Source organism: Spinacia oleracea, chromosome 6 (assembly GCF_020520425.1).
Source record: "Spinacia oleracea cultivar Varoflay chromosome 6, BTI_SOV_V1, whole genome shotgun sequence".
In the NCBI taxonomy this organism is placed as follows: Eukaryota; Viridiplantae; Streptophyta; class Magnoliopsida; order Caryophyllales; family Amaranthaceae; genus Spinacia; species Spinacia oleracea.
Window position 1 is genome coordinate 41,362,712 of NC_079492.1, and position 72,089 is coordinate 41,434,800.

Consider the following 72,089-nt stretch of genomic DNA (forward strand, 5'->3'; position numbering starts at 1 on the left):
AATCGGAAATATTATCGGAATTGGAAAATAATTCCGGAAACGGAAATATTAAATATTTGTTCGAAACGGAAATTAATTCCGGAATCGGAAATATTAAATATTGTTCGTATCGGAAATGAATTCCGGAATCGGGAATTTAATCGGAAGCGTATCGTACGAATTAGCATCGGACGAGACCCGCTAGACGAAGGCCCAGCACGAAGCCAGGCCATCGCCCAGCGAGCCGCACGCACCAACGCACGCCTCGACCAGGCCCAGCCAAGGGCGCGCGCGCGCGAGAGCACAGCACCGTGGGCTGTGCGCCTGTCGTGGGCCGCAAGGCTTGCGCGGGTGCACGGCTTGTGCAATGCTTGTGCGGGAAATCCTAATCCTATTAGGATTTGTGCAAAGATTAAAATCCTAATCCTATTAGATTTGTTTTGTTATTTAGAGTCCTAATAAAGTTCTAACTAGCAAATCCCCATCCTAGTAGGGTTACAATTCCTTTTCCATACTCCTATAAATAGGTGCCTAGGGTCACAATTTATGGGCACGATTGAAGTATTCAAAGGGTAAGTTTTTGAAATAAAAATCAGCCATACACTTGCAAACACTAGCCGAAATTCCTAAGCACCTTAAGGGCGATTCTAGTTGGTCTAACTTGAGGCAGATACGGACGTACTGTGGACTATCTACGGAGGGACGACATTTGGAGTCCTAAAGACTTGTTCTTGTTCGGTTCGGGCGCAGCTAGGGAAGGCACGCTACAACATGTATGCATCCATTCTATGCTAAATAATTATGTGTAAATAATATGCTTTCGTGGCTTTATGGTTTTTCCGCATGATTTATGAATTGTCATATGTATCATAGCCTAACAGTGGTATCAGAGCCTCTTATTATTTTCATAATCTAAATTGCATAAACATGGTTAAATATTACAAATTTGCAAAATTAAAAGGGGTGATTAATTTTCGTAATTGTTAATTAATTGCAAATTGCGTTTATTTAATTATACGTACGCAGTTTTTCGGCAGTTTCTTCGTTACTCATCCAAATCGAGTGATTTTTGTGTCAATTCCGCATGTAAAAGCCTAACCCAGAATTCTCAAATTCGAAGCCTAACTATGACTTTTTGGAGGTTTTAGTTTTTCGAACGCAAAATTTCGTAAATTTAAGATGTCAAATTAAATATTTGCGATTCTTGTTGTTAAATTTTGAATTTTTTATTGACCTACTGTATATGTTTAACAAGTTTGAATGCCTATCCTTGTTAATTATGCAATCTAATTTGTAATTATGATTAATTTGTTGAAAATTGGAATAATTTAGAATTAATTTGATTTTCATAATTAGTTATAATTTAATTAGATACCTATGATTAAAAACCACCATAAAAATTGTAAATTTATGTTAAATTTTAAATTTTTATGACCTAGACTTGAATCCATGTTAATCGGAAATCAATAAATTAATAAATTTTCGATTTTTCGCCCTAAAATTATGAAATTAATATAATTATTAATTTGTCATTAATTTTGAAAATAAATTTTTTATTTTTATGCGATTCGCTCATATAACTTGCACGCACAAAGCAATGGACGCTACGTGTTACCCTTAAGGGGTGTTGTATAGTGAGGGCATGCGACGACGAGCAAGGGAGCTCGTCGCCCATGCGGTACGAGTGCAGCGAGCAAGGGCATGGTGCACGAGCATAAGGCAGCAGCCCTGCCTTGTGTCGTGGGCTGTGTGCGATGGGCGCATGGGCAAGGGCGAGAGCAAGGCACGAGCAGTCGCGTGTGGGCAGCAAGCGAGCTGCACCACAGCGCGCACTGCCTCGCGAACGCGTGCGACGAGCGCTGCGCCCAGCGATGGTGAGCAGCATGCGCGTGCGACGAGCGCTGCGCCCAGCGATGGTGAGCAGCGATGTTGCGCACATGGCCAGCGATGGCTGTGTGCGTGTGGCCTATGGCTGTGCGTTGCGTGGTGATGTTGCGTCACGATTAGATCGTTTTAAAATTTTAATTTGAAATTTTCAGTTTTCGTAATTTTAATTAATTTTAAAAATAATGATTTAAATTGTTTTCTTGGATTTTAATTTTGAATATTGTAATTATAATAAATTTTATTTATTCTAATTATTTTACTAAAATTAAAATCATGAATTAATTTAAATACGACTGAAAAATAAATTATATAAGCGGATTCAATTATAAATTTATATGAGCTTTAAATTTTAATTAAATTTGTATGTTTCCGGTTAGACTAGAAATACATTTTTATGTTCAAAATTAGTAAAGCATATGAATTTATTGGTTTAAGTGGGAGCCCTTTTAGTCATAAACTCTTGATTAGGTCTACAAATCCTTAAGGTTAAGACAACTTGATTAGAATTAATAAGGACTGAATAATTTGTAGATTATTGGTGCCCTTGATTAATTGCTGCAAATGTTTATGTGATGCATAATGTGTTTTACTAACCAGCTATGTGGGTCATTCATGATAATGAATGGGTGAATGGTATATATTGTATATGTACTGTTTTGCAGGTTATGAAGTGACTAGTATGGCCCAAATAGGATAGAAAATATGGTCTGCGTACCATTAATTTGAATGTAATTGGTCTAAAGTACCAAAATTGTTTTTCAATTCAAATATGGTCTGCGTACCATCAAATAGTTGTAATTAGTTTTAATTATAGCTTATCCTATTTGAAGAAAATGGTGCCTCCCACAGAGATTTTCAAGACGGACTTTGAAGTTGAAGCTTCAAGATGAAGTCGGGCCATACTAGATCACATTTATCTTATGCATGTTTTAAGTTATTTATTGCTTTTAAATATGTCTTAAATATGCATGAGATCAAAGCTTGATTATGTTGCATGATTAAGGATTTTAGTTCACTTAAAATCTAACCAACATAGTAAGAGCCTTAAGTTCCAAACTTAAAAATTGAGTTAAAAGGTGCCATGCCAAAATATACACTTGCTTGGATATCCTTTACATCAATCTAGTAATAGTTTTCGCTCAGGGAGGTGTTACTTATTGGTCCTAAAGGGGCAAGGTACACAAATAATTGTGAGTACATGTTAGTTTTGGTGAAACTCAACGATATAAGTAAGGAGTCCTTTTATGTCGTGGCAAAATCGATAGGTTTACCTAATAAGTTCTTAGACGTACCTATCAACCAAGAATAGTTTCTAGACTGTTAGCAAAAGGCTTTTTGCTTACCTAAAATGTTTTAGAATTAAGTCGACAAACTGTGCTTAATTCTTCAATGATTTTAGGATCTTGGAATCATTTTATTCACACCTGCCGGAACACATAACCTGAATAAAATGCTTAATGAACATTGAATTATGCATGTATGCTAGAATTTAAGTTTATTAAGAGAAATTGTGAATGGTTATTTATTTGTTTATTCTTTTCAATTGTAGTTTTAACTATGGCAAACAACAATCAAAACATCATCATGGGTTCTGAGCTTATGGTCAAGCTGAACCTAGCAAATTTTCTTGAATGGGAAGCTAAGCTAGTTGAAATAGTCAGACTCAATGGACTTGAGTATGTACTATTACATCCAATGCCAAGCTACTATGCCAGAGACATGACCCCTGAAAGATTTTTCGCCTGGGATGCGGATCTCAAAAAGGTTATGAGTCTCATGCTGAACAATATCCCTGATGATTGGGCTAGAAGGTTTGTAGCCTATGAACCTTTTACGCTCATCAAGAATCTGAGGGATATCTGTCGTGGAAGCACGGAGGACAGGGACCTGAACGTCCATGAGTTGATTGAATCAATGTCTGGTCTAAAGGTTAGTTCTCCCAACAGGTGTTATAGGATGGAAGTCCAAGAAACACATGTTCAGCTCCTTCGCACTAAACAGAGGGTAGGCGTCCCACTGAGGTTCCATGTGGATCTTATGCGTTCATACTTTGATCGCCTAAGTCTACTAGGAACACCAATAAGCGAAAGGATGGCAGTCTCTATCTTGCTCAATTCACTACACAGTGGGTTTGGTCGCTTCAAGCAACTATACCTAAGTGAACCAAGAGAAGAAACAGTTGCAGAATTTGTTCACCTTGTCAGAAAGGCTGAGATAATACTGGACTGTGAAGCCAAAGATTTACTCAAGGCTAGAGGGAGACCGTTCAAGAAAAGTGGAAAGTCCAAGGGAAATGCTAAATCAAAGCAGGACAAGTCCACATCAAGCTGTCTTTATTGTGATGGAATAGGCCATTACAAAAGAGAATGTCCAAAGCTAAAGGAAGATCAGAAGAACGGAACAGTCGTTCCATCTTCAGGTATTTTCGTTATAGACTGTATACTTGCTAATTCAACTTCTTGGGTATTAGATACAGGTTGTGGCTCACACTTATGTTCCAATCCACAGGGACTAAGAAGAAGTAGAAAGTTAAGCAAGGGTGAAGTCGACCTACGAGTGGGAAATGGAGCACGGATTGCTGCATTAGCTGTAGGAACTTATTATTTGTCGTTGCCCTCCGGGCTAGTTTTGGAACTGGAAGAATGTTTCCATGTTCCAAGTCTTACTAAAAACATCATTCCAGTTTCTTGCTTAGATGCTAAGGGATTTTCCTTTTTAATAAAAGACAATAGTTGTTCGTTTTATTTTAAAGAGATGTTTTATGGATCTGCTAGATTAGTCAATGGACTTTATTTATTAGATCACGACAAACAAGTTTATAACATAAATACCAAAAAGGCCAAAAAGGATGATTCGGATCTCACCTATCTGTGGCATTGTCGATTAGGCCATACAAACTTGAAACGCTTAGAAAGACTTCAAAAGGAAGGAATTCTAGAACCATTTGACTTAGAGGATTATGGTAAATGCGAATCATGTTTACTTGGCAAAATGACAAAGCAACCTTTCTCTAAAGTTGGAGAAAGAGCAACTGAACTATTGGGTTTAATCCATACAGATGTATGTGGACCAATGAGTACAAATGCTAGGGGTGGTTTCAGCTACTTTATCACTTTCACTGATGACTTCAGTAGATATGGTTATGTCTACCTAATGAAGCATAAGTCTGAATCCTTTGACAAATTCAAGGAACTTCAGAGTGAAGTAGAGAATCAATTAGGCAAGAAGATTAAGGCAGTGCAGTCTGATAGAGGCGGTGAATATCTAAGCGATGAATTTGATGACCATCTGAAAAAATGTGGAATTCTATTAGAATTGACTCCTCCTGGAACACCACAATGGAACGGTGTGTCGGAACGGAGGAACAGAACCTTGCTAGACATGGTCAGGTCAATGATGGGTCAGGCCGAACTTCCAATAGAATTTTGGGGACATGCACTAAATACAGTTGCACTCACTATAAATAGAGCTCCGTCTAAAGCTGTCGAAAAGACTCCATATGAGTTATGGTTTGGAAAGCCTCCAAATGTGTCTTTTCTTAAGATTTGGGGATGTGAAGTATACGTCAAACGATTAATTTCAGACAAACTTCATCCGAAATCTGACAAATGTATCCTTGTGGGCTATCCAAAGGAAATAAAGGGGTATTACTTCTACAATACATCTGAGAACAAGGTGTTTGTTGCTCGAGATGGTGTCTTTTTGGAGAAAGATCACATTTCCAAAATGACAAGTGGGAGAAAAGTAGACCTCGAAGAAATTCGAGTCGAACAACAAACTCTAGAGAATGCTCAAGATGACATTCAGGATGAAACTCGGAGATCTTTAGAAGAATCTGGTGAGAATCATGGTCAATCTAGAAATGTTACCCCGCGTAGATCGCAAAGATATAGATCTCAACCGGAAAGGTACTTAGGTATTTTGACGAACGAGAGCTATGACGTTCTATTACTTGAAAGTGATGAACCTGCGACTTACAAACAAGCTATGACGAGCCCTAGCTCCAAGCAATGGCAAGAAGCCATGCAATCTGAATTAGACTCCATGTCTGAAAACCAAGTATGGGATTTGGTCGATTTGCCAGATGGCTACCAAGCCATTGGAAGCAAATGGGTTTTCAAACTGAAAAAGGACAAGGATGGGAAACTTGAAGTTTTCAAAGCTAGATTGGTTGCAAAAGGTTACAGGCAAGTCCATGGTGTGGATTACGATGAAACCTTTTCACCAGTTGCAATGCTAAAGTCTATTCGGATAATGTTAGCAATCGCTGCATATTACGATTACGAAATATGGCAGATGGATGTCAAAACTGCTTTCTTAAACGGCGTTTTAACAGAAACTGTGTTTATGACACAGCCTGAAGGTTTTGAGGATCCAAAGAATGCTAAAAAGGTATGCAAGCTAAAGAAATCAATCTATGGATTGAAGCAGGCATCAAGGAGCTGGAATATACGTTTTGATGAAGCAGTCAGTGACTTTGGTTTCATCAAAAACGCAGACGACATATATATTGACGACATATTACTTATCGGAAATAACATTCCTATGTTGAACTCTGTCAAGATTTGGCTTGGGAAATGTTTTTCGATGAAGGATCTAGGAGAAGCACAGTACATATTGGGCATCAAGATTTACAGAGATAGATCTAAAAAGATGATTGGACTTAGTCAAAGCACTTATATCAATAAGGTGCTTGATAGGTTCAAGATGGAAGACTCCAAGCGAGGCTACCTACCCATGTCTCATGGAATAACTCTAAGCAAGACTCAGTGCCCAAAAACACTTGATGAGCGTAGACGAATGAATGGGATTCCATATGCATCATTGATTGGTTCAATAATGTATGATATGATATGTACATGCCCGGATGTTGCGTACGCACTCAGTGCTACGAGCAGATACCAGTCAGACCCAGGAGAGGCGCATTAATTGTTAATGGTGGAGATGCAGTAAGCTGGTCTATGGTGGAGATGATGAATTAATTGTTAAAGGCTATACGGACGCAAGTTTCCAAACCGACAAAGATGATTTCAAATCACAGTCTGGGTTTGTCTTCTGCCTCAACGGAGGTGCAGTAAGCTGGAAAAGTGCTAAGCAAAGCACCATTGCGGATTCTACAACTGAAGCGGAGTACATTGTTGCACATGAAGCAGCAAAGGAAGCTATATGGCTAAGGAAGTTCATAGGCGAACTTGGTGTAGTCCCCTCCATTAAAGGACCAATAGCCATGTATTGTGATAATAACGGAGCTATTGCACAGGCAAAGGAGCCTAGACACCACCAGAGAGTCAAGCATGTACTTCGTAGATTTCACCTTCTACGAGAGTTCGTTGAAAGAAAAGAAGTCGAGATAAGCAAGATTGGAACTGATGACAACATATCAGATCCATTGACTAAACCTCTGCCGCAGGCGAAGCACAACTCGCACACTGCAGCTATGGGAATCAAACATATTGATGAATGGCTTTGATATCCTTGTTTAATGTTTTAAAGTTTTAGAGTTTAAATCTTTGTAAAACATTATTGGTTAATCATTCACAATAAATGAATAGAATTCATTTTTACATTTAATTTGTGGTTTATTAAATGATGAGTCCCTTCAAATTGACGATATATTCAAGGTAGACTGTCAGGACCAGTCCTGTGACTAAGAAATGTCTATCAAGTGAACTTGAATGTCAAAAGTTGAAAATGGTCCCTGGTCGGAGTTTTCTATAAAATTGGACGCATAGAAAACGTTAGACAACTAGAATGCAAGATGACTAGTAGTTTTGTTTCTTGAACTATGTGGACATGGCAATGTCATAATCATTTTCATAGATACTTACTTTGGGAAGACTAGTATCGGACAGACCTATGAAACTTTACTGTAAGAGATGAAAATCTGTCATAAGTAAATTTCATTAAAATTATTAGACACTAAATCCTCAATACCTGAGTGATTTGAGATTACTTGTTTGAGAACTGGTTGCTTTGACGTTGACCAACCGTCGCACCGTAAAAGGAGGCTATAAAGGCAACGCTCGGGTAATCACCTATCAAACGAAGTCTAATCTCAAGATCGCAAGATTGGGATTGTCCTCCCATAAATCGGGATGAGATGCTTAAAAGTTGTACAAGGCCACTCGGAGAGCTAGAAACTGTGAAATGCATGGCCGTGCTTGGATGAATCATAGGCTATGATTATCTGTATATTTGATCAGTTAAACTCTAAAACCGAGAAACACCTCTGGACATAATAAGGATGACAACTCTTACCTTATGTTCAAGAGCAAGCATCGAGCGACAAAGGAATTAGGAAATGCACACTTGTCCCTAAGGACAAGTGGGAGACTGAAGGAAATAATGCCCTTGGTCCAAGTATGCATTCTATGTTAAGTCTAATAAATGCGGTTCAGTATTAATTAACAAGTTAATAATTCAGTGAGATCAAGTGAGCTGAATGCCTAGCTAGAGGTCGCTTCAGTTCAAGTGGAATTAATGATATTAATCCACAGCTTACTCTTGACTGAACCCGTAGGGTCACACAAATAGTACGTAAACGGATCAAGTATTTAATGGCATTAAATACTCTATCTATGGATATTCGGAATCGACGGATCTTGGTTTCAGTGGGAGCTGAGATCGTCACAAGCAAGAAATGAATACTCCGGAAACGATGATATTGCCGGAAACGGAAATATGGATCGTATCGGAAATATAAATATTATCCAAGTCGTAGATGTTGCCGGAAACGGAAACATGGTACATATCGGAAAATATTATCGGAAATGGAAATATTGCCGAAATCGGAAATATTGCCGGAAACGGAAATATTGTCAGAATCGGAAATATTATCGGAATCGGAAAATAATTCCGGAAACGGAAATATTAAATATTTGTTCGAAACGGAAATTAATTCCGGAATCGGAAATATTAAATATTGTTCGTATCGGAAATGAATTCCGGAATCGGGAATTTAATCGGAAGCGTATCGTACGAATTAGCATCGGACGAGGCCCGCTAGACGAAGGCCCAGCACGAAGCCAGGCCATCGCCCAGCGAGCCGCACGCACCAACGCACGCCTCGACCAGGCCCAGCGCAAGGCCAGGCCCAGCCAAGGGCGCGCGCGCGCAAGAGCACAGCAGCGTGGGCTGTGCGCCTGTCGTGGGCCGCAAGGCTTGCGCGGGTGCACGGCTTGTGCAATGCTTGTGCTGGAAATCCTAATCCTATTAGGATTTGTACAAAGATTAAAATCCTAATCCTATTAGATTTGTTTTCTTATTTAGAGTCCTAATAAAGTTCTAACTAGAAAATCCACATCCTAGTAGGATTACAATTCCTTTTCCATACTCCTATAAATAGGTGCCTAGGGTCACAATTTATGGGCACGATTGAAGTATTCAAAGGGTAAGTTTTTGAAATAAAAATCAGCCATACACTTGCAAACACTAGCCGAAATTCCTAAGCACCTTAAGGGCGATTCTAATTGGTCTAACTTGAGGCGGATCTGAACGTACTGTGGACTATCTACGGAGGGACGACATTTGGAGCCCTAAAGACTTGTTCTTGTTCGGTTCGGGCGCAGCTAGGGAAGGCACGCTACAACATGTATGCATCCATTCTATGCTAAATGATTATGTGTAAATAATATGCTTTCCTGGCTTTATGGTTTTTCCGCATGATTTATGAATTGTCATATGTATCATAGCCTAATAATACTAACACAACCTCTATCATTGATCATGACTCTCTCAAAACTAGGTTTATCAATGCTTCTACAATTTACCATCATTCGACTGCATTCAGGACTTAGAGGATGATTATGTTCCAAATTGCAACTTACTATCGTAAATTGACCCTTTTTCAATGACCCATACACAAACATTTTACAACCCGTGACATTAGAGCGAGCACTAGCTTTCGCACCACCCTTCTTACACTTTAATCTTATGCATTCCATCATATGGGGCTTTGGCTCTAGTTCACCAATACCTTTACGGTTAACACCAATATCCTTATAATCCTTCTTTAGAGTATCACTCTTAAGTCTTAACAAATAACTCAAACCCTTCCTTAAATGCGTAATGATGACAAAATTCAAAAAACTCTAGTCCCGAATCAAAGATCATGCCTTCAGCAGGGGTGATCAATTGTGACTGATTCCCTTCCAATATTTCGGAAGCACTAACATTCAAGTCTATTGACACCATTATCCTGCGACAGACATGATTACTTGGACTATTACACAATGTAAAAATTAATTTCCATATAGAATAATATCTAAAGTATTCATGCACATACATTTTTTATTGGTTTAAATAAACAAGTCATTAATAAATATTTAAAACATTCGATCAAATAATAAACATATTAATAGCATAACATAAACGGATATTTGACCTATTATTCAGAAGCATACATAATATTAATTCATAATTAAACACATTATTAATTAATCAAGAACAACCACAAAACATAGTTAACTCCGTCATAAATATGTGGGTCAAAAGATCGATTAATCTAAACAATAACTACATCTAATCAGACATAAGATACACCAAAACAAATAACTTCTTATAAAATATCTAAATCTAAATAGACAACACTATGAAGATTATAGGACAAAAACATTTAGAAGATGAAGAACAATATACACTTTGAATTCAATAAACACAAATAGTTTCAACGATTAACTAGCAAATAGATTTAAGAAATGTTGATAAGTTTACCTTGTAAAGCTTACGATTGTAACGATAATGGAGGATAAGAAGAAAAAAATAATAAAGTTTTTTTTTTTTTAAGGATTGAAATGTTGGGCGGGAGAGTTTTGGGAGGAATTATTGTGAAAAAAAATCCCGCTCAAACAGGTGCTAATGGCGGCTTGCACCAAATTGTTTCCCTCCTATACTTAAGGGTTCCCCCCCCCCCCCCCCCACCACCAAACTGAAAATTCATTTGCTGACATGTCAATTGCCCATTGCAGGGTATGTCGACTGTATCTACCCCAAGGGTATGTGTATGAGCTCCCTTCACTGAATAACGACATTGTATAATTTTTGTATAATTTACACTACACTTCATGCTAAATGTTGGCACTGCCTACATGATTATTAGAGTCAAGTTATTATGCCTCCTAAATTCTGCGCCCACGAGAACACCAATTTTTTTAGCCTCATATAATATTTTTTTCCAAATATTATATTAATATAAATTTAAAATTAAAATATCAGGTTTTTTTTTTCAAATCTGAATTTTATTAACCATATATATAATATTTAACTACAACTATACTTAATTTTATTTACAAGGTAATTACAAAGTGTGAATTATATATTCAAACTAATTTAAAATAATGATTGACATGTGGGACCTACAAAAACTACAAGTAGTTATAGTTTTCCATTTGAGAGGTTGTAGTTTGAAAATGAGTTGTAGTTTGAAAATGATGTGGCAAAGTGAAACTACAAGGTTTGTAGTTTGCTATTGTGGATGTTTTTAGCGATTACATACTTATATGAGTAAGCAAGTCAGAGAGGAGGAGAATATTTTTTCTATATATTTTTACTTTCAGTTGTTAAATCCTATATTTTTCTTTCGCCAGCCTTCAAAATCATGTAAGAGTAGCCAGATGTAGAAAAAAGAAAGAACACAGTACAAAAAGAAAGAAGGTTGGTTATTGCAGTTCAATTTTGTACAATATCCCAATTGTGCAACCAAAACTTTTGGAAACACTTTCAATCCAAGAGAACTACATCAAATCTCCAAGAATAGATTTCCCCGGCGAAGATGTTGTACACATAAATACTATGTACATTTTGGCTTGCTGATTTCCAGTCATCTTCAACTGTACTATAAGCAATCATCTACATTACGTGAGCCCGGCCAACCTAATAAAAAGACGAGAACAAGAATGTAAGATTAACTGGAAGCATTCAGATTTCTGAGAGAAAACTGAAAATAAGTGCATTTACCAATAATCAATCCAGCTGCGGCTATTGTGCTAACAGACGGCTTCCACAGGCTGCAGGAGCGTGTTCTCCTTCCTTGTACACTAGATTTCCTCTCACAAATGTTGCCAGAACTTTACCAGAAAGTTTTCTTCCCATGTAAGCCGAAATGCTCTATATGTACATGAAATTAGTGATAAGGTTAAAAATGAAAGCACAAGTTGATGAAAAAAAGCATAACTGAGCTTTGAGTGTTTCTCTCTATAGGAATGTAAAATGTTGCAATAACTTACAGGATGTTTGATGTATGAAGAATGATTTTCGTCGAGATCAAACTCTGATTCCGGATCCCATGCAACTATATCAGCATAATTTCCCACTGCAATAGACCCCTGTACATATTCATAAGCTCAGGTTAGATAAAGGTTTGAGTTTGTGTCTGATTTAATGCAGAAGTCCAAGGTTTTGTTCATTTTGACCTGCAGAACGCGTATCATAACTTATCTGAACTTTGGAACTTGTTGAAAGTTGAAGTGAAAAACTTCAAAAAAGTTGAAGTGAAAAACTTGAGGATTACCTTACTTTGTTCATAAATTTCTAAACCTGAGAAAAAAAAAGAACATCTAATATTTGTGAGGTAATCTACCGCACCTTGAGATGTTGGCCTGCAAGTTTGGCTGGTTTCTCGCTCCACCATGAAGCGATTTGTTCTAAAGTAACTCCATATTTACGGCCAGAAGTCCATGTTGCGGGAAGTACATACTGCACATAATGAAAGGAGATTGTTTTAGCTGAATTAATGAATCCAGAAACTGAGATACAAAGTATAATTTTTATAGTGGACCGACCTGCAAAGATGATATTCCACCCCACGCCTTCAAGAAATCACCCTCCTGTAGAAGTTTAAGGTCTGGGAGTGATGGTGAATGGTCAGAACTCAGCATATCAATATCTCCACCCTAAAAAAGCAGAAAAAATCAAGAAAATCCAGTTCATTAATTGAAATTTGAAAGAAGCCATCATAAAATTTAGTTCATATATGTGTTGGTAAAGAAAAATACCGTCAAAGCTTCCCACAATTTTTCTTTGTTATCAGCATCTCGGATAGGAGGAGCACACTTGAACCGTGTATCTCCATCAGGAATCTCATCTGCAGAAAATGACAAGTAATGTGGGCATGTTTCTATGCTTATACTGTCACCTCTTCCCTTTGCTTTCTGCGAAAAAGGACATACAAACAGAAAAAAAAATTACTAAACAGAAATTATTAAGCATATCCACATCTTCACTTAAGGCTCCGATTGGTAGGGTGTAAAACGTTTTCATGGAAAATGATTTTCCCCTTATCATTTTACGTGGTTTAGTTTGGCAAGGGATGGAAAATAATTTTCCATAACTCCCACAAAGGTGGAAAAACCTTTTCCATTTGAAAAGAAGATAAACCACTTCCACCTTTCCTCCCTACCTCCCTGGCCCTTCTTCCCTTCAATCTTCATCATCTCCTCCCATTTTCTTTTGAGGAACCAAACAAAGGAAAACTAGTTTGTAATTGTGTTTTTCCTTGGAAAATGTTTTCAATGGAAAATCATTTTGCACTGAAAACATTTTACAAAAAACCAAACGGAGCCTAAGATTGTGAAAAATGGTAAGAAACTAATAATATACCTTAAGAAGGTCTAAAGAAGACTGAGCATCAGAAAGATGGACAATATGAAGATGAGCTCCTTCTGAAGGACCGCCAGCTCTTGTGTTTTCGCTGACTGTCAACAGATTTCTAATAGCCGTCTCTTCCCTGGGATAGAAAGAGCGATGACAGTTCAATAAGAGCACAGGCAACAATGAGCATTTTAAGCTCAATAATCTGCGTTCTAGCAGAACAAGCAAGGATATAACTCACATTGACGGGGGTCTTGTCTTAAGGTAAGTTGAATATAATCGAGCATCATTCTTATCATCCTCTACTGACTCGCCTACAACATCTTCTTGAACTTCTGCATGTACAAGCAATGGTCTTTTGAATTTAGCCAATACAGACAGTCCTTCCTACAGAACCAGCATATAGACTCAAGAGTTATTCCCGAAAAGCAGACGAAGCATAATGTATCACAATAGAACAGAGAAGACTATGAAGGCAGATAATGATCACCTTGATATGAGTAATGTTTGTCATGGGAAAGTCATTGATTCCTGATGGACACATGAAAGACTGTAGCAGAGAGCGTCAGCAAATTAACCATGGCACTTTTGTTTGAGATCCAAAATCTAATGCATATGCAACAGATTAGCAATCATGTATTATTACCTTCAAACCAAGGACACCAGCTCTAAGGAAACCTTCTAGAGCAGTTGCATTGAGGGCATTGTCAGGCACTAGACCACCCCAGAAACCTATACCAATAATAAAAAATTAATTAATTATAAGTTTTTATTTTACAGTAAAAGGAACTGTAAAATATATTGTTTCAGGAACTTACCAACATCAACAAATATTCTGTTCTTAGCGGCGTTCATCTGTTCAACATAAAGAAAGAAAATTATAATACGATTTTGACAAATGGTTGGTTTCTGTAACGGATTTGCAAAGAAAGTTTTACCAGAATATTGAATAATAAAACCTTAGGTTAAATAAAGTTTTACTTGTACTAGATAAATGTTTATGACAGGTTTTGTAAAACTCATCCTTACCTTGAGCTTAAGAGTTTCCACAGAAACTGTTGAAGGTTCGCTATTCAAAGGCATGTCTATCAGGGTAGTTATTCCACCTGTCAGATCATCATTTAGTTAAGTAGAACCAACATTAGTGTAATATGCAAAGGAAAAGGGGCATCAAAATCACTACTTATCTTCAGTTCTTTCTCAATCTAAATCGAAATGAACATTAAAAAAAATACTATAAAGGATGAAAAACACAAGGAGAAAATGGAAGTACCAGCAGCCGCAGCTCTAGTACCAGAAGGGAATCCTTCCCAGTCATCTCTTCCAGGGTCATCCAAATGCGCGTGGCTGCACTCAGAAGAACAATAAAAAAAAATGTTGAAATTAAAGGATAAAAACATTTCCTCATGATCGATTGATCAAGAGAGTCAAGCATTGATTCCACCTGCTCCTTGAAGGAAATAACAAGAAAGAACTTTTAATTTATCTATGAAGCACAACATAGCAAAAGATTGAGGTTACGTTAGTTCGTTATTATAATTTATTAAGGAAGTAAAAAAGAGATGCAATGCAGGTCTCTCGGTTGTAGATAATCTTACACATCAATTAGGCCTGGCATGACAACGGCCTCCCCAAAATCAACTATGTGACCGTTCCTGATATATCCATGCCAATCTTCTTCTTTAACAAGGCTAAAGACTTTGCCATCTTTTATCTCAACTGTTTATATTGTTCACATTGAAGAAATTTGATTAATTTGGGGTAGGTACGGAAATATGTTTAATTTTTGACGAGGTTTCTTTTCTTCTTTCTTTTATGCTCGAGGGAAGAAGTATGATTGATGGTGTCCAAATACTTTCAATGAAACTTAAAAACTGTATTACAATCAAAACTGTGAAAAGAACAATGTAATGAACCAACCTGCACCAGAAATGACACCGTCCTGCGTTACAATCCGCTTGCTAGATATCCAATAATGGTTGTGTGGTAGAAGGCTGCACCCACTTGGAGCAGTCTGCAACATCATGATTTTTTTTTTTGTTAAGTTAAAAGTTCATATATATGACTTAAACATAATTATAGTAATTGAGTAATGCAATTGTATACTTGCCCTTGCTTCAAGAGGGTAAATGAGATGATTAAGTTCAAGTCCTGCCATTAGACCAAGACATGCTTGGTATATGGTCACAAACATAAACACGAGGGTATACATAATCCAATACGTGATAGTACAATTACAACAAAGACCCAACGCGAGGGGAAAAATCATCCGAAAGGAGCTTGCTGAGGTTCGACCACTAACGTACCCCTACCTTGAAGTTTGAGGACTAGTTAAGTGCTTTGTAGCACCTTACTCTTATTTTAGTCAAGTTCATGGTTTATTTCTCTAGCATAACAAAATAAAAAGGAGGACCAATTAGGAGCAAACGTACAGCTAAAAAACATTGTACCAAGTTTGGTGGATCCATTTACCTAACATGACAATCCATCATAATCCATACAAATTATGCTGACACAACCCTACTTTAGGTTACACAAAAACGGGTACGGAAATTAAATGAGTACTTGTACGCAAAGTAAACTAAGGTTGTGTTCTCTTCACCCTTAGTTTAAACAGACCTACGGAACTGATAGGATCTTATTGATTCTTATTAAGGCTTTCTTATCTTCTGTTTTGATTTTTCTAGTTTCTGATCTGGTATTATTTTTCGGTCAAGTCTGAATTTGTATTTTTAATAGTCTAAACATGATTGACCTTATTGGACCGGATTGATTGCTGAGAGAATAAACTTATTAGACCATTGATTACAAAAAATTAAACATGATTAAAACTTATTGACATAAATTATTGAACCTAACCCCTTAAATACTAAATTTACTAGTTGGTTTATGATTTTTTTTATTTTTGGTGTTACCACTCGATTCACCTTTAGGGCTGATACGCATTCGGAGCGAGTTTCGGATGAATAGGTTTTAGTCCCCTCCCAATTGTTAGTTTATGATGATGCTTTTACTCACATGTAAATTTGCTGCAAGTTCATTTAAAAAAAAGTGACACATGGAATCAAGAAAGATATTAGATTATTAACCTAACTCGGTAAAATATGCGGAGTAATCAGCTACTGAAAGATCATGTGCATGACTTTGTTTGTTTGCGTTTTATAAGTTAGATCTTTATTTATTATGCGGCTAACATGAAATCGGACTTCTCAAAGAACCTTTGCTAGTTGCAAGTGTTGCAACTAGCAACATGCACTACGTATGCTGTCAGAAAAACAAAACATGCACTATGCATTTTATAACAGACTTAAGTAGACAGGCACATTGTAAGAACTAAGGACTTTATTGGCTAAAACAGATCTATAGAATTCCTTATGAAAAAGGCGGTAAAACACAGCCATATAAAAGAGGGTACACCGTACACAGAAGGTTTTGATATACTGTGATCGTAGCTATGGTTAAAGGAAGTTTTTGTTTTGATTAGTTTGTTATGTAAAACGTATTTGTGTTTCCATCCTTGCCAATTTATTGACCCGCTCGTTATTTGTTGATCCTTGACCCATATCAATCCAACCCTAACCCAACCGATAACCACGTCTGGCCGTAACTAACACTATTTTTTCAACTATAGATTATTATTATTGTTTTTGCAAATATAAGAATTACAAAAACAGAGGGGGAACAACTTGTAACCCGTCGTACACATAACTTGGATATTAATCGCCCAAAACCCGTTTCCACTAACGGTAACTTTTGTGTAAGACCGCCTTACCGGAAAAACGACTTTAACTGTTTAACTAATTGGTTCTATTGGTTAACTAATTAGTTCTAGTGCTTAACTAATTGGTTTCAGTCCTTAACTAATTGGTTTCAGTCCTTAACTAATTAGTTCAAGTGTTTAACTAATTGATTTTATTGCTTAACTTATACTCCGTATGACATCAATGTGGTCTTTTGTGTAAGACCGCCAAATTTGTATTCCACTAAAATAACAATAGATTTATTTTTAGTATGACATTTGCATTTGCCACGGAGTCCAATTAATATCTACCCACCGTGTTAGATCTGTCACTCCGATAATTTCGAATCACATTTCTTTCAAATGTGTTTATGGTTATGAATATTTTTCGAAATTATCTTTAACAACAACATATACCTATTATGCATAGTATACTTCCTTCATCCCTAAATATTACTCCAAACCACGACAATGTTTTAGTAACGGAGGGAGTATCAAGTAACGGGAGAGAATCATCGATCTTGTAACGCCGAAATATCAAAATTAATAATGCAACATTAAATTAAAAGTGAATAAAAAGAAAAACAGGGGAGGGGAAGAGGAAAAAGAACGGACCTTGAGAGAGAACTTGAGAAAGAAAAGGAGAATGGAAGCAATTACGGGAAGTAAAGAGAAGAAGAAGCTTCGTTTCTGAAACTCCATTGTTTTCTCTTTCACTTTCACACACTCTCTCTCTCTAGATCTCTCAATTAATCAAATTTATGAGTATAAAGAATCAACCGTTAAATAATTGGAATCTCTATTTATAAACCAAAATAGGCAACATTACAGATTCCTACGCACTAGAAACTAGGAAGGGACAACCCACTTGACTAAACATTAGGTAATTTTCATACCTTTTTATTATTTACTTTAATAATTCGTATGCGGAGTAGTATATTGTTGTGGTTTCCGGGGGAATTGTTTGTAAAGATAGTTGTGGGTCGGATCGTATTTATGACTTATTTTATGGGCCTTGGTTCTGTTGACGTGTCCTCGTGTTGGACTGAATCATCGTACATAAGTTTAATTTTATTCAATTTTACGTGCTTTGTCATTCGGTTATGTTGTGCCATGTACTTTGACCTAACCCACGACTTCGTGTTTGTATTGGGTTGTGCATTTCATGTTGGATCGTGTTGTGTCTTGAGATCGGGTTGGCCCAGTGCCATCTTTAGGTCTTCGGGAGAATATTATCTGCAAATGTTGTATAATCCATTACTCGTATATCTTGTGTACGTGAAGGAGTCCTTATTTTATTCGGCTACTGTTTCTGCACGTGCTATGTGCATGACATTTCTTAGTTCTGTACAAAACTTTTATATGAGTCGGTCTTACACAAAAGACCGTCTTGGTGTCATATAAGTTAAGCAATGGAACCAATTAGTTAGGCAATGAAACTAATTAGTTAAGCAATGGAATCAATTAGTTAAGCACTTTAACAATTAGTTAAGCAATACAACCAATTAGTTAAGCAATGAAACCAATTAATAAAGCAATCAAAGAGGTATTTTCGGTAAGGCGGTCTTTGTATGTTATACTTAGGCCGTGTTCACCAACTATCAGCTGTTTGTATTAGATGGTTTGACTAGCTGGTTGAATTAGTTGTTTGTGTAAAAATGTTTGATAAATTAGTTGTTAGCGGTTAGCTATTTAACATGTGAAAAGACCATTAAGCATATTTTGTTGTTGGATACTTTGCTTCTTATTAGTATTAGACAATTAGTTCATTATGTTAATTATCTTCTCCTTATTTTTTAAATAAGCATAGAATAAAAAAAATAAAACAATTTTTTTAAAAAAATATTTTTAGTTTAAAATTTTAAATACATGAATTGTTGACATGCAAATAGAGAAATGTTAGTAATTACATTACAAGTATGATTGCAATAGTTTTAATTAAGTACTTCAACGTACTAATATGAATTTTATTACAACAAATAACGAGTAGTAAATAGGGTAAATGAAATAATGTAGAATGCTAAGGTTGTTAAGTGTTGTAATTTTAGGCAATATTAGGACAAAATAGTAATTTTACATTCACTTTCTCAAACCTCTAATTGCAAAAAGCTCTTAGATTGAGCTTTCTGAGAGTTTGCATTTTCACCCCAAAACTCACTTTCAAACCTCTCATAACCAAACACTCTCAGTTAGCTTGTTGAAAAAGTTAAATAGACCTCTAATTCACCTCAAACAGCTCTTTTTACCTCAAACCTCTCCTAACCAAACATCCCCTTAGTTATTTTATATGAAAAAATTAGAAATATTGAGGGGTAAATTTAAGTATTTTACATATTTTTTGATTCCAAATAACCTTTTAACTTAAGTGAATTTCTTTTTTATTTTAACACAAACAAAGTTGACCATTAGTAGTGCAGACTAAGTTTAGTGTAAAATCGTTTTATACTCCTAAGATCGTCAACGTTAGCATGACACCAATTAACTATTAACAAGGAAATCTAATATACATATATAAAGGAGGCATATTTGCTGAAAGATTAGAGCGCCACCTAGGATTACTAATGGTTTCGACCAATGAAAAATAAGATTTCTAATTTCTTTTTAAATTAAAAAAATCAAGTGCCACGTAGATAATTAATTAGGTGTCATGTAGATATTTTAATTAATTAATTATTAATATATACAACTCCATCGAAAATCAAACACTATATTAAAAAATAATCGATTTCCACGTGGATAATTAATTAGATGCCACCTAGATATTTTAATTAATTAATTAATTAATTAATTACTAATATATACAACTCCATCTAAAATCAAACACTCTAATAATTAAAAAATAAATCTAAAATAAAATTTATCCAAAATCAAACAATAATCTAAAATAAAATAAATAAAATCCAATTTAAAATCAAACATTAATCCAATATTAGAGCGCCACGTAGAAAAATATAATGGTTTCGGTCAATGAAAAATAAGATTTCAAAATTAATTTTGAATTAAAAAAGTCGAGTGCCACGTAAAGAAATGATTAAGTGTCACGTAGATATTTTTTTTATTAATTAATTATTAATATTACGCATATACAATTTCATCCAAAAACAAACACTCTCATGATAAAATAAAAATCTAAAATAAAATTCAATGCAAAATCAAAAACTAATATAATCTAATATATAAAAGTGGTATATAGATAGGATTTTTATTTAAACACAATTTAATAGAATCCGTGCATCGCACGGGCTAAAATCTAGTCATAACTATTAACGGAAAATTTATAATTGTTAACCTGTAATCATTAACAAAACATCATAATTAGGAAAAATTGATAAAGGCAGTCTCAACTATGGACGTTCATCTTTAAAAGGTTCCAACTACGGATTATTACTGACTGGTCCCAACTAAGGGGGGTGTTGACTTTGCGTGGGCCTTTTTACTGGTGACCGGTTGTGTAAGTCGTGGCTTTTCCATATTTTTTAATTTTTTTTACGCAAAATGTTTTATTTTTGGGTAAAAATAAATAAATATTCACTTAACTTTTTTCTCTCTCCACCAAACCCATCCCCAGCCTCCACCGCCGGCCACCACTTTCCTCTCCTCCCTCCTCGTCTCTCACCTTCATGCTTCACCGCAAACCCACCGGTCACCACTATCCTCTCCTCCCTCATCGTCTCTCGTCTTCACTCTTCGCCGTAAACCCGGCCACCACTTTCCTCTTCTCCCTTCCCGCCTCTCACCTTCACGCTTCTCCGCCGCCGCTAGTTTAGTGGGCTTATTTGGTCGTCGTTGCGGGGCTTGCTAAGGGTGGGGTTTGCTTGCGGGAGGGGGTTAAGTTTTTGGGTTGTTATGGTGGGGCAAGGGGAGGGCTGCGAATAGCTGGGGTTGGGGTCAGTGGTGAGGCGGCTCAGGTTGAGGTTGAAGGAGGAGCGACTGGGGTCATGGTTGGCGGCTAGGTTGGGGTCTACGAGTGGGGTTAGGGTTGGGGTCGACGGTTGGGGTTGGTAGGGTGGTGGAAGGTTGTTGCAGTTGGTGTTGCTGAGGGAGGAAGGAGGTCAAAAAAAAATAATTATTATTTATTTTTAAATCAAACACCCAAATAATTGAGTGGGTATTAGGTGGTTGGGTTTTTATTTAATGGGTGGGCTTTTAGTTAAATGGGTGAGCTTTTTATTAAATGGGTGGATTTTTTTTAAAGTGGCACGTGATTTTTGTAAGTTACCTAACACGTCATCGTCTTCGACTTAGTAAACCGGTCATTTTGAAAAAAGCCCACGCAAAGTCAACACCCCCTTAGTTGGGACCAGCCAGTAATAATCCGTACTTGGGACCTTTTAAAGATGAACGTCCATAGTTGGGACTGCTTTTATCAATTTTTCCTCATAATTATTAACCCAACTATAACTTTTAAAACGATTATCTTATATTAACATATTTTTTTTATTATAAAAGATAATTAATTATTAATATAAAAAAATAACAATTTTTTCATAAAATGTCCTCTATTTTTCAAAAAGAAATTTCCCCTTTAAATTTTCAAAATTTATCAAATACCCTATCGACTAATCCTCGTTAATCTATACCTAGTATTTAAAAAAAAACCATAGATGATTAGATGACACATGTCACATTCATCTTTCATCCATAAATTTTTTTTCTTTTTCAATTTTTTCCTTTTGTTAGGGTGACTTTATCCTCAGACTCACCTTCAATTTTCAGACTCTTCCACATCAGCTTTTCACTAACTTTTTTATTAGGGTGAGTTTATCCCCAGACTCATCTCCAATCTTCAGACTCTGCCACATCAGCTTTACACTAACTTTTTCATTATCCAGACTCACACAAAACTCACCCTATTTTTACACATTATCCACAGACTCACCTAACTCTTAAAATAATATTTTATGTATATATTTTTTTTTTTGCTACATTTTCTAAACAATATTGAAACTATGTTTTCTCATATACAAACAAAGTAGACCTGATCAAAAGGCGGGCTGAGCCGAGTTTGGGTCGGTCCGAGGACATAAAAAATTGTCCATTATGTCGGGGCGGGCCTGGCCAATTTTGTATGCCCAAAACCCGCTATTTCGAGCTAAAAATAACGGGCTTTTCGGGCCAATTTCGGGCCAGATCAAATTTATAACTAAAATTGTTGTTTTGCGTTGTCCAAAGCCTGTAATTTTTTTAAAAAAAACGGGCCGGGCCTTCTACCCAAAACCCGATAATTTTCGGACTAGGTCAGGTCGGGCCAGTGGGCCTGGCCCATGTTGATTAGCGCTAAAACAAAGTAGTTTATAATTCGAGGAAAAAAAACAGAAAATGTTAATTTCGAAATTGACATATATTCCGTACAAATTAGAAACAATAATACAACATATTAAATTCAAAGATCTAGAACATAAATTTAAAGGCAATTGAAACAAAATGATACATAAACCATCAATAATTTAGTTGGGTGACATAAGATAAATTAAGTTTGATGATGTGGCATGATTTGATTGGTGGGAGAAAAAAGTAAAGTCTTAAGTGAGTCTTGGATTTTCAAACTCACTTCAACACTAAGTCTTGAAGTGAGTTTGAAAATCTAAGACTCACTCAAGACTCACTTAAGACTCCACTTTTTTATTCCTCCAATCAAATCATGCCACATCATCAAACTTAATTTATCTTATTTCACTCAACTAAATTATTGATGGTTTATGTATTATTTTGTTTCATTTGCCCTTAAATTTATGTTCTAGATCTTTTAAATTTAATATGTTGTATCATTGTTTCTAATTTGTACGGAATATATGTCAATTTCGAACTTAACATTTTCTGTTTTTTTTTTTCATTTTTTTCTCGAATTATAAATTACTTTATTTGAGAGCTGATCAACATGGGTTTGGCCCGATAGCCCGGCCTGACCCGGTCCAAAAATTGCCGGGTGTTGGCATAAGGCCCGGCCCTACCCGATTTTTTTAAAAAATTTACGGATTTTGGACAAAGCAAAACAACAATTTTAGTTATAAATATGGCTCGGCCCAAAATTGGCCCAAAAAGCCCACTATTTTTAGCCGAAATAGCGGGTTTTGGGCATACAAAATTAGCCCGAAGCTTGGCCTGCCCCGCCCCGACATAATGGACAAATTTTTTTGTCCTCGACCCGGCCCGCCTTTTGATCGGGTCTACTTTGTTTATATATAAGAAAACATAGTTTCAATATTATTTAGAAAATGTACCAAAAAATGATATACTTCCTCCGTATTTATTTAAGAGATACACTTGGTTGGGCACGGGTATTAAGAAAAAGAATTGAATGAAATAAAGTAGTAAAACAAGTGGGGTTGGGTGAATATTTTAATAAGTAAAATAAGTGGGGACCATGTCATTTTAGGGAATGGAGGGTGGGGGAGGGGGTGTAAATAGATTATTTAATTAGATGGTGGGGTTGATAAGTTACTAAAAATGGCAAGTGTATCTCTTAAATAAATACGGCCGGAAAAGGCAAGTGTATCACTTAAATAAATACAGAGGGAGTATACATAAAATATTATTTTAAGAGTTAGGTGAGTATGAGGTGAGTCTGGGAATAATGTGTAAAAATAGGGTGAGTTTTGTGTGAGTCTGGATAATGAAAAAGTTAGTGGAAAGCTGATGTGACAGAGTCTGAAGATTGAAGGTGAGTATGGGGGATAAACTCACCCTTATCCCAAGATATATGCTTGAGACTCTGGGGATATACGAATTATTTAACAGCTTCAACATCTCTTTCACTTCGTATTCCTTATTCAACATTAATTTCCGTCAAAAAAAAACAACAACATCAATTTACCATTTAATTCATATATTCATTCAATCTCTTACACTCCATCTCCCTCTTTAACACTCAATATTATTTAACCATCTAAGTTATATTTCCTCTGTTCTTTTTTAAATGACACAATTATTTAGGTACGTTTTCCAATGCATGATTTCAAACGTTAATATCTTCCATTATGGATAAGAAAAAATTATAAAAAGTTGAAATTTGAAAAATATTTATTGAGACGAATCTAATAAGATCCCACACGACTATGTTTTTTCTCAAGTATAAATCACAAAAGGAAGTTAAATGAGCTTGTGTGAATAATGTCAAAAACTCAATTGTGTCATGTAAATAAGAACGGAAGAAGTATATTTTAATTTTTAACTTTCAAATTTCACATATATAATTGCTTGTTTGTTGAACGGGTTCAAAAGCTAGTTTCATTAATAGTGATGCAACTCTTGTTCTCTCTCCATCCCTAAAAGATTGTCGCATATACTATAAATGAATGTCCCGTAATTATTTGGTTAATGGTGATCTCCACGTATCTCTACCCACAAACAATTATTTAATATAAATAAAATAAAAATCTATCCATCAGATTTACTTTTTAGTATAGTCAATTCCTAATCCAATCTTTTAAGAGGAGAGTGAGGATATAAAATCCGTTGAGATAGGGCGGAGGCCGGAGGGGGATCTACAATAATCCTTTAGAATATAAAAGTGGAAAAGAGGAAAGGTCAAAAATCTCCTTGATGCAAGGGGCCAATAAGAGAAATTTGCGAGTTGGATCACTCTTTTCTATTTTTGTAGTTTACTTTTTGTTTTACCAAACTTTTTTTTAATGAAGGGGATACGGCAAAGATTCTTTGTTGTTTGGAATATGTTAATCTTTTTTAATGACGTTTGCAAGTGGATTCTTGACAACATGATCGTGTTATCAATCACATTCACACTTGATAACATAGTTGCATGCACCTTTGGTTTCATTTATTATTACTTTATTATAAAATAGAATATTTTCCGAAATTGATACTTCCTCCGTCTTTTAATACTCGCAACGTTTGTTAGTTTCACGCATGTCGATGCATAACTTTGATTATTTATATCTTAAATTCTCTTTATGCAAAAATTATAAAAAGTTGATATTTTGAAAATACACATTGAGACGAATCTAACAAGATCACACATGACTATGTTTTATCTTATATAAAAAACACTATGAATAGTCAAAGTAGATTATATGAATAGTGGCAAAAGTCCAAACGTTGCGAGTATTAAAAGACGGAGGAAGTATAACTTATGTAAAGATACCCACCACATTCACCGGCCATACCAACCCACCAAATAACGTAGAGGCGGAATCAGAAACCTTATCTTTGATTTTTAACTTTTTTTTTTTAGTGAACCCACCTTGCATTAAGATGTTCAGGTTAATTGTTAAAAAAAAAAAAAAAAGGTTCGGGTTAACATGATACACTCTTTAGGAATAGAGAAAAGAGTAAGACGGTCAACACCCCCAACGGACTCACCGCTAGTGGTTCAAAACCACTAACCTTTAGAATGAAAGGTTTTCTCATTATAGACCAAGCATAGCTAAACTTATATTTAACGCTATCAGAATTATTGTTTTAGTAGGGGTAGGGAATCATTTAATGTGAAGTACGGAGGACTAATTATAAAGTTACAAAAATCAAACTATATAATTAACCATGAGAAATTTTCTTGAAAATTCTCATTGGAAGTTAATTAAATTTACCAACCATGTTTTTTAGCTGAACTCGATTTATATACACGTAATTCGTGTGATGCATACGTACAATTTTAAAAGTACTACGTATGAGTGACAACTTATATGTAATCACGTCAATTATTTCTTAATGATGAACTAAGTATTTTTGTCTTGTATTTAACGAAATTCCACCTGAAAAAATGTCAACAACATTATTGAACTCCCTATATTTATACGTACACAAGGTGCAGCCCACTAATATATACTCAGCCTCAAAAGAATTAATAAAAGTGTGTTAAACAAATACAACGGGATCCTCTTTAATAACTGAACGGTCTACAAGTCTATGAGAATCGAGGGGAGTTCTAAAGATAATATCTATAGATCATACTACAAATATAAAGAAAATATAAAGAATCTTAAAATATATACGATGTAGAAAACAAATCAAAAGAGGTGAAAAGAACAAACCTTGAGAGTGAACTTGAGAAAGAAGAAGAGAATTGAAACAATAACAGGAAGCAAAGAGAATAAGCTCCGTTTATGAAACTCCATTGGCTATCCCTCTTTCACTTTCACTCTAGATCTCTCTAAATGAACAAATTAAATGGATGAATGGGAATCAATCAATAATATACAATGGTGTCCTACACTAGACAACCACTTATATTATTCTTATTTATTTTTTATTATAAATAAAGTCCACTTGACTAATAATTAGATTGTTTTTGGAATAGGTTTTTTTTATAACGTAATATAATATAAAGAGATTTTAATTTTATGTGAGAGGGTGCATCGTGCACCTGGGTGTACCTAATCTAATCTATTGTATATATATAAAGGAGGCATATTTGCTGAAATATTAGAGTGCCACCTAGGATTACTATTGGTTTCGGCCAATGAAAAATAAGATTTCTAATTTATTTTTGAATTAAAAAAAATAAAGTGCACGTAGATAATTAATTAGGTGCCACGTGGATATTATGTGCCAAATAGATATTTCAATTATGTAATCCCACTTTTCATCAGTGTTGTAATTCTATAAGGAGGCCACTCTTTAAACACGATGAAGTTTATGCCGTATGCCCGTATGGTTATCAAATAGGTGCAGTAGTAGTACTATTAAATATCTAATGTAAAGTAGAGATGAAATATACAATTCAAAGTTTAGAAAATATACAATTACATGGATTGAAATATCAAAAAAATTAAACAATCCATATACAAAAATGCATGTATGCTTACTCCTTATTTAGTACTCTCTAATTACTTAACTATACTAACACAAATATTTAAAACAAACATATATACGAATGTAGTAAACAATACGTGGACCAGAATTTTTTGAGGAAATATGTATCTTTTGACTAAAATTTCAATAACCCTGGTTTGCATCACGCCACCACACCCACATACACATAAATATATTATATGTAGTATGTATTACGTATATGAACGCCTAATTTAACTAAAAGTTTTGATCAACGCAATGTACTTACTAATGCACTATAACTCTTCAAGATAGGATTCTAATCAAATCATGATTCCAAGTTACGTACTAATACAAATGCACTATAACTCTTTAAGATAGATATTGAAAGTTCTAATCATATTCAAACTTATAATTGATTAGGTCCTATAAATTGATCGTATAGTTCAATTCATAACCCACACACAATCACATCTTTGACTTTTAATTTGGTTATCAATGGCTATTTCTTTGATCCATGATTTAAATTCCACTAGGAACGATTGGAAAATAAAAGTTCGTGTTTCGCGCTTGATTGTTGTGGTGAACTTCCGCAAACAAAATAGTTTAATTAGTTTGGACATGGTCCTCATCGACGAAGAGAGATATAATTCTTCTAATATTTACTTTATGAGTGCCACGTAGGAAATTAGAAACATTCTAAATAAGATTTCTAATTTATTTTTGAATTAAAAAAATTGAGTGCCGCGTAGATAATTAATTAGGTGCCACATAGATATTTTAATTAATTAGTTACTAATATATACAACTCCATCCAAAATCAAACACTCTAGTAATTAAAAAATAAATCTAAAATCAAACACTAATCTAAAATAAAATTCAATCCAAAGTCAAACACTAATCTAACATTAGAGCGCCACGTAAGAAATCTAATGGTTTCGGCCAATAGAAATTGAAAATTTTGTAATTATTAATCCAACCCTTGTCCGATTTTCTTTAATTAAGCCTACCTATGCGATATTTCTAAATAATCCAACCTTTATGACCCAACTTACTATTATTAAGCCTAACAAGTTACTAACCTGCTATAGGCGGTATTCATCCTTACGTGGCATATAACAATTATAATTTTTTTCCCCTTATTTTCTTTAATTGCTATTTTAATTTTCGTCCCTCTCTCCTCTGCGATTTTCTGCTTCATCTCTGCACTCCTCTCCATTATTTCTCTTCTACCTCTTCTCCACCATTGTCGATCCCTCATACGATCATACCTCTCCATTCGAAGTTCATAAAAAATAGTCAGCAATTGCTATGGCTGGGGTAAAGCAATTGCCTGTTGGATCTGGATCTTCTTCAAATTCAAGGTTTTTTTTTTTCTTTCTAAATTTTAAACAAGACCACAATAACCAACATCCCACAACATAAAAAAACTATATTATTGCAACAGCTCGGGTTTTTACGAACTGACCATCAAGGAAGCCCAAAATTCAAAATTTACCAAAAAAGGAACAAAAACGCTAAGGTTCGTAAGTTCACCTTCAATTGTACGATTTTGGAGACGAAATTTGAATGCGCGTGGATGAAGTAACCTATTTCCACAAGAAAATCGCTGATGATGTCATGAACCAGTACAATTGTGGTTGAAGCAGCAGTAATGGAGGAGAGAGGAATTGAAACACGGTACAGAGAAGAGAAGGGTTAAGGATTTTTTGAAAAAAAAATGAAATCCTTGTTTAGGTGGCAAGTGATGATGACGTGTCCAATATTTTAGGAGGGAAACCAACTTTAGGTTGTCAACGTTTTTAACGTTGACTTTGTAGCAAGTAACCGGTCATCTAGGCTTAATAATAATAGTTGGGTCATAAAGGTTGGATTATTTAGAAATATCGCATAGGTAGGCTTAATTAAAGAAAATCGGGCAAAGGTTGGATTAATAATTACAAATTTTCCTTGACTTTGTAGCAGGTAACCGGTCATCCAGGCTTAATAATAGTAGTTGGGTCATAAAGGTTGTATTATTTAGAAATATCGCATAGGTAGGCTTAATTAAAGAAAACCGGGCAAATGTTGGATTAATAATTACAAATTTTCCATAGAAATTAAGATTTTGAAATTATTTTTGAATTTTAGGCGTCGTGTTATGCATATACAACTTCATCCAAAATCAAACACTTGATCAAGGGGAAAACTAGGTCGTTACTAGTCTCTCCTAATCAAACAAATTACCTAAACTAATCACTAAACACAAGTAAAGCGATAAGCAAGGGTCGGAATCCACAAGGACTAAGGTGCGCTAATTTATGTTAATCAATTAATAAACTAGGTCGAAACGAGTTGGAAAGTCAACTAACCAACTAAAACCAAGTCCACTAAACTAAGAAATCAAAAGTAAACGAGATTAGGGAATGGGTCAAACAACAACAAATCATGGAATAGACATAAAGGAATTGAAAACGGGGAAGATTCACAAGCACTACATGAATAGGCGTTGAATTCACAAATAGCTCCAACTATCTCCCGACGTGCGAGCAATTTCCCTAAGAATCAAACATGAATTCCTGTTCTATACTATCATCCCGGGGTAAGTTAAATTTCAATTCAACCAAATAGTCAAGTTTAGGTCTTTAATCCCTGTCCAACCCAACTAAACTACTCCAATCAATCATGGAACACTTAATTGATCAAGTTAAATGCAACATGTATCGGAAAGGCTTAAACATTTAATCATGAAAATCCCTAATTTCTAATCACAAACACCCAAACCAATCAATGTTGAGTGTCACCAAACCCCAATCAATAAACTACTCCATAATCATAAAAACATGAAATTTATAGAAACTAACAACTAAAAACATGGTTCTAAACATTAACAACAACCAATCTAAACATGAATCATTAAAATAAACAAAAACAATGAAACTAATTAAAACGATAAATAAAGCAATAAATAAGGAGAGAGTGTAGAAAATTCTCATTGATTGATGAATGAATGCTTCAAATCTTCTTGTATTATCCATAATCCTCCATTTTCAATGAATTTTCATCACTTTCTCACTCTTAGAAAATAGAAACTAAACTCAAGAAAAACCCTGAACCCTAAAAACCTAGAGAGAAAAATAGACTAATTATGTACATTGTAAGTTTTTTTTTCAATAAAACCTCAACAAATGGTATTTGTACCCCTTACTAACTAGAGAGAAATAAAAAAAAGGGAAAAGAAAATAATAGAAAGGAAAAGAGAGTAAAAAAGATAAAATAAAGAAAAACCAAAAAGGGCCCAAAACTAAACTAAAATCAATCAGCCCTTTTTTATAATCCTCTACTTCATTTCACGTCTTCTTGCTCTCAATCGTACGTGGCTCCTCATTTGCAGCTCCATCCTCCTCAACACTGGCGTCCTCCATCACCGTTTTCATCATCAATCCATCATCGTGGCCGTCGATCAGCGCAAATCATCCATCATCCATCATCCATCGATATCATCCAATTAAATCAATCCTCATCCTCGCATCATTCATCATCATCACCGTCCGTTTAATCGAGATTGTACGGCGGCAAATCGAGCGGCCAACAACCACGAGCCACGTGACTTCATTAATTCCGTACATCCAATTTGAGCGCTCAAATGTTCGCCGAACTCAAACAAGGTTCAGACGAACTTAGTTGTGGTTTGGGCGAACTTCATTCGGGTTCGACCGAACCTCATACAATCCGTAACTCTAAATTTTCGGTTCGGCAGAACCAATTTACGGGTTCGAACGAACCAATTACTCTGTTTTTGCTCTGTTTTCTGGGTTCGATTTTGAATTGTTTTGGGTTAATTTTGGTGTTTGTTGTTGCGATTGATGTTGATGGTGGTGTGAATTGGTATAGGGGAGGAGTTATGGGCTGCAGGTGATGGTGTTGATTAGTACGGTGTGGAGGAGATGATGCACGATGGTGGTGGTGTTGTGGTTGTGAGGTGAGAACGCAGCTGCTTGTTGCTGAGAGGGAAGAGGGTGTTTGGTATTGCTGTGGTGTAGGATAGGAGATGGAGTGGTGTAGGATAAGTAGTTGGTGGTGAGATGGAGGGAAAAGGCAGCAAATAAAAGTTGGGCTTTAGCAAATCTTTGGCCCAAAACACCTATCTTGATTCAAGAGGGACAAAAGAACTTGATTTTGACTCGGAAATCATCCCGATCTTGAAAGCGCGTGCCTATATAAATAATCAAAATATAATCAAAGACGAGGGGAGAAAGAAAATAAAATAAATAATAATAATAATAATAATAATAAAGTAGAAAATTAATAACGAAAATTAAAATAACTAAGCTATAAAATTATAAAACAAATAAAATAAATAAATTACGGAATTAAGATCTAAAAACTAACAAATATAGCTAAAAACGCTAAACTAAGATATAAATCATTAAAATAAGTAATTAAGGAAAATAAAGACTAAAAATACTAGAAATAGAATAAAACGACTCAAATGATGCATAAATCACTACCCTATGAGTGACATAAATGTCACTCATCAACACTCTAATCATTAAAAATTAAATCTAAAATGAAATTCAATCAAAATTCAAAACCTTATCTACTCCGTAATATAATCTATAAATTAACAGTTGGTAATTGGTATATATACGTAGTATGAATTTTATTTTAACTTAACAATTTAATAGAATCCGTACATCGCAAATGCTAAAATCTAGTACTCTGTATATTTTAATTTTGTCCAACAGCGGAAAAGTGAGGGCCCCATTGGAATCCTTAGAATATTATAATGGAAAAAAAACTGAAGGAATAAAAAAGTCCATGATGCAAGGGACCAATAAGAGACGTTTGCAAGTTGGATCTCTTTTCCATTTTTGTTGATTAATTTTAAGTGGTGGGATACCCAATAAGATACCAGTGTTTTGTTCTTCTTGTTTTTGGCCACCCCCATGACCCAACTGGTTTCTTCACCATGCGCTCCTGCTGTCATTCACGCATATTTTGCAATAGTTGGAGGTTTTCTGAATCTATACTGGGTATTGAAGGAAATAATGCCCTTGGTCCAAGTATGCATTCTATGTTAAGTCTAATAAATGCGGTTCAGTATTAATTAACAAGTTAATAATTCAGTGAGATCAAGTGAGCTGAATGCCTAGCTAGAGGCCGCTTCAGTTCAAGTGGAATTAATGATATTAATCCACAGCTTACTCTTGACTGAACCCGTAGGGTCACACAAATAGTACGTAAACGGATCAAGTATTTAATGGAATTAAATACTCCATCTATGAATATTCGGAACCGACGGATCTTGGTTTCAGTGGGAGCTAAGATCGTCACAGGCAAGAAATGAATACTCCGGAAACGATGATATTGCCGGAAACGGAAATATGGATCGTATCGGAAATATAAATATTATCCAAGTCGTAGATGTTGCCGGAAACGGAAACATGGTACGTATCGGAAAATATTATCGGAAATGGAAATATTGCCAGAATCGGAAATATTGCCGGAAACGGAAATATTGTCAGAATCGGAAATATTACCGGAATCGGAAAATAATTCCGGAAACGGAAATATTAAATATTTGTTCGAAACGGAAATTAATTCCGGAATCGGAAATATTAAATATTGTTCGTATCGGAAATGAATTCCGGAATCGGAAAATTTAATCGGAAGCGCATCGTACGAATAAGCATCGGACGAGGCCTGCCGGACGAGGCCCAGCACGAAGCCAGGCCATCGCCCAGCAAGCCAAGCGCGCCGCACAAACAGCCACGCCAGGCCCAGCGCAAGGCCAGGCCCAGCAGGCTGCGCAGCGCGCACAGCGCGCACAGCACGCGCAGCGCGCAGCGCGCGCGGGCGCTGCGTGGGCTGCTGCTCGCGCGCACGCATGGGGCCCATCGTGGCAGCCGTGCGTGTGTGTGCAAGTGTTTGTGTTCGTGCACGTTTCCTAAAACATGCAGAGTTCGGTTAATGATTAAATTCCTAATTCTATTTGATAAATTAATTAAATTAGAGTTCTTGTAGGATTCTAGGTTTAATTAATTTGTATCTGAATAGGATTTCGATTCCCTTTCCATACCCCTATAAATATGAGGCTAGGGCTCACAATTTATAACAAGTTTTCAAAGTATTCAAAAGTGAGTTTTTTGAGAGAAAATTAAAACACACATCTTGCTCATAAAAGTGCCGAAATTTTCTAGTACCTTAAGGGCGATTCTAGTTGGTCAATCTTAAGGCGGATCCGGACGTGCTGTGGACTATCTACGGAGGGACGACACTTGGAGTCCTAAAGACTTGTTCTTGTTCGGTTCGGGCGCAGCTAGGGAGGGCACGCAACAAAGAGTATGCATCTAAATTATGCTATATGATTATGTGTAAATAATATGTTGTCCTGGGTTAATGGTTGTTTCCGCATGATCTATGTAATGTCATATGTATCATAACCTAACAGTGGTATCACGAGCCCTTTATTATTTTCATAATCTAAATTGCATGAACATGGTTAAATATTACAAATTTGCAAGAATTAAAAGGGGTGATTAATTTTCGTAATTGTTAATTAATTGCAAATTGCGTTTATTTAATTATACGTACGCAGTTTTTCGGCAGTTTCTTCGTTACACATCCAAATCGAGTGATTTTTGTGTCAATTCCGCATGTAAAAGGCATTCTAAAATTTTGACAAAAATAGTATTTTTCTGCCGAACCCAGAATTCTCAAATTCGAAGCCTAACTATGACTTTTCGAAGGTTTTAGTTTTTCGAATGCAAAATTTCGTAAATTTAAGATGTTAAATTAAATATTTGCGATTCTTGTTGATAAATCTTGAATTTTTTGATTGACCTACTGCATATGTTTAACAAGTTTGAATGCCTAGTCTTGTTAATTATGCAATCTAATTTGTAATTATGATTAATTTGTTGAAAATTAGAATAATTTAGAATTAATTTGATTTTCATAATTAATTGTAATTTAATTAGAAACCTATGATTAAAAACCACCATAAAAAATTGTAAATTTATGATAAATTTTAATTTTTTATGACCTAGACTTGAATCCATAACAATCGGAAATCAATTGGATAATAAATTTTCGATTTTTTCGCCCTAAAATTATGAAATTAATATTATTTATTAATTTGTCATTAAATTTAAATATAAATTTTAAATTTTTATGCGATTCGTTCATAAAACTTGCACGCACGAAGCAATGGACGCTTCGTGTTACCCTTAAGGGGTGTTGTATAATGCGGGCATGCGACGACGAGCAAGGGAGCTCGTCGCCCGTGCGGCACGAATGCAATGAGCAAGGGCGTAGTGCACGAGCACAAGGCAGCAGCCCTGCCTTGTGTCGTGTGCCACGAGCAATGGACGAATGGGCATGGGCGAAGGGCGAGCCAAGGCAGTCGCGTGTGGGCAGCAAGCGAGCTGCGCCACAACGCGCGCTGCCTCGCACAAGAGCGCGCAGCCTCGCGCGCAGCGAGCGCAAGCTCGCGTGCCACGAGCGCTGCGCCCAGCATTGCTCGCGCGCACAACGAGCGAGGACTCGCGCGCACAGCCAGCATTGCTCGCGCGCACAGCGAGCGATGTCGCCCGCCCAGCGAGCGATGGCTCGCGCGCCCAGCGAGCGATGTCGCGCGCCCAGCGAGCGATGTCGCGCGCGCAGCGAGCACCAATGCGTGCGGAGGCTTGCGATGGGGATGCAGCAGCTATGCGACGAGCGCATGGGCTGCGCGCACATGGCCAGCAATGGCTGTGTGCGTGCGGCCCATGGGCGTGCAACGCGTAGGGTGTTTGCGTTACGATTAAAGATCGTTTTTGAATGTTTAATTTGAGAATTTCAGTTCACGTAATTTTAATTAATTTTAAAATTAATAATTTAAATTATTTTCTTGGATTTTAATTTTGAATATTGTAATTATAATAAATTTTATTTATTCTAATTATTTTACTAAAATTAAAATCATGAATTAATTTAAATACGACTGAAATTAAATTAAACTTTTGGATTCAATTATAAATTGATATGAGCTTTAAATTTTAATTAAATTTGTATGTTTCCGGTTGGACTAGAAATACATTTTTATGTTTAAAATTAGTAAAGCATATAAATTTATTGGTTTAAGTGGGAGCGCTTTTTAGTCATAAACTCTTGATTAGGTCTACAAATCCTTAAGGTTAAAACAACTTGATTAGAATTAATAAGGACTGAATAATTGGTAGATTATTGGTGCCCTTGATTAATTGCTGCAAATGTTTACGTGATGCATAATGTGTTTTACTAACCAGCTATGTGGGCCATTCATGATAATGAATGGGTGAATGGTATATATTGTATATGTACTGTTTTGCAGGTTATGAAGTGACTAGTATGGCCCAAATAGGATAGAAAATATGGTCTGCGTACCATTAATTTGAATGTAATTGGTCTAAAGTACCAAAGTTATTTTTCAATTCAAATATGGTCTGCGTACCATCAAATAGTTGTAATTAGTTATAACTTATCCTATTTGAAGAAAATGGTGCCTCCCACGGAGATTTTCAAGACGGACTTTGAAGTCAAAGCTTCAAGATGAAGTCGGGCCATACTAGATCACATTTATCTTATGCATGTTTTAAGTTATTTATTGCTTTTAAATATGTCTTAAAATGCATGAGATCAAAAGCTTGATTATGTTGCATGATTAAGGATTTTAGTTCACTTAAAATCTAACCAACATAGTAAGAGCCTTAAGTTCCAAACTTAAAAAAAATTGAGTTAAAAGGTGCCATGCCAAAATATACACTTGCTTGGATATTCTTTACATCAATCTAGTAATAGTTTTCGCTCAGCGAGGTGTTACTTATTGGTCCTAAAGGGGCAAGGTACACAAATAATTGTGAGTACATGTTAGTTTTGGTGAAACTCAACGATATAAGTAAGGAGTCCTTTTATGTCGTGGCAAATTCGATAGGTTTACCTAATAAGTTCTTAGACGTACCTATCAACCAAGAATAGTTTCTAGACTATTAGCAAAAGGCTTTTGCTTACCTAAGATGTTCTAGGATTAAGTCGACAAACTGTGCTTAGTTCTTCAATGATTTTAGGATCTTGGAATCATTTTATTCACACCTGCCGGAACAATAAAATCGAATAAAATGCTAATAACTTGTTTGAATTGCATGGTTGCTTTAATTTCAAGTTATTATTCATGATAAATGTTTAGACTTTGCATGCTTCAATGTATGTTTTAATTATTGTTTATAATTAAATATCTTGCACTGCAATAATCCTTTTAGAAAGGTAACAGTAAATTTCCTCGATTGGTAGTGAATCCAAGAACGATTCACGGAAAAGAGAGAAAGTGAGCAATTTAAAATGTACGTTTCTTATATCGACTTTTATGGTTGTTTTCGAATATCAAAATCGAATGGCAAACCAATTGGTGCTTGTGAAATCAAGATACAATGTAGTTTTGAGATCATAAAGCATTGAGTTTAAACGCTCAGCTTTACCAATGGTTAACAACCTAATATCTTTGTCCATTTAATTCTCGAATGAGTCTAGTCCCTAGACATTCGAATAGATCGATACTTAGAGAACTTTAGAAGCTTCTGGTAAGATCATCTAGTTGAAACAAAATATTCAACGTAAATTAAAATGGTAAAGAACCTTGTTGGTGACATTGGACATGTCTAACAAAGTATAAAAGTCAACACTAAAGAATTCAATTCTTAAGACTATAAGAAAGGGTACAAGAAATAGGAAAACAAAGGAACAAATGAAAGGAATTTATAATTCCGTTTCTACCTATAAGTTTATGTTTAAAGAGAAGTGACCTAGGAATCAAACTTCCTTGGTATCATATACCGCTTGAGGTTCTTACTTCGTTAATAACTCAAATAATGGAAGCTAGGATACACTAATGACCTACAAGTGGGAAATGAAGCATGGCAATGCTACATTAATTGTAGGGTCATCTAAGTTTGTTTTAAGTCCTTTCAAAGGCTGGAACTTAATGGCTATTTTGTTCCATAATCAGCATACCTAAATTTCTGCTTCAAACACAGAAAGACTCACATTCAAGAAAAACAAAAACAATGTTTGTTTATTTGAATGAAATGGTCAATTACAGGTTGAGTCAATATGCTTGATTAAAACAAACAACTCTTTAAAGAACTTTACTAGGTTCAAATCAACCCCTTGATTTGAGTTCCACTAATCTTTGGCATTGTTGCTTAGACCATATCAACAAGTTAACATTCAAAAGCTCTATTTTGATGGACTTTTGAAAGTTGATTGATTTCTAGATCATTTTAAGACAACTAGTCTTACTTGTTGAAAGTAACAAAAGATATGAACTATTGTTAGAACGCCTAGACAATAGAGTTCAAAGCTAAAGAAAGATTTTATGACTTTATTATTTCACATGGATATGAGTGAATATAGGTTTATTTACTCAAAAGTGATATAAGTTGAATCTGTTTGGCTAGTTCAAAGATTCAGAAGTATAAAATCCACTTGGCAAGAAATCATAAAGATCTAGGTTAGATCATGTTGATGATTACTTGAGACCAAATATGATCATCAATGATTGTGTGTTGTAATTTCACAATCTAGGTCCATAAGATATGGCATATCTTAGTTGGAATAATCGAAGTCAATTAGTACTTGATTCGATCAATGATGGATCATAAAGACTTTTCCTATAATTTCTAAAACAAAATGCTCAACTACCACCAAACTAAACCAAATTCGTCAAAGCTATTGAAAAGTAATTTCAGAATAACTTTTCATATCTAGAAAGTTGCTAAACTCAGTGGGAGCTTAGTGTTTGTTATTCAACAAACTAAGGCCCAAGTCTAGATATATGTTTCATTATGATTTATTCAAATGAGACACAAGGGTATTGTTTCTACCATGAATTTTTGAGAACATAATGTTTGTTTGCTCGAAATAATGTCCTTTTGGAGATTCGTTTCCAAAATGACAAGTGGGAGAAAATAGACCTCGAAAGTCTTCGAGGCAAACAACAAACATAAACGGACATTTCGGAGGCTTTTCAAAGTGCTTCAGAAAATCCGAACTTATTCTATAAGGACTTTACAAGTGGCTTTAAAGAATAGACATCTCTTAGAAGACTTTACAAGTGCTTCAAGGAGAACAGAATATTCAAAGGACTTTCAAGTAGCTATTGATATTCTATTGTTTGATGTTCTATACCCTAGTAGGCATAGAGTTCAAGTCACTGGAACTATGAGATTCTTCTATTAGATAGTGAAGAAACATGGAGTTCAGGTCATTGAAGCTATGCGATTCTTCCATTAGATAGTGAAGAAACCTACAACTTGCAGTCAAACTATTATCATGTAGATTAATGAGTTTGTGACTTGTAAGAAAGCTATGACGAAACCCAGATTCCCTAAAATGGTTAGAGGCCATATATAGACTCAAATGTTTTAAATGGTTAGAGGCCATAAAACATACTCAATGTTTTGATGACAAAATTGAAATTTTGTTGATTTGCAAGAATAGGTTCACACCTATTGGTTGCAAGTTTGTTTTAAGGATAAAAACCATCAAACATGGAATTATGTTCACACACAAAGCTAGATTAGTTGCTAAAGGTTACAAGCAAATTCATGGCATGGATTGTGTTGAAACCTCATGCAAAATCGTAATGCTTAAGTCTATAATTCAAGCAATGATTGCATATTGGCAATTGGATGACAAAACGTATTCCTCAATCAAATGATGGAATATATTATGTACATGGTATGTCATAGAATTTGTGGATCCAAATAAATGCTTGAAAAGGAAAGCTAGCTTATAAAATCTAAGTACAGATTTAAGCAAGCAATTGGGAATGGGAACTGTATTTTAAGTGAAGCTAATAAGCATTTTAGTTTCATAAAATATACATGATTCTTATAGATGTATAAGAAGTTTAGTGGGAGTACTTAAAACTTAATTGGTCCTATGTGTATTACACACATATCTCTCTATTGTGAAATAACATTCAAATGCTAATGACTTAGATTTGAAATTATTCATCAATGATGGACCATGGCGAAACTTAGTACATACTAGGTATTAAGATCTATTTACAAAGATCTTATGATATTGTTTTGGATTAAGTAATGGCATTTACTAAATCAAACACGAAAGTCTCCATTGGAGATATTCGACCCATGTGAATAAATCTAAGTAAAGGATGTTTGAACTATGTATAAGCATTTACTAAGTTAAACATCCAAGGATCTAAGTAAGATTCTTAACCTATATTATATGTCAAAGAATTTAGCTGGATTTAGTATCTACTGAAACTAGATGAGCTAAAGTTACATGAATAGAATTCAATTGGGAATTATTCTGCAAAAGAATTTATCATGTATGATATAATATGAGGATCGCCAAAAACGTATCGTATGACTTTAGGCATGACGAACATATACCAATCTCTATTGATCTAAGTGAAGATCAACTAGATTGAGATCAAGAATACTTATGATACTTGAAAAGGTACATAGGAATAGTTCTTGATTCAAGGAAACAAAGATATGCTAAATATTGATGCTACACGCATAAACACTGGCAAAGGATCATGCAAGACCCTTTGGAGTTAACCATTGATAAGGACGAGCTATAGAGCATCGTGTTTTGAAAATGGCAACATGGGTTGGAGACCATGAGTTGTTGCGTGGGAAATTAAAATAATAATTTCTATGTTCCAAGATATAGTTGGAGAATCTTCCACATATCTATGAACTGCCTGGATAGGTAAATCCAAACAAAGCATCACTAGCAACCTATACAGTTGAAGTAAAAGTAATTATTGCCTAAGAAGCAATAAAACAGGGTTGTTTAAAGTTCTTCACTGAACTTGGGTAGATCACCTTCTGCTGGCTTGATGGTTCTTCATTGAAAAATGCGTAGAACCACTCTTGAAGCAAGAAAAACGTCTGCTAACTTGATGGTTCTTCATTGCAAAATGAGTAAAACCACCATCGAAGTAAGAAAGACTAGATCACATAATAAACAAACTCGAAAAGATCTTATCATCATATCTCGAAGAACATTCGATGAAAAGGATATTAAGATTGGCAAAGCATGATAACTAAACCTATGCAACAAGTGAGAAGCAACACTCACGTTGTAGCACTGGAAATCAAGCATAGCTTTGAATTCCATGAATTGTTTTAGAAGATGGGTTTGAGGCCCATGGTTATAAAACATTGGGGTTGAACATTTATCATATATGAAATGTATTTTCATATTCCATTTAATCTTGGTTTAGTATTAAATGATGAGTCCCTTCAAATTTGACGATATATTCAAGATAGACTGTCAGGACCAGTCCTGTGACTAAGAAATGTCTATCAAGTGAACTTGAATGTCAAAGGTTGAAAATGGTCCCTAGTCGGAGTTTTCTATAAAATTGGACGCATAGAAAACGTTAGACGACTAGAATGCAAGATGACTAGTAGTTCTGTTTCTTGAACTATGTGGACATGGCAATGTCATAATCATTTGCATAGATACTTACTTTGGGAAGACTAGTATCGGACAAGACCTATGAAACTTTACTGTAAGAGATGAAAGTCTGTCATAAGTAAATTTCATTAAATTATTAGACACTAAATCCTCAATACCTGAGTGATTTGAGATTACTTGTTTGAGAACTGGTTGCTTTGACGTTGACCAACCGTCGCACCGTAAAAGGAGGCTATAAAGGCAACGCTCAGGTAATCACCTATCAAACGAAGTCTAATCTCAAGATCGCAAGATTGGGATTGTCCTCCCATAAATCGGGATGAGATGCTTAAAAGTTGTACAAGGCCATTCGGAGAGCTAGAAACTGTGAAATGCATGGCCGTGCTCGGATGAATCATAGGCTATGATTATCTGTTTATTCGATCAGTTGAACTCTGAAACCGAGGAACACCTCTGGACATAATAAGGATGACAACTCTTACCTTATGTTCAAGAGCAAGCATCGAGCGACAAAGGAATTAGGAAATGCACACTTGTCCCTAAGGACAAGTGGGAGACTGAAGGAAATAATGCCCTTGGTCCAAGTATGCATTCTATGTTAAGTCTAATAAATGCGGTTCAGTATTAATTAACAAGTTAATAATTCAGTGAGATCAAGTGAGCTGAATGCCTAGCTAGAGGCCGCTTCAGTTCAAGTGGAATTAATGATATTAATCCACAGCTTACTCTTGACTGAACCCGTAGGGTCACACAAATAGTACGTAAACGGATCAAGTATTTAATGGCATTAAATACTCCATCTATGAATATTCGGAACCGACGGATCTTGGTTTCAGTGGGAGCTAAGATCGTCACAGGCAAGAAATGAATACTCCGGAAACGATGATATTGCCGGAAACGGAAATATGGATCGTATCGGAAATATAAATATTATCCAAGTCGTAGATGTTGCCGGAAACGGAAACATGGTACGTATCGGAAAATATTATCGGAAATGGAAATATTGCCAGAATCGGAAATATTGCCGGAAACGGAAATATTGTCAGAATCGGAAATATTACCGGAATCGGAAAATAATTCCGGAAACGGAAATATTAAATATTTGTTCGAAACGGAAATTAATTCCGGAATCGGAAATATTAAATATTGTTCGTATCGGAAATGAATTCCGGAATCGGAAAATTTAATCGGAAGCGCATCGTACGAATAAGCATCGGACGAGGCCTGCCGGACGAGGCCCAGCACGAAGCCAGGCCATCGCCCAGCAAGCCAAGCGCGCCGCACAAACAGCCACGCCAGGCCCAGCGCAAGGCCAGGCCCAGCAGGCTGCGCAGCGCGCACAGCGCGCACAGCACGCGCAGCGCGCAGCGCGCGCGGGCGCTGCGTGGGCTGCTGCTCGCGCGCACGCATGGGGCCCATCGTGGCAGCCGTGCGTGTGTGTGCAAGTATTTGTGTTCGTGCACGTTTCCTAAAACATGCAGAGTTCGGTTAATGATTAAATTCCTAATTCTATTTGATAAATTAATTAAATTAGAGTTCTTGTAGGATTCTAGGTTTAATTAATTTGTATCTGAATAGGATTTCGATTCCCTTTCCATACCCCTATAAATATGAGGCTAGGGCTCACAATTTATAACAAGTTTTCAAAGTATTCAAAAGTGAGTTTTTTGAGAGAAAATTAAAACACACATCTTGCTCATAAAAGTGCCGAAATTTTCTAGTACCTTAAGGGCGATTCTAGTTGGTCAATCTTAAGGCGGATCCGGACGTGCTGTGGACTATCTCCGGAGGGACGACACTTGGAGTCCTAAAGACTTGTTCTTGTTCGGTTCGGGCGCAGCTAGGGAGGGCACGCAACAAAGAGTATGCATCTAAATTATGCTATATGATTATGTGTAAATAATATGTTGTCCTGGGTTAATGGTTGTTTCCGCATGATCTATGTAATGTCATATGTATCATAACCTAACAGGTATATCATTAAAATCGTATACTAAGGGCAAAATAGTAACTTTAGTTGGTATATTAAGGGTTAAATGGTAAGTTCATGTAATAAATTGAGTCTGGACCACGAAAAATAACATTTATCTTTGACTTGTTAGTACCAAACCATGTTGTTTAGAATTAAACAAAAATGAAATCACGTTACCAAACTATGTTGTTTGATATCACATTAGAAAATACAACTACTTTTCTTAGACCAAAATATGTGGTTTGGTACTAAATAAAAATGCAGAATATTAGTATACCATTTCAATGGTATACCCAGTATAGATTAAGACTTCCTCCAATAGTTGCATGCATGATCCAAACGAGTGCACCTCTTTATTTTTATTTCTTTTTTTTGTTTTTTTTAAAATTATGTTACTTAATTATGTACAAAAGATTTTTTTAAAAATACTTGTACTATTTGGAATCATAATTTATTAATTACAAATGAGTAATTTTCACCACATTATGATGGATCTATTCAGAAAACAAAACATTAAATTAGGTAAAACTTACAGTCAAGTAGAGTGGCGAATCTAAAAAATACAGTATATATAATGGAATCACTATTTAAAAATTAATAAAAAAAAATTAACTAAAATTAAATTGTTTTTTTAGGTATACATGCCCTCCGCTGCTGTAGTCGATACTAGAATTAGCAGATACAAACCCGACGTACTATAATTTCATACTTTTGTTGTTTTGTTCACCTATTAGAATAAAATCCTTTTTATTAAAGCATCAAAATTTGACATTGAGTCAAATCTTCTTGTTTGTATGTTGATCTCGTATTTAGTTGTAAGCTGGTGATCTGTGTCTGACCAGTTTTGCTATTATATTGTGGCTAATGAAGGCTTGGTTACTTGGGGTGGGTGCAAGCAGTAGCTCACTGTAGAATTGTGCTAAGTTGGTGATGCTTAATTTGCGTTGGTGTTGGTCTGAAGCCAGCTTGGTAGTTTGAGTTGCTGCATTACCAAAGTTGACTTGTTGACTTTTAATTACTCTTACTTTATAGCCAGGTAACACTATCCTACTAGCTCAATAGGTAGAGCATTGTGCTAATGCACAAAAGATGTGCGTTCGAATCCCACGTAGGTTCATATTTACTTTTTGTATTATTTTATTTACTTTTAGTTTGGAAACGTTTACTTTGGCCTCCATATACTCCAGCACTCAGAGTTTCTATGTTGTACAAAACTTTTGAAATTTCCTTGATTAAAAAAGTCTCCAGTAGAATCTATGTATCATGGTAGTATCTCCACAATATACAAGGTTAATGTAGTGTGTACAAGTATAGAGGACGCTGAGTCGACGTTGAGAACCTTCAATGTTGGCCAAGCAATGGGGGATGATTGCTTGTGTAAATTTTCTAAAATGGTGTTGGAGAATCTTATCCTGTGATGGTGTTCCGGTTTCAATGCTGGTAAATATCAAGCGACATGTATATTGAGTATGAGTAAAAGCTAGAATTCTTGAGCAGTACTCTCTAACAAGACATGATTCTTGGGTTGTGTTCTGTTGTCTAGCTCCATGGTAACTTCCTTGGACTGAGTACAAACATCGGCAGGGATATTGTTGCCAGCAAAACCAACCATGACAAGTGCAACTCCGATGTAATCCATTGCGTTGGGAGCATTGCCTATCAGTGTGTCAACCAAAGCTGCCAAAGGGACCTGAATGCTGAGACCAGCTGTTGCAACTGTTGTTGTCGTCAAAAGAACAACTTTGGCCCATAAGTAATCACTCAGGACTTTATCAAGCAAACCTGAAATCAGGTACCAATTGTAAATGTTTGTCAAATTAAGGTTTCAGCTTTTTTGGAGTTTATGGGCTACCAAGACACAAGTGCTCTAACTCAACTAGTGTATCAGTCTTTGGGACACCAGAAATCTAAAATGTTTACTTGTGACTTTTTTTAATTTACTTTTGAGTCAACTATCAACAGTTGAGTTTTTGTACGCGTATAAATCACCAACCTATGTAGGATTTGAACCTACACCATGTGCAATGGCACATTGCTCTGCCATTTGAGCTAATAGGTTTCAAATTAATATTTTGAGAAAATAATTATAATCAAAATTCCATTATTATTTAATTTACTTTTAAAGCAAATTAGTTTACTTTTAGAGAGATTTGGTTTACTCTTGCACAATTTAATTACTTTATCTGTTTGGTTTGATTGGGTCAATACACCATCTTAAATAATCTCAAATGTGCCAAATATGACATTTATGCCAAATACTCGTAAGAATTCACATCCGGCTTAACCAACGAATTTACTTCGAAGCCTAACTAATTCACTTTTACCAGTATAATATACTTTTAAAATAAGAGAAAAGAATATTGTATGAGAGACTCCACTTTAGACATAATAAAACTAATTTACTTTTACCAAGTTTCAATTTACTTTTGAGTTTCTTTTGTTTACTTTTGAGTCCCTTGTATTTACTTTTGAGATATTTTATTGTTTATTTTGGAATTCCTTGTATTTACTAACCTTGTTGCACAGTAAAAGCCTAACCATGTTAACCTTACCACTGACTGCATCAGATCAGCATCATCAGGGTAAGCAACAACATGACCTTGCTAACTGATCTAACTTATGTAAAATGACTGCAACCATAATAGACTACCATAACATAATGCACAAATAACAATAGAAATACAGCAAACACAATTACAACAAAACAAACCCACCAAAAATGACCAGGACACAGTCAACCTGAGTCAACAAATGCCAAACTGCAGGCCAAAAACCCAACCCCATTAGTCAACTTGGATTGGCAACCTTTGCATCAGCACCCTCATCCCTCTGCAGCAACAACGTACACACAACACCGCTGACACCTTGAGAGCCACTATGTAGAACAGTTCAGCTAACCACCTGTCAACGCAGGACAAGTCTGCATCACTAGCCCTTCAACCACCCAACTGACTTCTTGACTTCAAAAAAGCAGCCACTAGACAAGCATTTCAGGAACATCTATTCTCTTGACCATATCTAAAATTTATTCAAATCACTTTACTTTTTAATCAGTTCTGTTTACTTCTATGAATTCTTTATCTACTTTTAATTTGAACAAAAAAAATATATGTAAAGTTATGATCCACTCATCGACATGTAGTGCCCACAAAAGAGCATACTCGCACCTCATTGTAGCTTAATGTTCCCGTAGGACACATTTAAACTAAATAAAAAGTACTCTGTATGTTAGAAGACTAGACAGCAGCCATATAGAACAAACAACTTCCAAAACACAACTCAACACTGGCAGCAGATCACCCATACGGCATACCAACATCTCAGGCTACAACTCAAACTAGCAATCAAGCACAAAAAAAGAACCAGGCTGCAAACCAGACCCTAAAAGTAAACTAAATCTCTTGAAAAGTAAAATTAATCTCTCCAAAAGTAAACAGAACACGTTAGGGTATAAACTAATTGAACACACGACTAAAGTTCAACACAATCTCGTCTTTGCCTACCTACATCTTAAGTACAAGACATCACCTACCTCAGCACACAGTCTCCCAAAAACCACTAAGAAACACATCAACTTTATTGCATTCACACATAACTAGGTCTGACAACGACTGCAGCAACTAGAAGCTTCTGACAACTCTAAACCTAGAACCGAGATTGATTCTAAGCCACCTACACTAACAAACTGAAGGAAATAATGCCCTTGGTCCAAGTATGCATTTAATGTTAAGTCTAATAAATGCGGTTCAGTATTAATTAACAAGTTAATAATTCAGTGAGATCAAGTGAGCTGAATGCCTAGCTAGAGGCCGCTTCAGTTCAAGTGGAATAAATGATAGTAATCCACATCTTACTCTTGACTGAACCCGTAGGGTCACACAAATAGTACGTAAACGGATCAAGTATTGAATGGCATTAAATACTCCATCTATGGATATTCAGAATCGACGGATCTTGGTTTCAGTGGGAGCTTAGATCGTCAAAGGCAAGTAAATGAATACTCCGGAAACGATGATATTGCCGAAAACGGAAATATGGATCGTATCGGAAATATAAATATTATCCAAGTCGTAGATGTTTTCGAAAACGGAAACATGGTACGTATCGGAAAATATTATCGGAAATGGAAATATTGCCGGAATCGGAAATATTTCCAGAATCGGAAATATTGTCAGAATCGGAAATATTATCGGAATCGGAAAATAATTCCGGAAACGGAAATATTAAATATTTGTTCGAAACCGAAATTAATTCGGGAATCGGAAATATTAAATATTGTTCGTGTCGGAAATGAGTTCCGGAATTGTGAATTTAATCGGAAGCGCATTGTACGAATTAGTATCAGATGAGACTTGCTAGACGAAGGCCCAGCACGAAGGCAGGCCCGCGTCCAGCAAGCCATGCGCATCAACACAACGCAGCAAGGCCACACCAGGCCCAGCACAAGGCCAAGCCCAGCATGGTGCGTGCTCAACATGGGCTGCGAGCTGTGCAGCTCGCGTGGGCCGTGAGGCTTGCGCGGGCTGTGCGGTGCTCGTGCTCGTGTGTGGTTGTGTGCGATACAAATCCTAAAGCTATTGGAATTCGTTCTATGATTAAATCCTAATCCTAGTAGATATAATTTATTTAATAGAGTTCTAAAGGGATTCTAATTAAACTAATTGGTATTCTAATAGGATTCTAAATCCTTTTCCATGACTCTATAAATATGTGCCTAGGTTCACAAATTTATATACAAGTTTTCAAGTATTCAAAGCTAGGATTTTTAAGTAGAAAAATCAGCCATAACACTTGCCGTATTTAGCCGAAAATAAGTAGTACCTTAAGGGCGATTCTAGTTGGTCAATCTTAAGGCGGATCCGGACGTGCTATGGACTTTCTACGGAGGGACGACACTTGGAGTCCTAAAGACTGGTGCAGCTAGGGAGGGCACGCAACAAAGTGTATGCATCCTAGACTAATTATATGATTATGTGCAATTAATATGATTCCTGGCATTAAGGTTTTTCCGCATGATTTATGTTGTTCATATGTATCATAACCTAACAGTGGTATCACGAGCCTATTATTTTTTGCATAATCTATAAATTGCTTAACATGGTTAAATTTTACAAATTTGCAAAGAATTAAAAGGGGTGATTAATTTTCGTAATTGTTAATTAATTGCAAATTGCGTTTATTTAATTATATGTACGCAGTTTTTTCGGCAGTTTCTTCGTTACTCAACCAAATCGAGTGATTTTTTGTGTCAATTCCTCATGTAAAAGGCATTCTAAAATTTTGACAAAAATATTTTTTTCGGCCGAACCCAGAATTCCCAAAGTCGAAGCCTAACTATGACTTTTCTGAGGTTTTAGTTTTTCGAACGCAAAAGTTTGTAATTTTAAGATGTTAAATTGAATATTTGCGATTCTTGTTGTTAAATCTTGAATTTTTGATTGACCTACTGTATATGTTTAACAATTTTGAATGCCTAAACTTGTTAATTATACAACCTAATTTGTAATTGTAATTAATTTGTTGAAATTCGAATAATTTAGAATTTGATTTGATTTTAATTAATTGACAGTTTAATTAGGTATCCATGATTAAAAACCACCATAAAAATTGTTAATTTGTGATAAATTTTAAATTTTTATGACCTAGATTTCAATCCATGTTAATCGGAAATTAATTGATTAATAAATTTTCGATTTTTCGCCCTAAAAATTATGAAATTAATATGATTTATTAATTTGTCATTAATTTTAAATTAAAAAGTTTTAATTCTTATAAAATTCGCTCATAAAAGTTGCACGCACAAAGCAAATGACGCTACGTGTTACCCTTAAGGGGTGTTGTATAGTGCGGGCACGCGACGACGAGCAAGGGAGCTCGTCGCCTGTGCGGTACGAATGCAGCGAGCAACCAAGCATGGCGCGCGCGTGAGGCAATGCTGCCTAGGCGTGTGTGCTGTGTGCATGGGCGATGTTCGATGGGGCGTGGCACAACAAGACGAGGCGCCCGCGCGGGACAACGAGAGCGGGGTCGCCCAACGAGCACTGCTCCGTGCACCACGAGCGCTGCCTCGCCATCGATCGATTGCTCGCGCCCAGCGAGCGTTGCATCCGTTCGGTAGCTGCTGCGAAGCGAGCGAGCATGCTGCGCGCAAGCGTGGCTTGGCTTGCTGCGTTTGCGCGTGGCAGCTGCTGCTTGTGCCATGGCTATGCGATCAGTCGAGGGGCATTGATGCCTTGTGCACTCGACGGGGCTTGGGCGCAAGCCCAAGTGCCTCGTTGTGTTACGATTGAGTCGTTTTGATTTTAATTTGAAATCTTCAGTTCGGAAATAATTTTAATTAACTTTGAAATTAATAATTTAAATTGTTTTCTCGGATTTTAATTTTTGAATATTATAATTATTATAAATTTTAATTTATACTAATTATTTTACTAAAATTAAACCTTGAATTAATTTAAATTCATTTAATTCAACTGAAAATAAATTAAATAAATGGATTCGATTATAATTTTATATGAGCTTTAAATTTTAATTAAACTTGTATGTTTCCGGTTAGACTAGAAATACATTTTTATGTTTAAAATTAGTAAAGCATATAAAGTTATTGGTTTAAGTGGGAGCATTTTTAGTCATAAACTCTTGATTAGGTCTACAAATCCTTTAAGGTTAAAACAACTTGATTAGAATTAATAAGGACTGAATAATTGGTAGGTTATTAATGCCCTTGATTAATTGCTCCAAATATTTATGTGAAGCATAACAATGTGTTTTACTAACCAGCTATGTGGGCCATTCATGATAATGAATGGGTGAATGGTATATATTGTATATGTACTGTTTTGCAGGTTATGAAGTGACTAGTATGGCCCAAATAGGATAGAAAATATGGTCTGCGTACCATTAATTTGAATGTAATTGGTCTAATGCACCAAAGTTTGTTTTTCAATTCAAATATGGTCTGCCTACCATCAAATAGTTGTAATTAGTTTAATTATAGCTTATCCTATTTGAAGAAAATGGCGCCTCCCATGGTGAAATTCAAGACGGAGTTTTCAATCCATTTTCAAGACGGACTTTGAAGTTGAAGCTTCAAGATGAAGTCGGGCCATACTAGATCACATTTATCTTATGCATGCTTTAAGTTATTTATTGCTTTAAATATGTCTTAATTATGCATGAGATTATGGCTTGATTATGTTGCATGATTAAGGATTTTAGTTCACTTAAAATCTAACCAACATAGTAAGAGCCTTAAGTTCAAAGTTTAAAAATTGAGTTAAAAGGTGCCATGCCAAAATAACACTTACTTGGATAACCTTTACATCAATCTAGTAATAGTTTTACGCTCAGCGAGGTGTTACTTATTGATCGTAAATGGGTAAGGTACACAAATAATTGTGAGTACATGTTAGTTTTGGTGAAACTCAACGATATAAGTAAGGAGTCCTTTTATGTCGTGGCAAAATTGATAGGTTTACCTAATAAGTCCTTAGACGTACCCATTAACCAAGAGTAGTTTCTAGACTATTAGCAGCAAAAGGCTTTTTGCTTACCTAAAAGATTTTAGAATTGAGTCTAAATACATAATGTGCTTAAATTCTTCAATGGTTTTAGGGTCTTGGAATCATTTTATTCACACCTACCGGAACACATAACTTGAATAAAATGCTTAATGAACATTAAATTATGCATGCATGCTAGAATTTAAAGTTTATTAAGAGAACTGTGAATGGTTATTTATTTGTTTATTCTTTTTCAATTGTTGTTTTAACTATGGCAAACAACAATCAAAACATCATCATGGGTTCTGAGCTTATGGTCAAGCTGAACCTAACAAATTTTCTTGAATGGGAAGCTAAGCTAGTTGAAATAGTCAGACTCAATGGACTTGAGTATGTACTGTTGCATCCCATGCAAAGATACTATGCCAGAGACATGACCCCTGAAAGATTTGCCGCCTGGGATGCGGATCTCAAAAAGGTTATGAGTCTCATGCTGAACAATATCCATGATGAATGGGCTAGAAGGTTTGTAGCTTACGAACCTTTTACGCTCATCAAGAATCTGAGGGATATATGTCGTGGAAGCACGGAGGACAGGGACCTAAACGTCCATGAGTTGATTGAATCAATGTCTGGTCTAAAGGTTAGTTCTCCTAACAGGTGTTATAGGATGGAGGTCCAAGAAACACATGTTCAGCTCCTTTGCACTAAACAAAGGGTAGGCGTCCCATTGAGGTTCCATGTGGAGCTTATGCTTTTATATTTTGATCGCCTAAGTCTGCTAGGAACACCAATAAGCGAAAGGATGGCAGTCTCTATCTTGCTCAATTCACTGCACAGTGGGTTTGGTCGCTTCAAGCCACTATACCTAAGTGAACCAAGAGAAGAAACAGTTGCAGAGTTTGTTCACCTTGTTAGGAAGGCTGAGATAGTACTCGACTGTGAAGCCAAAGATTTACTCAAGGCTAAAGGGAGACCCTTCAAGAAAAGTGGAAAGTCCAAGGGCAATGCTAAGACAAAGCAGGACAAGTCCACATCAAGCTGTCTTTATTGTGATGGAATAGGCCATTACAAAAGAGAATGTCCAAAGCTAAAGGAAGATCAGAAGAACGGAACAGTCGTTCCATCTTCAGGTATTTTCGTTATAGACTGTATACTTGCTAATTCAACTTCTTGGGTATTAGATACAGGTTGTGGCTCACACTTATGTTCCGTTCCACAGGGACTAAGAAGAAGTAGAAGGTTAAGCAAGGGTGAAGTCGACCTACGAGTGGGAAATGGAGCACGGATTGCTGCATTAGCTGTAGGAACTTATTATTTGTCGTTGCCCTCTGGGCTAGTTTTGGAACTGGAAGACTGTTTCCATGTTCCAAGTCTTACTAAAAACATCATTTCTGTTTCTTGCTTACATGCTAAGGGATTTTCCTTTTTAATAAAAGACAATAGTTGTTCGTTTTATTTTAAAGAGATGTTTTATGGATCTGCTAGATTAGTCAATGGACTTTATTTATTAGATCACGACAAACAAATTTATAACATAAATACCAAAAAGGCCAAAAAGGATGATTCAGATCTCACCTATCTGTGGCATTATCGATTAGGCCATATTAACTTGAAACGCATAGAAAGACTTCAAAAGGAAGGAATTCTAGAACCTTTTGACTTAGAGGATTAGGGTAAGTGCGAATCATGTTTACTTGGCAAAATGACAAATCAACCTTTCTCTAAAGTTGGAGAAAGAGCAACTGAACTATTGGGTTTAATCCATACAGATGTATGTGGACTAATGAGTACAAATGCTAGAGGTGGTTTCAGCTACTTTATCACTTTCACTGATGACTTCAGTAGATATGGTTATGTCTACCTAATGAAGCATAAGTCTGAATCCTTTGACAAATTCAAGGAATTTCAGAGTGAAGTAGAGAATCAATTAGGCAAGAAGATTAAGGCACTGCGGTCTGATAGAGGCGGTGAATATCTGAGCTATGAATTTGATGACCATCTGAAAGAATGTGGAATTCTATCAGAATTGACTCCTCCTGGAACACCGTAATGGTACGGTGTGTCGGAACGGAGGAACATAACCTTGCTAGACATGGTTAGATCAATGATGGGTCAGGCCGAACTTCCAATAGAATTTTGGGGACATGCACTAAATACAGCTGCATTCACTATAAATAGAGCTCCGTCTAAATCTGTTGAAAAGACTCCATATGAGTTATAGTTTGGAAAGCCTCCAAATGTGTCGTTTCTTAAGATTCGGGGATGTGAGGTATACGTCAAACGATTAATTTCAGACAAACTTCATCCAAAATCTGACAAATGTATCCTTGTGGGCTATCTAAAGGAAACAAAGGGGTATTACTTCTACAATACATCTGAGAACAAGGTGTTTGTTGCTCGAGATGGTATCTTTTTCGAAAGGGATCACATTTCCAAAATGACAAGTGGGAGAAAAGTAAACCTCGAAGAAATTCGAGTCGAACAACAAAATCTAGAGAATGCTCAAGATGACATTCAGGATGAAACTCAGAGATCTTTAGAAGTATCTGGTGAGAATCATGGACCATCTAGAAATGTAACCCCGCGTAGATCGCAGAGATATAGATCTCAACCGACTTAGGTATTTTGACGAACGAGAGCTATGACGTTCTATTACTTGAAAGTGATGAACCTGCGACTTACAAACAAGCTATGACGATCCCTAGCTCCAAGAAATGGCAAGAAGCCATGCAATCTGAATTAGACTCCATGTAAGAAAACCAAGTTTAGGATTTGGTCGATTTGCCCGATGGCTACCAAGCCATAGGAAGCAAATGGGTTTTCAAACTGAAAAAGGACAAGGATGGGAAACTTGAAGTTTTCAAAGCTAGATTGGTTGCAAAAGGTTACAGGCAAGTACACGGTGTGGATTACGATGAAACTTTTTCACCAGTTGCAATGCTAAAGTCTATTGGGATAATGTTAGCAATCACTGCATATTACGATTACGAAATATGGCAGATGGATGTCAAAACCGCCTTCGTAAACGACGTTTTAACAGAAACTGTGTTTATGACGCAGCCTGAGGGTTTTGAGGATCCAAAGAATGCTAAAAAGGTATGCAAGCTTAAGAAATCAATCTACGGATTGAAGCAGGCATCAAGGAGCTGGAATATACGTTTTGATGAAGCAGTCAGTGACTTTGGTTTCATCAAGAACGCAGACGAATCTTGTGTATACAAGAAGGTCAGTGGGAGCAAAATTGCTTTTCTAGTATTATATGTCGACGACATATTACTTATCGGAAATGACATTCCTATGTTGAACTCTGTCAAGATTTGGCCTGGGAAATGTTTTTCGATGAAGGATCTAGGAGAAGCACAGTACATACTGGGCATCAAAATTTACAGAGATAGATCTAAAAAGATGATTGGACTTAGTCAAAGCACTTATATCAATAAGGTGCTTGAAAGGTTCAAGATGGCAGACTCCAAGCGAGGCTACCTACCCATGTCTCATGGAATGACTCTAAGCAAGACTCAGTGCCCAAAAACACTTGATGAGCGTAGACGAATGAGTGGGATTCCATACGCATCATTGATTGGTTCAATAATGTATGCTATGATATGTACACGCCCGGATGTTGCGTATGCACTCAGTGCTACGAGCAGATACCAGTCAGACCCAGGAGAGGCACATTGGACTGCTGCCAAGAATATTCTGAAGTACCTGAAAAGGCACAAAGATGACTTCCTGGTCTATGGTGGAGATGATGAATTAATTGTTAAAGGCTATACGGACGCAAGTTTCCAAACCGACAAAGATGATTTTAGATCACAGTCTGGGTTTGTCTTCTGCCTCAACGGAGGTGCAGTAAGCTGGAAAAGTGCTAAGCAAAGCACCATTGCGGATTCTACAACTGAAGAGGAGTACATTGCTGCACATGAAGCAGCAAAGGAAGCTATATGGCTAAGGAAGTTCATAGGTGAACTTGGTGTAGTCCCCTCCATTAAAGGACCAATAGCCCTATATTGTGATAATAATGAAGCTATTGCACAGGCAAAGGAGCCTAGACACCACCAAAGAGTCAAGCATGTACTTCGTAGATTTCACCTTCTACGAGAGTTCGTTGAAAGAAAAGAAGTCAAGATAAGCAAGATTGGAACTGATGACAACATCTCAGATCCATTAACTAAACCTCTGCCGCAGGCGAAGCACAACTCGCACACTGCAGCTATGGGAATCAAGCATATTGGAGAATGGCTTTGATGTCCTTATTTAATGTTTTAAAGTTTTAGAGTTTAATACTTTGTAAAACATTATTGGTTAATCATTCACATAAATGAATAGAATTCATTTTTCCATTTAATTAGTGGTTCATTAAATGATGAGTCCCTTCAATTTGACGATATATACAAGATAGACTGTCAGGACCAGTCCTGTGACTAAGAAATGTCTATCAAGTGAACTTGAATGTCAAAAGATGAAAATGGTCCCTGGTCGGAGTTTTCTATAAAGGTGGACGCATAGAAAACGGTAGACGACTAGAATGCAAGATGACTAGTAGTTCTGTTTCTTGAACTATATGGACATGGCAATGTCGTAATCATTTGCATAGATACTTACTTTGGGAAGACTAGTATCAGACTGACCTATGAAACTTTACTGTAAGAGATGAAAATCTGTCATAAGTAAATTTCATTAAAATTATTAGACACTAATCCTCAATACCTGAGTGATTTGAGATTACTTGTTTGAGAACTGCTTACTTTGACGTTGTCAACCGTCGCACCGTAAAAGGAGGCTATAAAGGCAACGCTCAGGTAATCACCTATCAAACGAAGTCTAATCTCAAGATCGCAAGATTGGGATTGTCCTCCCATAAATCGGGATGAGATGCTAAAAGTTGTACAAGGCCACTCGGAGAGCTAGAAACTGTAAAATGCATGGCCGTGCTCAGATGAATCATAGGCTATGATTATCTGTTTATTTGATCAGTTGAACTCTGAAACCGAGAAACACCTCTGGACATAATAAGGATGACAACTCTTACCTTATGTTCAAGAGCAAGCATCGAGCGACAAAGGAATTAGGAAATGCACACTTGTCCCTAAGGACAAGTGGGAGACTGAAGGAAATAATGCCCTTGGTCCAAATATGCATTTAATGTTAAGACTAATAAATGCGGTTCAGTATTAATTAACAAGTTAATAATTCAGTGAGATCAAGTGAGCTGAATGCCTAGCTAGAGGCCGTTTCAGTTCAAGTGGAATTAATGATATTAATCCACAACTTACTCTTGACTGAACCCGTAGGGTCACACAAATAGTACGTAAACGGATTAAGTATTTAATGGCATTAAATACTCCATCTATGGATATTCGGAATCGACGGATCTTGGTTTCAGTGGGAGCTAAGATCGTCAAAGGCAAGTTAATGAATACTCCGGAAACGATGATATTGCCGGAAACGGAAATATGGATCTTATCGGAAATATAAATATTATCCAAGTCGTAGATGTTGCCGGAAACGGAAACATGGTACGTATCGGAAAATATTATCGGAAATGGAAATATTGCCGGAATCGGAAATATTGCCGGAAACGGAAATATTGTCAGAATCGGAAATATTATCGGAATCGAAAAATAATTCCGGAAACGGAAATATTAAATATTTGTTCGAAACAGAAATTAATTCCGGAATCGGAAATATTAAATAATGTTCGTATCGGAAATGAATTCCGGAATCGGGAATTCAATCGGAAGCGCATCGTACGAATTAGCATCGGATGAGACTTGCTAGACGAAGGCCCAACACGAAACCAGGCCCGCGCCCAGCAAGCTATGCGCCCAACACACACGCTGTGATGAGTGACATTTATGTCACTCATAGGGTAGTGATTTAAGCATTATTTGAGTCAATTTTATTCTATTTTTAGCATTTTTAGTCTTTATTTTACTTGATTTCTCATTTTAATTAAATTATAGCTTAGTTTAGTGTTTTTAGCTTTTTTTGTTAGTTTTTAGTTCTTAACTTCGTAATTTATTTATTTTATTTATTTTCTAATTTTATAGTTTAATTATTATAGTTTTCGTTATTGATTTTCTATTTCATATTTTATTTTATTTTATTTTCTATTTCTATTTCTATTTCTTTCTATTATTATTATTATTATTATTATTTATTATTATTATTATTATTATTATTATTATTATTATTATTTATTATTATTATTGTTAATTTTATTTATTTATTTATATTTGTCTTTTTTTTACATGTCAAGTCTCTCCCCTCGTATTATTTTCAATTGTGTAGGTGTGCTTGCTCGAAGTTTCGGATATGAGTTTCAAAGGCCAAAGTCAAATTGTGTTACTATGTCAAAGAGCAAGAAAATTGGGGTATGAGCTTTGTTGCTTGTGGGCCTCAGCCCAACTGCTGCCCAAGAGTCCAATACACACAAACATCAGTTACCCTCCTTAGCCTACACCACACCCTCCTCTATCCTACACCACACCCTTCACCTATCAACAAGAGCCGCCGGAAACAACCACTCCAATAGCACCGAGCTGCCGCAGCAACACCTATGCAGCACCAACCTCATCTTCGTACACCAATCAGCATCAGCAACACCTATGCGCCACATCCAAGCCAACCACTCAACAACAAGACCAAAATCAGTCAAAAACTGAAGCCAAGAAACAGAGAAAACAGAGCAAATATGTTTGGTCGAACACGAATTGAGTTCGACCGAACTCGGAATTTACAGAAGCTACTGAATTTGAAGTTCGCCCAAACCACTACGGAGTTCGCCCGAACTAGAAACGGGTTCGTCCGAACTCCATTAACGTTCGACCGAACATTTGAGCGCTCAAATTTGGTACGGAATTAATGAAATTGAACGGCTCCGATCGATTGAACATGAGCTGCGAATTAGAGCCGTGGGATCGAATTAGAAGGTGACGATGATGGAGATTAACTGCGGTTTCATTGCGTGATGGACGATAATGATTAATTGATTGAAGATGGAGCGATGATAGATGATGATTTACGGTTGGATTGATGGTGATGATTGATTAAAGTTGTTGATGATGATGATTAATCGAGGGTGATGGTCGTTGATGGCCGTTGATCGAAATGGGATTGGGAGTGAGCTGCGAAAGAGGGGAACGAAGCCCATTGGATTTTGGTGGAACAGCGAGAACGAAGAGCAAAAACGGAGAAGAGGAGGAAGGGTCTTATTGTATTTTGAAAAGGAGGGGACGCTAATAAGTGGGTGAAGAAGGGTCTGATGTTTTCTTTGGGGATTTTGATCCCATCTTTATTTTCTTTATCTTTTCCTTATTTTTTTTCTTCTTTTAATTCTTTCTCTTTTCTTTCCTTTTACTTTTCTTTTACTCTCTTTTTAATTCTTTTAGTTTCTTGGTTTTATTTACTTTGTTTTTATTTGGGTAAATGAGTTTGAATTTGGTGATGTTGCAAATTAGCTACTTGTGTATGACTTAGATTTTGGGTAGTTGACTTTAGGAAAATCGAGGGATCGTGACCTAAGTTGACTTTTGTTTGGTTTGTGCTTAACCGTGACCTAAGGGTAGTTGTGTGTAGGACGGGAGTTCGCATTTGACTATTCTAAGAATTGATCCAAGGCGGGAGTCATTTGGGGATCTATTTCTAACCAACGCATCATTCATACTTTGCTTATGCATCATCATCCTTAATTGTTGCTCGTATACTTGTTTCATTATTTTTGGTGTTTGATCTTATTCCTTGACCATATTTGTCCTTTGGTAGTTAGTTTAGTTTTAGTTGGTTAGTTGACTTTCCGACCCTATTCCGACCTAGCTTGTTGTTCGATTAGCATAAATTAACGCACCTTAGTCCTTGTGGATTTCGATCCTTACTTGCCGCTTTACTTGTGTTTAGTGGTTAGTTTAGGTAATTTGTTTGATTAGGAGAGACTAGTAACGACCTAGTTTTCCCCTTGATCATGCTGCCAAAGCCTCGCCAGGCCCAACGCAAGGCCAGGCGCGCGCGCTCGTGGGCTGCGAGCCTGCGAGCTACGCATGCTCGTGTGGGCCGCAAGGCCTGCGCGGGTCGTGCGGTAGGCTCGTGGTCGTACGACGTTTGTGTTCGATACGAATCCTAAAACTATTATAATTCGTTCTATGATTAAATCCTAATCCTAATAGATAGAATTTGTTTAATAGAGTTTTAATGAGATTCTAATTAAACTAATTGGTATCCTAATAGGATTCTAAATCCCTTTCCATGACTCTATAAATATGTTCCTAGGCTCACAATTTATGGGTGAGAATTCAAGTATTCAAAGGTAAGATTTTCAAGCAAAAATCAGCCAAACACTTGCCCTATTTAGCCGAAAATTCTAAGTACCTTAAGGGTGACTCTAGTTGGTCAATCTTAAGGCGGATCCGGACGTGCTGTGGACTTTCTACGGAGGGACGACACTTGGAGTCCTAAAGACTTGTTCTTGTTCGGTTCGGGCGCAACTAGGGAGGGCACGCTACAAAGTGTATGCATCCTAGACTAATTATATGATTATGTGCAATTAATATGATTCCTGGCATTAAGGTTTTTCCGCATGATTTATGTTGTTCATATGTATCATAACCTAACAGCTTCTGGTAAGATCATATAGTTAAAATAAAATATTCAACATAAATTAAATGGTAAGAACCTTGTTGGAGTGACATTAGACATGTCTAACAAAGTATAAAAGTCAACACTAAAGAATTCAATTCTTAAGACTATAAGAAAGGGTACAAGAAATAGGAAAACAAGGAACAAAGGAAAGGAATTAACGATTCCGTTTCTACCTATAAGTTTATGTTTAAAGAAAAAGTAACCTAGCAATCAAACTTCCTTGGTATCATATACCGCTTGAGGTTCTTACCTCGGTAATGACTCAAACAATGGAAGCTAGGCTACACTAATGATCTACAAGTGGGAAATTAAGCATGGCAATGCTACATTAGTTGTAGGGTCATCCAGTTTGTTTTAAGTCCTTTCAAAGGCTGGAACTTAATGGCTATTTTGTTCCATAATCAGCATACCTAAATTTCTGTTTTCAAACACAGAAAGACTCACATTCAAGAAAGACAAAAACAATGTTTGTTTGTTATTTGAATGAAATGGTCATTTACGGGTTGAGTCAATATGCTTGATTAAAAACAAACTCTTTAACAATAAGAACTTTACTAGGTTCAAATCAATATCTTGATTTGAGCTCCACAAAACCTTTAGTATTGTTTCTTAGACCACGTCAACAAGTTAACGTTCAAAAGCTCTATTTTGATGGACTTTTGAAAGTTGGTTGATTTCTAGATCAATTTAAGACAAGCTAGTCTTACTTGTTGAAAGTGACAAAAGATATGAACTATTGTTAGAACGCCTAGACAATAGAGTTCAAAGCTAAAGAAATATTTTATGACTTTATTATATTTCCTGGATTTGAGTGAATATTGGTTTATTTACTCAATGTGATATAAGTTTGAATCTGTTTGGCTAGTTCAAAGATTCATAGAAAAGTATAAAAACGTCCACTTGGTAAGAAATCATAAAGATCTTGGATAGATCATGTTAATGATTACTTGAGACCAAAAATGATCATCAATGATTGTGTGTTCACGATCTAGCTCCATAAGATATGGCATATCTAAGTTGGAATGATCGAAGTCAATTAGTACTTGATTCGATCAATGATGAATCATAAAGACTTTTCCTATAATTTCTAAAACAAAATGCTCAACTACCACCAAACTAAACCAAATTCGTCAAAGCTATTGAAAAGTAATTTCAGAATATCTTTTCAATAATTATATATCTAAAGAGTTGCTAAACTCAGTTGGAGCTTAGTGTTTGTTATTCAACAAACTAAGGCCCAAGTATAGATATATGTTTCATTGTGATTTATTCAAATGAGACACAAGGGTATTGTTTCTACCACGAATTTTTGAGAGCATAATGTTTGTTTGCTCGAAATAATGTCCTTTTGGAGATTCGTTTCCAAAATGACAAGTGGGAGAAAATAGACCTCGAAAGTATTCGAGGCGAACAACAAACATAAACGGACATTCGGAGGCTTTTCGAAGTTCTTTAGAAAATCCGAACACGTATTATTTAAGGACTTTAGACGTGGCTTTAAAGAATAGACATCTCTTAGAAGACTTTACAAGTGCTTCAAGGAGAACGAAATATTCAAAGAACTTTCAAGTGGCTATTGATATTCTATTGTTTGATGTTCTACACCCAAGTAGGCATAGAGTTCAAGGCACTGAAACTATGAGATTCTTCTATTAGATAGTGAAGAAACATAGAGTTCAGGTCAATGAAACTATGAGATTCTTCTATTAGATAGTGAAGAAACCTACAACTTGCAGTCAAACTATTATCACGTAGATTAATGAGCTTGTGACTTGTAAGATAGCTATGACAAAATCCAGATTCCCTAAAATGGTTAGAGGCCATATATAGACTCAAATGTTTTAGATGGTTAAAAGCCATAAAACATAACCAATGTTTTGATGACAAAATTGAAATTTTGTTGCTTTGCAAGAATGATTTACTTCTATTGGTTGCAAATTGGTTTTAAGGATAAAAACCATCAAAACATGGAATTGTGTTCACACACAAAGCTAGATTAGTTGCTAAAAGGTTACAAGAAAATTCATGGCATGGATTGTGTTGAAACCTCATGCATAATCGTAATGCTCAAGTCTATAAATCAAGCAATGATTGCATATGGAAATTGGATGACAAAACGTATTCCTTAATCGAATGTTGGAATAAACTATGTACATGGTATGTCATAGGATTTGTGGATCCAAATAAATGCTTGAAAAGGAAAGCCAGCTTATGAAATCTAAGTATGGATTTAAGCAAGCAACTGGGAATTGGAACTGTATTTTAGTGAAGCTAATAAGTATTTTAGTTTCATAAAATGTACATGATTCTTATAGATATATAAGAAGTTTAGTGGGAGTACGTAAAACTCAATTTGTCCTATGTGTATCACACACATATCTCTTTATTATGAAATAACATTCAAATGCTAATGACTTAGATTTGAAATTATTCATCAATGATGGACCAAGGCGAAACTTAGCACATACTGGGTACTAATATCTATTTACAAAGATCTTAGAATATTGTTTTGGATTAAGTAATGGCATTTACTAAATCAAACACGAAAGACTCCATTGAAGATATTCGACCCATATGAATAAATCTAAGTAAAGAATTTATAAGCATTTACTAAGTTAAACATCAAAGAATCTAATGAGATTCTTAACCTATATTATATGTCAAACAATTTAGCTGGATTTAATATCTACTGAAACTAGATGAGCTAAAGTTACATGAATAGAAAATTGGGAATTATTCTGCAAAAGAATTTATCATGTATGATATAATATGAGGATCGCAAAAAACGTACAGTATGGCTTTAGGCATGACGAACATATACCAATCTCTATTGATCTAAGTGAAGATCAACTAGAGTGAATCAAGGAAAACTTATGGTACTTGAAGAGGTACATAAGATTAGTTCTTAATTCAAGGAAATAAAGATATGCTAAATATTGATGCTACGCGCATAAACACTGGCAAAGGATCAAGAAAGATTTCTTTGGAGTTAACCATTGGCAAGGACAAGCTATAGAGCATCGTGTTTTGAAATGGCAACATGGATTGAAGACCATGAGTTGTTGCGTGGGAAATTAAATATTAATTTCTATGTTCTAAGATACAGATGGAAAGTCTTCCACATATCCGTGAACTGCTTGGATAAGCAAATCCAAACAAAGCATCACTAGCAACCTATACAGTTGAAGTAAAAGTACTTATTGCCTAAGAAGCAATAAAACAGGGTTGTTTACGTTAAAAAGTTCTTCTCTGAACTTGGGTGGACCACATGTCTGTTGGCTTAATGGTTTTTCATTGCAAAATGCGTAGAACCAGTCCTTTGACTAAGAAATGTCCTGTGACTAAGAAATGTCTATCAAGTGAACTTGAATGTCAAAAGATGAAAATGGTCCCTGGTCGGAGTTTTCTATAAAGGTGGACGCATAGAAAATGTTAGACGACTAGAATGCAAGATGACTAGTAGTTTTGTTTCTTGAACTATGTGGACATGGCAATGTCGCAATCATTTGCATAGATACTTACTTTGGGAAGACTAGTATCGGACAGACCTATGAAACTTTACTGTAAGAGATGAAAATCGGTCATAAGTAAATTTCATTAAAATTATTAGACACTAATCCTCAATACCTGAGTAATTTGAGATTACTTGTTTGAGAACTACTTACTTTGACGTTGTCAATCGTCGCACCGTAAAAGGAGACTATAAAGGCAACGCTCGGGTAATCACCTATCAAACGAAGTCTAATCTCAAGATCGCAAGATTGGGATTGTCGTCCCATAAATCGGGATGAGATGCTAAAAGTTGTACACGGAGCTAGAAACTGTAAAATGCATGGCCGTGCTCAGATGAATCATAGGCTATGATTATCTGTTTATTTGATTAGTTGAACTCTGAAACCGAGAAACACCTCTGGACATAATAAGGATGACAACTCTTACCGTATGTTCAAGAGCAAGCATCGAGTGACAAAAGGAATTAGGAAATGCACACTTGCCCCTAAGGACAAGTGGGAGACTGAAGGAAATAATGCCCTTGGTCCAAGTATGCATTTAATGGTAATTCTAATAAATACGGTTCAGTATTAATTATACAAGTTAATAATTCAGTGAGATCAAGTGAACTGTATGCCTAGCTAGAGGCCGCTTCAATTCAAGTGGATTAATGATATTAATCCACAACTTACTCTTGACTAAACCCGTAGGGTCACACAAATAGTACGTAAATGGAACAAGTATTTAATGACATTAAATACTCCATCTATGGATATTCGGAATCGACGGATCTTGGTTTCAGTGGGAGCTGAGATCGTCAAAGGCAAATAAATGAATACTCCGGAAACGATGATATTGCCGGAAGCGGAAATATGGATCGTATCGGAAATATAAATATTATCCAAGTCGTAGATGTTGCCGGAAACGGAAACATGGTACGTATCGGAAAATATTATCGGAAATGGAAATATTTCCGGAATCTGAAATATGGCCGGAAACGGAAATATTGTCGGAAACGGAAATATTATCGGAATCGGAAAATAATTCCGGAAACGGAAATATTAAATATTCGTTCGAAACGGAAATTAATTCCGGAATCAGAAATATTAAATATTGTTCGTATCGGAAATGAATTCTGGAATCGGGAAATTAATCGGAAGCGCGTCGTACGAATTAGCATCGGACGAGCTTGCTAGACGAAGGCCCAGCGCGAAGCCAGGCCCACGTCCAGCAAGCATGGCTCGCCACACAAATAGCCCAAGGCCACGCCAGGCCCAGCGCAAGGCAGGCCCAGCGCGCGCCTTGGCTGCGGCAGCTTCGTGGGCCTTTGCGCGGGCATGGCCTGCGCGCATGCGGGTCATGCTCGTGTGAGTGTTTGTGTTTGCGTACGAAACCTAAATCGTGTAGGATTCATTTTAAATATTAAATTCCTATTTCTACTGCATAAATTAATTAACAAAGTTTAATTAAATTCAAGTTAATTAATTCGTTTCCTAGTAGGATTCGAATACCTTTTCCATACCCTATAAATATGTGATTAATGCTCATGATTTATAACGAGTTTCAAGTATTCAAAAGGGAGAATTTTTAAGCAAAAATTCAGTCACTTATTTGCCTCACATTAGCCGAAAATTATAGTTCCTTAAGGGCGATTCTAGTTAGTCAAACCTAAGGCGGATCCGGACGTGTTGTGGACTTTCTACGGAGGGACGACACTTGGGGTCCTAAAGACTTGTTCTTGTTCGGTTCGGGCGCAGCAAGGGAGGGCACGCTACAAAGAGTATGCATCCTAATTATGCTAATTGTTATGTGGAAATTAATTTAATTGGATTCCTGGCTTTAATGGTTTTTCCGCATGATTTATATTCAGTTATATGTATCATAACCTAACAGAGAACACTTCCTTACTGTAAGAACACTCCCTAGACCGTTGGATTGTTTCTAATCTAACCGCCCAAAATAAATAGATTTTAATAAATTTGGACCTTTAAATATTTTAATATTTTTTTTCTTTTTGTTTTCAACTTTTTAGATTTCAATTTCTCTCTCCAGTTTATCTCCTCTATCTTTCCGATAAACGGTGTTGCCACCATCACCGGAGATGTCGCAATTCTTTCCTCCTCCTTCCTCCGGTCGATTATCCGGCAACCTTAGAAGCATCCGGCGGTGTTTCCTTCCTTGCCGCAAAATCGAAATCGATTCATTTCTCAATTTGAAGGAAATCGAAATCGATTTCTCAATTCATTGATTCAACCGGCATTCTCAATCAACAATTCTCAATCGGCCACCGCTCTCCGCCGCTTGTGCTCCCTGCCGCTCGAAATATAACCGAAACAAACCAGAATCGCCGGTGTTCGAACAAAATCAATCGAAACAAATTGTTTTCGAACAAATTCGAAATATAACCAGAAATCAAACCAGAATCAATTGTTCGAACAAATTCGCCGGTGTTCAAGCGTGGCGGCAGGGGTTGCAGTGGTGGAACCGGTCCAATTCGAGGTTGATTTTGAATTTCTCCAATGAGGAGAGATACAGAGAGACGACGGTGGAGATGGAGCGATTCGACTTAGTCGAATGAGGGTGGAGCGGCGGTGGAGATGGATCGCGAGGTAGATGTTGAGGAGAGAGATAGAGAGACGACGGTGAGGGAGTTTCCACGAGCTGTGGTGGAGTTTGGGGAGGTTTATGAGATAATTGAGAGATGGAAATTAAATAGGAATAGAATTGGAGAAGCAGAGGATAGAGTTGGCTAAAGAATTGGAGTTATAGAGGATGATTACGTTTGTTGAAGCTCAAATTATGCTCGAAAAGGTCAAGCATTCTAACAAAAATATAACTCAAGAGGTCAGATTTAAAGTTTTTGGTTGATTTTCATAATTTTGTTTTCGAACAAAATCGAACCAAAAACCGAACGAAATCGAACCACATTTTGAACGAAATCGTCGGTGTTCAAGTGAGGAAGGCAGCGAACGTATAATCGAACCAGAAATCGAACAAAATCGTGAAAGTTTTAACAAAAACAAATCGGATTTCGCCGGTGTTCTAGCCATTTAGAACATGCTTAAATTTAGAACATGTATGAATAAATTTAGAACATGCTTGAATAAATTTAGAAACATGGTTGAATAAAGTTAGAATATGCTTGGATAAATTTAGAAAGCTTGAATAAATGTATAACATGCTTCAATGGATATAGAACATGCTTGAATGGATTTAGAACATGCTTGAATAAATTTATAACATGCTTGAATGGATTTAGAACATGCTTGAATAAATTTAGAACATGAGCTTGAAAATTTAAAACATGTTTGAATAATTTTAGAACATGCTTGAATTAATTTAGAACATAAGCTTGAAAATTTAGATCATGGTTGAATAAATTTAGAACATGGTTGAACAAATTTAGAACATCGTTGAATAAATTTATAACATGCTTGAATAAATTCAGAACATGCTTGAATGGATTTAGAACATGCTTGAATAAATTTAGAACATGGTTGAATAAATTTATAATATGTTTAATATTTTTATTAAATTAATTTAGAACATGATTTTAAAATTTTATAACATGTATATATGTATATGTGTTGACTAGGTTCTCATGTTCTTAATTTAGAACATTGTTGAATAAATTTAGAACATGTTTGAATAAATTTAGAACATGAGCTTGAAAATTTAGAACATGGTTGAATAATTTTAGAATATGCTTGAATTAATTTAGAACATGGTTGAATAATTTTAGAACATGCTTGAATTAATTTAGAACATGGTTGAATAAAATTAAAACATGCTTGAATAAATTTAGAACATGGTTGAAAAAATTTAGAACATCGTTGAATAAATTTAGAACATGGTTGAATAAATTTAGAACATGAGCTTGAAAATTTAGAACATTGTTGCATAAATTTAGAACATGGTTTAACAAATTTAGAACATGTTTGAACAAATTTAGAACACGTTTGAACAAATTTAGAACTTGGTTGAACAAATTTAGAACATGAACTTGGTTGAATAAATTTAGAACATGAACATGGATCCGGTAAGAACACCTCCTTATGTAAGAACACTTCTTACGGTAAGAACACTTTCACACTCTGAATGTTCTAAATTTATTCAAGCACGTTCTAAATTTTGTGAACCATGTTCTAAAATTTTTCAAAAATGTTCTAAATTTGTTTAACCATGTTCTAAAATTATTCAAAAATGTTCTAAATTTGTTTAACCATGTTCTAAAAATTATTCAAGCATTTTCCAAATTTGTTCAAGCATGTTCTAAATTTATTCAACCATGTTCTAAATTTTCAAGCTCATGTTCTAAATTTATTCAAGCATGTTCTAAATTTATTCGACGATGTTCTAAATTTATTCGACGATGTTCTAAATTTATTCGACGATGTTCTAAATTTGTTCAACTATGTTCTAAAGTTATGCAGGCATGTTCTAAATTTTGAACAGGTCAACACATACATATATAAATGTTCTAAATTTTCAAACTCGTGTTCTAAATTTATCCGAGCATGTTCTAAATTTATTCAACCATGTTTTAAATTTGTTCAACCATGTTATAAATTTATTCAACCATGTTCTAAATTTATTCAAGTATTTCTAATTTTATTCAACCATGTTCTAAAATTTCAAGCTCATGTTCTAAATTAATTCAAGCATGCTTTAAAATTATTCAACCATGTTCTCAATTTTCAAGCTCATGTTCTAAATTTATTCAACCATGTTCTAATTTTATTCAACCATGTTCTAAATTTGTCCAACAATGTTCTAAATTTAGAACATGGAACCTAGTCAACATATATATATACATGTTCTAAAATTTCAAGCTCATGTTCTAAATTAATTCAAACATGTTCTAAACTTATTAAACATGTTATAAATTTATTCAACCATGTTCTAAATTTATTCAAGCATGTTCTAAATCCAATCAAGCATGTTCTAAATTAATTCAAGCATGTTCTAAAATTATTAAACATGTTATAAATTTATTCAACCATGTTCCAACTTTATTCAACCGTGTTTCAAAATTTATTCAAGCATGTTCTAACTTTATTCAACAGTGTTCAAAATTTATTCAAGCATTTCTAAATCTATTCAAGCATGTTATAAATTTATACAAACATGTTCTAAATTTATTCAAGCATGTTCTAACTTTATACAAGCATGTTCTAACTTTATTCAAGCATGTTCTAACTTTATACAAGCATGTTCTAACTTTATACAAGCATGTTCTAACTTTATCCGCTCTAAATCCTGATATACGCTCAAACGAGATCTAATTCGCGGCCACCAAATTGAAATCGATTTTAATTTATGAATTGAGAAATTAATTGAAATCGATTTTTATTTTTGAATTGGGAAATCGATTGAAATCAATTTTCATTTCAAAAAACCTTACCGAAATTGCCGATCGGATTGATGTTAGAATCGAAGAATTGACTGAAATCCAAGAATGTAGGGGCATCAAGAAGAAGAGCTTGCATGTAGGAAACAGGGGACATGGTGGAGGAACAAGGAATAAGGCACTGTGATTGAATTCTTGCGAGCAGCGGCGGCTGCGGTGAGAGGCCACCAGCGTCGTCGGTGAGAGGAGATAATCAAAATTGCTGCGAAAATATAATCGGAATTGGAGGAGGAAGGAGGAGATGATGTGTGGCCGGATTGCTGAGAGTGGCGAGCAATGAGCGGCGCCGACGAGATTGAAAATCCAATTTCGTATTCGAAGAATCGATTGAAATCGATTTTAATTTTGAAATTGAGAAATTGAATGAAACTGATTTTGAAATCAATTTTAACGAAGAATCGAATGAGAATTTCTGAATTGGAATTGTGTTTACCTGATTCGCGAAACACAACCACCGCCACCAACATTTTTGGTTCGAGTTCAGGTTCGGCGACCGGCAATTTTTTTCGAACATCAGCGAATTTGTTTGAGCGGCAGCGAGCGGTGAGCGGCGAGCAACGAGAAGAAACCACCGCGAGATGGAGAATTTGTTCGAACATCGGTGAAATTGATGGATTTCTGGTTCGATTTTACCGATTGAAATTGCGATTGAAATGCTGCGACCGGCGGCGGCCAGAAACAATCGGCGGCGGTGGAGAGAGGCAATCATCGGCGGGGAGAGGCGAGAATTGACCGGCGAGCAGCGACCGGCGAGTGATGGTGGCGACCGACGGCGAGAGAATTGGAGAGAGAGAGGGAGGAATTGGAGAGAGAGAGATGAATCTGAAATGAAGAAAAAAATGTCGCGAAAAAACAAATTGGGGGTATTTGTTAAAATTAATTACGAAAATGCCATTAGCAGATAGTGTTCTTACCGTAAGAAGTGTTCTCACCGTAAGAAGTGTTCTTACAGGAGCCTTTCAACCTTTGGAGTATTATTTAATAATCCAACCTTTGCGCCCCATTAACTTTTATTGCACCCAACCGGTCACCAATTCGATACAATAGGTAACCTGCACACGTGTCATACGACTATTTGTTGCAATGTTTTTTAAATAATTATTTTTCTTTGCTCCTTTTAATTTTTTATTCTTTCCTTCCTTCCCCCTCCTGCCTACAACTCCCACTTTTTCCTTCTCCTTCCACCGACCAACATCCCCTCCCTCCTCCTCCTCCCTCCTACTTTCGTCAAATGGGTTGAATACTTGAAAGGTTTTTTTCTAGAATCCACACGCGCATAGATAACACAAAGAGGAGAGAGAGGGGTGAGCATAGGAGAAGAACAACAGGTAAGGCAAGGCATTCGGTGCCAGCAAAGTCAATTTCCGTTACGGCGTATAAACTATAAAGAGGAGATGGGTATGTTCAGAAATTAATAAATGGAATGGGCTTGTGGGTGATCTCTACCAGAGTTTGTCGGTGAAAGTGGTGGGTTAGGGTGGCTGACATCGACAAGCCGAAATTAGACAGAGAGGAAGTGGGTTTGAAATCCCCAAATTTCGTTGGAAACAGTTCTCTTAGCTCTTCTAAAAATCAAATTTCACCTCATAGATAAGATAATTGATAATAGAATCAACAAGACTTGCTAACATTCCAATCCATACAATTAGATTTAGGGTTTTAATTTAAAGATTCCTACCATGGCTAGATTCATATGTTGCTTCCCCTTCTTTTTTGTTTTTATAGTTTTGTTCTTAATTTTCTCTAAAATTCAAATTTGTAATTTAATTATTCAAATCAGTGAAACAATTTCGCATGCCATTTTTTTTTTGGCAGGAAAATAAAATATATTGATAGCACAAGTATAGAATATACCAATGCTATCAGGCTATCCCAAAGAAGGACAACAACTGAAGCAAAAACAACAAAGCAGGCTAAGAGCACCTAGCCTAAACAGCCCTAGAAAGCCTTAAAACAAACCATTACAAACTATTAAACCAATTAAGATCTCTGGAACTGATCTTCTGGCCTAGAAGATTCACCACTTTTCCTTTCACCTCTGCCTGAACATATTTGAAAGTTTACTACACAATAGGGACATTGAAAGACCAAACTAATGCATTTCTAGCCTTCCAAATGTTGGCAGACCATTATTTAATATCAACCAACTCAATTTTAAGAGAAGGCTGGGAGGGAGGAAAGATCCGGGAAGGCTATGGAGCTAGCAGAATGAAGAAGTAGGCAGAAGGAGCTAGCAAAATCAAATAGTTGACCGTCTGAGCCAATATCTAGTCATTTGGTTCAATAAAAGTTAATGGGGTGTAAAGGTTGGATTATTAAATAATAATCCAAAAGGTAGGATTAATAAAGGGAAATTGTAGAACGGTTGGATTATTTAAAATAATTTTTACTTTTTTTTTATAAACATACCCCATATCTCTAATAACGGGTCTCTTCCCCTGAAGAAATCTTGGCCTCAAGTGGCTTGTGTCCATATGGACAAAAATCAGTGAAGGAAAAAATGTCCTTGGTCCAAGTTTGCATTTAATGCTAAGTCTAATAAATGCGGTTCAATATTAATTAACAAGTTAATAATTCAGTGAGATCAAGTGATTTGAACGCCTAGCTAGAGACCGCTTCAGTTCAAGTGGAATTAATAATATTAATCCACAACTTACTATTGACCGAACTCGTAGGGTCACACAAATAGTGAGTGAACGGATCAAGTATTTAGGTGAATATAATATTCAGTAAATACTCTATTTATGGACATTCGGAAAGTGATGGATCTTGGTTCCAGTGGAAGCTGAAATCATCAAAAGGCAAAGAAAGAATATTTGCCGGAAATGAAGATATTGCTGGAAACATAAATATGGTTTATAACGGAAATATAAATATTATCGAAGTCGAAAATATTTCCAGAAATGGAAATATGGTTCGTTTCGAAAAATATTAACGGAAATAGAAATATTGTCGGAATCGGAAATATTTCCGGAAACGGATACCGGAATCGGAAATAATGTCAGAATCAGAAAAAATTGTCGAAATCGAAAATATTTTCGGAAACGTAAATATTTTTCGAATCGGAAGCACGACGAACGATTGCTCGACAGCAAGCCCGCAAGGCCCATCGCCCAGCAGGCCTGCGCGCGCGACAAGCAATGAGCAGTAGCAGCGTGGGTTTCAATCCACGCGTAGTGCATCCCAACCCGCTGCCTTGGCGTGTGCACCAAGAAGGGTTTGGGCGCCAAGCCTACTTGCGCGACAACTTAGTTTGGGCCTCAAGCTAGTCGTTTTCCTAATCCTATACTTAAACCATAATTTAAGGATAAATCTAATACTAATAGTGTTTGATTATTTTATTTCTAAGGAAAATTTGACATAGATAATCCCACCTTTCACTCATCTTCTCAAAATAATCCCAACTTTGGATTATTTTAGAATAATCCAAACTTTAGGGGTTACATTCTCAAAATAATCCAAACTATCAATTTGCCTATGTACAATAGACCTAAAATGGATTAGTAATGACAAGAAAAAAAGATTTCGGATTATTTTGAGAAGGTAACCCCTAAAGTTTGGATTATTCGAAAATAGTCCAAAGTTGGGATTATTTTTAGAAGATGTGTGAAAGTTGGGATTATTTATGTCAATTTTTCCATTTCTAAAATACTAAGAGGTTAAGATTAACTAGAATCCTAAGGGGTTTAATTTATCTAATCCTAGTAGGACAAGACTACTCTATTCCTCCCCTATATATATGTGATCCATGATCACAAAATATAGAACATACAACACACATTGAATTAAACCGAATTTAAGAGTTTTCCTTTCACTTATTGTGAGTTCCCGAGTGCACATAAAACCTTAGATAATATCCTAGTTGGTTGAACCTAAGGCGCATCCAAACGTGTTGTGAACTATCTACGGAGGGTCAACATTTGGATCCCTATACTTGTTCTTATTCGGTTTGAGAGCAGCTAGGGAAGGCACACATCACATAGTATGTATACAAAATTATGCTAATTGATTATGTGGCAATTAATTTGGATTCCCGGTTTTATGATTTTTCCGCATGAATTATATTGTTCATAACCTTGTAGTGGTATCTCTAGCCTCTAATTAAATGCATGATAAATTAAATTAACATGGATTAAATTTTATAAATTTGCAATAAATTAAAGGGGTGAATTAATTTTGTGTATGTAAATAATTGCAAATGCATGCGATTATTTAATTCTATGTTCGCAGGATTTTCGGCAGTTTTGTCAATAATGATCAAAATCTTATGTTTTATAGTGTATTTCGCATGTAAACAACGTTTTAAAATTTTGACAAAAAGGGTATTTTTGAGCCGAATCCAGAATTCCCAAATTCGAAGCCTACCTATGACTTTTCGGAGGTTTGGAGCTTTTAGTTTTTCGAACGCAAAATTTGTAATTTTTATGATGTTAAATTAAATATTTGCGAATTTTGTATGTAAATATTGAATTAATAAATGACCTACTTCTTATGTTTAAAAAAAATTAGGACTAAATTCGTTAATTATGCAACATAATTTGTAATTATAATTAATTTGTTGAATTTCAAATAATTTGGAATTTGTTTTGATTTTCATAATTAATTGATAATTTAATTGGGATCCTATGATTAAAAACCACCACAAAATTTGTTAAAGTATGGATCTATAAAATTTTATGACATAGATTTTAATCCCTA

The 72,089-nt window shown here is 35.9% G+C and overlaps 1 protein-coding gene across 3 annotated transcripts; it reads right to left on the reverse strand.

The window, feature by feature from the left end:
• Positions 1-11,501: 11,501 nt before the first annotated feature.
• Positions 11,502-26,367, reverse strand: LOC110792628 (allantoinase). 3 transcript variants are annotated; one of them, XM_021997449.2, is made up of 16 exons: positions 26,182-26,367; positions 15,373-15,466; positions 15,051-15,171; positions 14,726-14,799; positions 14,482-14,558; positions 14,271-14,307; positions 14,099-14,184; positions 13,943-14,002; positions 13,694-13,839; positions 13,462-13,588; positions 12,858-13,013; positions 12,645-12,755; positions 12,448-12,558; positions 12,090-12,188; positions 11,821-11,970; positions 11,502-11,736 (listed from the first exon to the last, which is right to left on the reverse strand). In XM_021997449.2, exons 1-15 carry the CDS (start codon positions 26,263-26,265, stop codon positions 11,842-11,844), a joined length of 1,512 nt encoding a protein of 503 aa, XP_021853141.1. In that variant the 5' UTR covers positions 26,266-26,367; the 3' UTR covers positions 11,502-11,736; positions 11,821-11,841. The 3 variants fall into 3 exon arrangements, with proteins under 3 accessions (XP_021853141.1, XP_021853140.1, XP_056689119.1); XM_021997448.2 differs by lacking the exon at positions 26,182-26,367 and adding an exon at positions 17,807-17,965; XM_056833141.1 differs by lacking the exon at positions 26,182-26,367 and adding an exon at positions 15,563-15,847.
• Between the last annotated feature and the right edge of the window lie 45,722 nt (positions 26,368-72,089).

Bases quoted from the DNA above. Each gene is read 5' to 3' on its own strand.
- LOC110792628 (XM_056833141.1), bottom strand. From the start codon at position 15,721: ATGATTTTTCCCCTCGCGTTGGGTCTTTGTTGTAATTGTACTATCACG. The intron at 15,467-15,562 runs GCAAGTATACAA...ATGATGTTGCAG, and splicing joins TTTACCCTCTTGAAGCAAGG to ACTGCTCCAAGTGGGTGCAG. The intron at 14,800-15,050 runs GTAAGATTATCT...TTCTGAGTGCAG, and splicing joins ATGCCAGGCCTAATTGATGT to CCACGCGCATTTGGATGACC.